The following is a 72,089-nucleotide window of genomic DNA, read 5'->3' on the forward strand; positions in this document are numbered from 1 at the left end:
GGAAGATTAGAAGGGCCAAAGCTCAATCAGAACTCAGCTTGGCCACTGCAGTTAAAGACAACAGGAAGAGATTTTTCCAGTATATCAACAGAAAAAGGAAGACTAGGGAAAATATAGGTCCACTGATGAATGAGACGGGTGCCCTAGTGGTGGAAGACACAGAGAAGGCAGAGTTACTGAATGCCTTCTTTTCTTCGGTCTTCACTGATAAAGCCATCCCTCACGAATCCCATACCCTGGAGGCACGGGGGAAGGTCGGGAGAGAGGAAGACTTTCCCTTAGTTGAGGAGGACCGGGTCAGAGACCACTTGGCCAAGCTGGACATTCATAAATCCATGGGCCCTGACGGGATGCACCCGCGAGTGCTGAGAGAGCTGGCAGATGTTACCACTAGACCGCTCTCCATTGTCTTTGCAAGGTCGTGGGGAACAGGAGAGGTGCCTGAGGACTGGAGGAAGGCTGACATCACTCCAATCTTCAAAAAAGGCAAGAAGGAGGACCCAGGGAACTACAGGCCGGTTAGTCTCACCTCTGTCCCTGGGAAGGTAATGGAGCGACTCATTCTGGATGTCGTCTCCAAACACATAGAGGAACAGGAAGTTATTGGAAGTGGTCAGCATGGATTTACCAAGGGCAAATCATGCCTGACCAATCTGATAGCTTTCTATGATGTTATAACGGGTTGGCTGGATGAGGGGAGAGATGTAGATGTCATCTACCTTGACCTTAGCAAGGCTTTTGACACTGTCTCCCATAACATCCTCATTAGGAAGCTGAGGAAGTATGGGCTAGATGAGGTGACAGTGAGGTGGATCGAGAGCTGGCTGAGTGACAGAACTCAGAGGGTTGTGATCAGTGGCACAGAGTCCAGTTGGAGGCCTGTAACCAGTGGTGTCCCTCAGGGGTCAATACTTGGTCCAATTTTGTTCAATATATTCATTAATGACCTAGATGAGGGGACAGAGTGTGTCCTCAGCAAGTTTGCTGATGATACCAAGCTGGGAGGGGTGGCCGACACTCCAGAGGGCCGTGCTGCCATCCAGCGTGACCTGGACAGGCTGGAGAGCTGGGCAGAGAAGAACCTAATGAGGTTCAACAAAAGCAAGCGTAGGGTCCTGCACCTGGGAAGGAAGAACGCCAAACACCAGTATAGGTTAGGGGCGGACATGCTGGGAAGCAGCTCTGAGGAGAAGGACCTGGGGGTCCTAGTAGACAGCAAATTATCCATGAGCCAGCAGTGTGCCCTTGTCGCCAAGAAGGCCAATGGCATCCTGGGCTGCATAGGGAAGAGTGTGGCCAGTAGGTCGAGGGAGGTCATTCTCCCCCTCTACTCTGCACTGGTGAGGCCACAACTGGAGTACTGTGTCCAGTTTTGTTCTCCCCAGTTCAAGAGGGACAGGGAACTACTAGAGCGAGTCCAGCGAAGGGCAACCAAGATGATTATGGGACTGGAGCACCTCCCTTATGAGGAAAGGCTGAAAGAGCTGGGACTCTTTAGCCTGGAGAAGAGAAGGTTGAGGGGGGACCTGATTAATGTTTACAAGTATCTAAAGGGTGGGTTGAAGGAGGACGGAGCCAGGCTCTTTTCAATGGTTCCCAGTGACAGGACAAGGGGCAATGGGCACAAGCTAGAACATAGGAAGTTCCGTTCAAATACACGGAAAAACTTCTTTACGGTGAGGGTGACAGAGCACTGGAACAGGCTGCCCAGGGAGGTTGTGGAGTCCCCTACTCTGGAGATTTTCAAGACCCGCCTGGATGCAGCCCTGAGGGATGTACTTTAGGTAATCCTGCTCTAGCAGGGGAGTTGGACTAGATGATCTCTAGAGGTCCCTTCCAACTCTGAAGATTCCGTGATTCCGTGATTCCATGATGAAGTTTTTGAATAGAACTTCACTGAACAAATTAAGGTTCTCCTTTGCACAGTAAGTATTGCAAGTTTTAATTATCAAATAACAAATGTAAACTATGCATTTACAACTATCAGTTAAAAAAACCCCAACTTTTCTTCTTCTACACGCTTATGGAAGAAAATCAGGTATATTAGTTGAGTGAAAAAGAACCCCAGTTGAGAATAAGACACTGACCTGAATTAATGCCAATACCAGTTTGTAATTTTTAACTATTAATAGAAATCTTACTATTTCTTTAGTTTTATTACGCACCAGAATAAGCTTTGAAATTGCTGGTTGTAACTACCTTTCACATCAGATACATATAAAATGAATCAACTTCCATTGTTTAACCAGGTATGTGAATTAATAACACATTCTATACAGTAAACAGGCACTGAGAATTACAAAACCTTTGAAAATTTGATTGGAAGGGACTGATGGAGATCACTTAATCCAATCTCCCATTCAAAGGAGGATCACCCATACTAGATCAGGTCAGTTATGATTTTGTCTATCTGAGGCATGGAAATGTCCACGGATGGAAATTCTGCAAATTCTTCACTCACCTGTTCCAGTTCTTACCCTTTTGATACAACTGTATTTTCTAACATTCAATCTGAACTGTCCAAGCAGCAAATTGTCAGTGTTGCTATACCATGTTATTATACCATCCACCTCCTAAAATTGTCTAACACCATTACCTTTGTAATTAACCTTCAAGTAGCTGTAGGTTGCTATTAGATTTTTCCCTTTGCCTTCTCTTTGCTAGACTAAACAAACCAAGTTCTCTCTTCCTCTCCTTGTAAGTCACCATGCTCGTAAATATTGTTATCCTGTGTTGGACTTATTCCAGCATCTTAAATGTTCTGTTTGAACTGGGGAGACAAAACTGGACCGGCATGCCATTGGCAGTCCCACCACAGTCAGGCAGAATGGAATAACTACTTCCTCAATATCCTAGGCTATCCTCATGAACTCCTTGCCGAACATCACCGTGTTGATGTTGACTTAATCCTCAAGTTTATCAAAGTCTGTCTGGATTGAAACTCTGCCATTTGCATGTGTCAATCATGCTCCCATAATTCATTACCATCCACAAATTTGCTAAGAGTGTATTCTATCTCATTATGTATACCACTGATGATGATAACAGTATTTGCCCCAGCACTGACTCCTGACTCAGCTTGTTGCCAGCTGCCAATCACATATTACTGTATTGCTCATTAAACTTTGAACCAGGTGCTACAGCCCATTTTTATCCCATCTGACAGTCTGCTCATCCAGGACATACTTCCAAATAAGAATGCTGTGATGGTGCCAACAACTGTGCTAAAATCAAGGGATATGACATCCATTGCTTTCTGCACAGCTGTTTCATCAGTGGTAGCGATCAAGTTGGTCAAGCATGATTTGCCCTTAACATACTTATGTTGACTGTTCATGATTACATTCTTGTCCTTCACATGTTTGGAAATGGATTACAAGAAGACATCCTCCATAATCCTTCTAAAAACTGAGAAGAGGCTAACTGGTTTATAGGCCCCACATCCTCCTTTTTCACTTTTCCTAAACATGAGTATAGGAATGGCTTTTTCTATTTGTCAGGGACCTCCTGTGATTTCCCTGATTTTCATTCAATGATAGATAATGACTGCACAGACACATCAGTTTACTCCGTCAGCACTCTCACCTGCATCCCACCTGGTCCAAATACATTTAACTTCTATAAAAGATCTGTTGTTCCCTAACTGTTAGCTGTCACTCTCCTTCCCAAACATTGGCAATGTATGTAGAAATCAGGAGCAATATTGTCTGTGAAGTCTTTCACAAAAATGGCATTGGGTACTTCAGTGGTTTTTATGTTGTCCATCATAAGCTGTCTCCATGTTCAAGCTGTCTCCAGATCAGCTTTGTCTGAACCACCTTTCATTATCAGCATATTGTAGAATCCTCTTTACTTCCCGAGTCATTCAGTTGTCATTCCTGATTTTGCGTCTGAGTGCTTTTGGGATCCTCCTAAGCTGGCTGTCCATGTTTCCACTTCTTGCATGCTGTCTTTTTTGCATTTTAGTTAATTAAGTTCTTAACTCAGCCAAGGAGGCTTTCTGCAGCCTTCCTGCACAACACAGTTGCTCCTTCTTGAGCTTTCAGTAAATTCAGTCAATCTGACCTGAGCACTCTTCCTCTTGTGACAGCTTCCTAAAGGAAGGACTTTGCCTAACAATTTCCTAAGGAACCCAAAGTCTGCTCTGCTGAAGTCCTAATTCCTAATTGCCTTTCTCTGAAACTGAAATTCAATCATCTTGTCATGGGAACCCAAGCTGCCTTTTATGGCTACTTTTGCCACCAACTCTTCCCCGTCTGTATGAGGCAGGTCAGGCAAAGGATGACCTATTCTTTGCTCCTCTAGTATTTCCATTAGGAAACTGCCACTAAGGCAGTTTAGGAACTTCCTGGATTGCTTATGCAGTGTGTTGTCATCCTGTCAGATGTCTGGATAGTTAAATCTCCCATGAGAAGAAAGACGATTAGCAGGGTTGGGTTAGTTGTTTCTCTACTTCCTCCTATGTGTTCTGTAACAGATCACAACCACATTTTTGGCATTATGTCTCCCGCTAATGCTGACCCACACACCCTCAGAAGGCATGCCCTCAGTTTCAAACTGGAGTGATGTGAAGACAAAGAGCTCCTTTACATACAGCATGATACTCTCTTCTTCCATCCCTATCCTTCCTAAAGAGCAACCTGTTATTCACTGTGAAAGCTGTGCACGTGTCATCGTGGCACATGGAGAACCTCTGAGGGTGCAGGTTGGTAACGCCAGCATCAGCACCAAGCCAGTGGTTAGGTGCTGTAGGAATCTGAAAATGCCAATCAAGATTGCATATCCCCTACCCAGTCTCCTGATTGAAGTTGTCTGTCACCCTAGGGAGACATCTGGAAGAGACCTCAAGACACACTCCAGATGGAGAGGGGAAATGTCACAGGCACCTGAGAGGGAACAGAAGGGACACTCAGCCCTGCTGCAAGACAATGCACTGCAGGGCTGGAACTGCCTCCCTGGCCTGCCCTGGCCTTCCTTGGCCCGTGCTGTCCCATAGGACAGGGAAGTCATATAATTAGTGGCACTGCACATCTATCTGTGACTGAAGTATACAAGTACACTTAATCTCCAAATTTCTCATTTGGCATTAAGACACAAGACCATCCCCCACCCCCTACACTCCCTCCGATGAATTTAACTGAAAGTTCTCCTTACCAAATTAGCAAGTGTTCACATTGACATCACCCAGTAAGAAGCGCACATGTGAACTGTACGAGTCTGTGCTGAAAACCTTACCTCTGACCACCGCTCTCATTCACAAAGTACTGCTACACAAAGTAGAACATTCACTTTATATAACAAAGAAAACCATCAAGAAACAAGCACACAATGAAGTATTTCAATTAAATGGCAACAGTATGAAAAAATAGTGACAGAAAGGAGTGGTGTCACGAATATTTTGAATCTAGACACAAAGATTGACTACCACAAGACTGGAAGTGTGTGGAAAGCAAATGAAGGAAAGACTGGGTATGCAAGGATACACAACTGCTCTATTTAGTCCAGGGCACTTGCACGGAAGTACAGAGCATTTAGGTATTAAAAGTATAATGGGATGTTTTAAATGAAAGGGATTAACAGATGCTAGCTCACTCATGAACTGTTATATCAGATTTTCTAAGGCAATAGGTCATCAAAAGTCTTATTGAATCTGGAGGCTGGTGATTGAGAAATTTGTTTCCAAAACTGGATTTCTGGAATTCAAGCTTAAAATTCTGGGAAGCTGAACCTGTGCATGTACTAGTAATTAGTTTGGATTTAACTTTATGGCATAATAGCTGTGTACTAGAAGCTAGAAACTGCATGTTTTCAATCTGAAGAAATTCTCTTGAAAATTGTGGCTCATGTTAATTTGTACAAAAGTGTTTTTCTAATTGTACAGAAAAAAATGGTCACAACACAGAAAATTACAACGATTGGACAGACTGCCAGAGAGGCATGGAACTAGTTGAAATGTGTTAAGGGACTTATTAAGGCTTTTGTCTTTTCTAATACATTTATTGAATGCTTCTGAAAAGCAGAAAATACCAAACAAGGAACTCTGGTTACAAAACATTAACAGCTTTAGAAAAAATTAGTCTGCAAGAAAACTACAGACTTTGTATTTAACTTACCTACTGGAAATCGGATATTGCTCTAAATTTAAATGGAGAACAGTCCCACACAGAGGCAGCAAACTTTGGAGGTCAGAGATACAGTTCAAAATTTCCTTCCTTTCCCATATGCATACGAATCATACATACAATGAATGACCTACCATAAATCAATACACTGCAGCCCTCAGCCTTTAGCTGCAGAAGTCCATACTACCTAACCTCCACCACCCTTGCACTGTAAGATCTAGAAAAGCCATCCTCATCCCTGCCCTACTAAGAGTTTTCCCTAAATCCTAGACCTCTAGTCCTACCCTACGTTTCCTTAGTCACTTAGACTCCCTCTAGAAGAGGATGCCCTTCCTGTGCCTTGCTCTAGTTGGTAGTCCTTCCCCTTCCCTGTGAAGATGAAGCGCTCTCCGGTCCATGGTTTCAGTGCAGTTATCACAGCACATCCTGTGATCCTGCTTGGCTTGAGTCAAGAAAACCACCTCTGTGCTACCAGCAATTAAGGGAGCCATTGCCTCGACACAGTTAACAGCTCCTGTAGCCTGTTCCATTGATAAAGTAAACTTGCACTCTGCTCCTCAGCATAAGGGAGAGGTTTTAAGGGCAGGAGCGGGAAGATAGAGGAAGAGAGGAACTGAAGGTTGGAAAAGAAGGTTTGATGGGATTTCCTTAGGGATTTCATTTTGATTGTATACATTTATTAGTGCCGATGGGTGCCCTCTATACATAAAAAACTTCTGTGACAGCAGTTAGGAAAAAGGAGTCAAGCCAGAAGAAATGAAGATTGATAGCTGTATCCTTGAATATCTATTTTTTATTTTATCTTCCATTACAGTCATTGCCTCATGCTTTCATAGAATATAAGCTTCATGATACATTTGGGAGACATTAAATATTCAGGAACATTATGGACAGTCCTTTGCCGGAGAAGCAAGGAGAAATGTCTCACTAAGATAATGCTGGCCACTGAGGTGAGCTACTCAGGAGGACTTCTTTTTTTCATCTGGCCTGAATTTCACTCACATGGGATTTCTTTCTTAAGTTACACTGATCTGGTCCAGTAAAAAAAATAATAATTTCGGGAAAAATGAGTGTTAATGCTATTAAAGCACCCAAAAAGGCAAGTGCTACCTTTATAACTTAAAATAAAACACCAATCTAAATTTCTTTAGAGCTGATTGTGGGCTAGCTTTAACAGCTTTTCCTCTAAGACTTTGCTCCAGTTTTCTCAACAAGCTGAACTGCAGAGGTGGCAGGTCATTGCTGCCTGACAGCAGTTACCAGGCTTGTGAGGAGGAAACATGACTCATACAGACCTTGTCACAACAGGCCTCACAGCACCCAGGCAAGTCTGTACTCTCAAGGCTCTTCTTTCTTACCCTTCTGCACCCCTTTGTCCCTCAGTGGTGACTTGGCTCTGCATGCCCAGGATGGCAGTCAGGCACCTGGGATAAGGACATACAGGAGGTAGCTCTGCTCTTTGGAGGTCCCTTCTTTACCAATGCCACCTGTACTACCACCAGCGCCTTCCTCTTCAGAGCCTCTCAGAGTTTGCAAGCTGGTTTATTTCACCTCTGTGGCTTCTCTGTCAGATACAGGCACAAGGAACCTGCTCCCAGCCCTCTGAGGCAATAAGAGAAGGGAAAAGGCAGAGCTGATAAACCAGGTATGCAATATGCACACCGCATTGAGGACGGAAGAGAGAACAATGCATGGAGGTGGAGAAAGAGGACCAAAGACATAAGCATCATCACCATCTACTCAGCTTTCCTGCAGGCAAAAGAGGCAACAGCAGTGGGGATTTCCTCTCACGCCAACCCAAAAAAGACTTTTCAAGTCTGTATATTGGCAAGTATTGATGGTGCATTGTGTCAGCTTCTAGTAGGTTCCTGCTCACTGCAGGACTAAATTATTTTTTAGGATGCTATTTTTTTCCTTTTTTTTTGTTAGTCAAAGAGTTCATTAAGAAATACAAACTTCTAATTATCCTTCAAAATTATATTTTGAAAATTGTATCATCAATAATATACCTAAACAGTCACAAGTTTCTCAGAGGCAGACATTCATCTGACAAAAGAAGGATGCAAAATGGAAACTCTGACTCAGTGTGAAGTATGGTCTGAAAAACAATTCTGCTATAGGCCCACTTATAGTCAATATACTTTTTCATTGCCTCCATCCACAGAGAAAACTCATGTAAGACATTCTCTCACTTTCCTGCTGTATCTCTTCTGATACAACAATCTCTTACATAATAAGAATTAGGCATTACATTATTCATTTAAATGTGGCGTATAACTGTTAAAAGGTTGCAAGCTTTATTTTCTATCACGGACCAGTATTTTCCCTCAACGTCAAAAGATTACAAAGACATTGCAGTTTTGAAGGTATTTTCAACCTTTCTGTGAGGCACTTTTTTGGAATAAAATTGTACATAAGAGAGCATATTTTGAATGTGCTCTTCTTTTTCCCCTTTTTGTAAGTACTCTGCTAATCTACTTAAGGTGGAAAAGATGGGTGTTACGACTCTAAGAACCTAATTTAGCAATGTCATCTGTCATCAGCCTCACTTTAAATTTTTCTGTAAGGAACCTGTATATAAAAGAGGGTGAGAAAATTCCCCAAAGCCACTCTTGAAACTTTCATATTGGAAAAGCTGTTAACGATAAAAAGGGCCGACATATAAAAGGAAACTCACCATAACAAATTACTTCCCATAACAAATTAGTATAGTATTACAGCACATAATCCCACAATTTAAGACTGATTTTTTGGTAGGTATTAGTTATGGCAACTATAGCTTCTCTTTTCTGCTGTAATATGATCATCTAGTGAAAGAACACCATGTAAAGGTGCAAGACATTCTTGCTGGTTTACCTCCGTAAAACCCCTGATTTACAGTACATCTGAGTCTCGGTGTACTGTCTAGACAGGCCCTATTATGAAATTTTCTGCCCTCTTTAGGGCTCTATTTTCTGGCTGCATCTTACTTGGATATGACACACTTGACACTTTTGCTAAACTTTTGTTTCTCAACAAAAGGTTACTGATTAAAAATTCTTTTTCTGTCTGTATTGTATTTCGCTGTTGACAGGTAACACCTCCATATATTTAAACAATAATAAGTGTTATAAACAGACAAGTGTTCTCCATATTTTCTTTAAATAAAATTCAACTATTACCCCATCTGGTCTGCTCTTCATTTCCCACTTTCACTCCGCATGTCTTTGATGACACAAACTAAGGAAAGATAAAAAACATTTCTTAAAGTCCAGTTGTAAAGCTGCGCTTTTTGACACCCCAATTGATGTGTGTAGGCTGTATTTGAAAACATTTCTAACTCACTTTTATGTTGAAAATGTTAAGTATTAAACCGATGTCTTATCACTCTGAGAACGAACAGTTTCTGCACAATATGCCGTTACTTTCAGAGAATTAGAAGAGGCTTAGCTAAAAGGTAAAATTACTGAACAGAAAATTGGTTCTATTATACCTCAAACCAGGACAACCAACTACTCTTTTAACACCACCATCTGTTCCAGGATTACAGAAAAATTTGATAATGAACCCTACGTTGTGCATCTTCAAAGCACAGTTGTGCCTAATTTTACGAGTTTTAATGTAAATAAGGTACGTGCCTAACACTGACAATCTAAACATTTGAGATTTAATTCACACTTTGTGAACAGTCCGAGCAGTTCTAAGCAGAAAACCATGGTATCATTTCACAGCCTGACAGAGGAAATAAAATGGATTTCTGCAACTGCATTATTTAACTGTTGTATTTTTATTGTTTCTAAAACAAGCCTTCTTTGGCGATGTTTACAACGCAAGAAAAAATTCAGAGATTTTATTTTTGGTTTGCTTTTTCCTTTTTCCAGTTCTTGAAAATCATCTTTTGGGAGTGCATTGAAGCCCTAATCAGTACATTTCTCCACTGAGGCAACATATTGGATTCTTGATGCTTTTGCAAGGAAGAATGTAAGCAAGCAAAACACAAAAGTTTCAGAAACAGGTCAACATGTAACTTTAAAATGTAAATAATCATGCAAGCCAAGACAGTATTCATGCATGTGGAAATTATTAATACATTTCTGGCATCTAAAGAGACAGTCATAAATATAACGGATACATTAGATTTTTAAGAAGTAATTAAAGCCGGAAGCAATACTGTTTATTTGAAGCCCCAACCTCTTTTTCAACAGCAGACATCCTACGTGCTTTCAGCATCAGGAAACAGCCACAGGCCACTCATCCTTTTAGAGAATATTCAGTGCTTCCAGGAAGGGACTGGACTACATGACACATGATACAAATCATGACCCCTTCTGGCTTTCATCTGTAGGCAAACAACCTAGGTTCTGCTGGAAGCTGTTGGATCTAAAGATAGATAAATGCGAGAGTAATGAAAAAAAAAAAAATACTGATCACTGGAATACTAGAAGACACTGATGTAGACGAAAACTTCACAAAGAAACATTTGTTCAGACCAGTAATAAGAACTCATTTTAAAATCCTTAAGCCAATTTACTGTTGCTATAAACTACTGGATTTTTTATAGTTGTATATAAAACAACTTCTTCCTTGAAACAAATTAAAGTAGCTTGTCTACCTTCAGCAATCTGCCATTATACTAAAAGCAGACTGTATCTGGCAACCCAATTTCACAAAAGCACAATAAAAGAGCAACATTTATTGCCAACAGTTATTATTCTCACGCTTACAACAAGAAAGCAAAATACAGAGTGCATAAAATGCTGTGATTTATTAGCAAATATCACCCCAAACATTTTATTCCAAAAAATAATTTAAACTTATGTGATATATTCTTAAGTATATATTCATCATTTACAATAAAGAGCATAAGACAGATATTTTTCTTTGCAGCATTCTTTTGTCCTTTTGCTTACTTCATGTTCTTGAGCACAAGAAATTGATCCTGGCACTACCAGAGCCTTTTGTACAAGGACAAAAGGTACTAAAGAAACAAAAAAATATAATACTACACACAGTGAGATTCCTCAGTCCACTCAAGGCATTTGGTCAAAAACTTACCCAGAAACCCAAACAGTTATTTTAATTACAATAAGCATTTTGTGTGGGAATACCATGACAAGAACACCATAGAATCGTTTTACCTCAATGGTACCAGGCAGAGTAGTCTCTGGCTTTCTAATCACACACATACAGGAAGAGCCGTTCCACGTCTCCTCTGGGGTACGTCTGTGTGCACCACCCGAATACCATTCAAAACCTGTTTTTAGACAGTATTTTCTCAAACTTTGTAAAGATTCCTTACCTTCAGATTCCAGATACCACTCTTACATCCAGGAAATCATACTGTCTTTTCCACAAAGTTTTATCTAAATACAATAGCTTAATTAGTTTGGTCCAGAGCCAATGAAGACATTTAAAATAACAATTATGTGGACCTAAATAGCCCAACTGTTAAAGGCACCTACCTAGAGGCACTCAGCTGCATTCTGAAAAGCAGTCAGGGGCCAATCTCCAGCTGATCATACATAAATGTAAAATGTATCTCTTTTTTTTTTTTTAGAAAAGTTATATGTTTGTGTTTTTACAAAATGGATCAGTAAATCCTTTGCTGAGTATATTCTTCCACAATCCCTTGCCAGAGTTTGCAGTTACTTAGTTTGCATATCACTGGGGGACGAGTCATTAAAAGAAAAGGGACAGATCAACCTCTGGGCTTTTTTTAACTGATTGCTCAAAAAGATTTCTGATCTATGCAAAGGCAAGTATATATATAATTTGGACAATGCTGTCCCCAGACAGCAGAAATAATAGTGATTTGAATGTGGTTTGGAGACCTGTAGAACTGGATAGTGCTATTCAGGGCCCAAGGCTTATATAGGGGCAGAGGACAGCTTGCACCTGGGTAGCCTCCTATTGGAGCAGAGAAGCATGGTCACTTCTGTTTTCTTCATTTCTCCAGTCGTTCCACAAGGACTTCATAAAGGATGACACTGACAGACTGACAGGGCCAAGGGAAAAGGAAATAGATGTGTTTTGTGCTGTGCCCTTTGTCGTTACAAGTATTAGGAAGCACAAAATGACATTTTACTTGAACTAGCAAAATGAAAAAAAGAAAGAATATACAGAGCTCCTAAGTGCCTTTCTCTGAATTACCATTTCATTGCCTGATGAAAAGGCCCCTTCCCAGACATCCTTGACACTCACATAATCTTGCAAAGTAATTTCTCTACGCTTTCATTTCATCTACAAGGCCTATTTTAAAGAACTCAAAAAAATTGGCCAATTTTGTTTTTCTCAAAGGTAAAAGTCAAGTAAGCTACATTAATTTTAATGGACAATTTAGCAGTCTCAAGGTCTTTCACTGGCATTCAAGTTCTTTCACCTTTTGGGTTTACGATATGAAAGTTCTTTAGTTCTTTCATAAGTGAGAAAAGTTCTACAATTTACACACTGAATGGGGGAATATAACTCTAAGATGCTTCTTTCAAAAGCTGCTGTATACCAGGATGATCACAGAATGTCACCATTTGTTTTTAATTCTCTTTCTAGCCTTTGGCTTTAAGCAATAAACCTGACAACAATTACTAACAGGCAGGTACACTTAAAAAAAACTTCAACAAGACTGTCAAATCAATTTCCACATGCAGGTCAAAAGTTATGTGACATTTCATTGAAGAATTGTCTTATAGCTCTCTCAAAGCAAATTTTTGCATACAAACTTGAAGTTTATTTATACCTGACTTGAATACTAAACAAATTTATGCATTTAAATTATTTAAAAAACCCCAAAGATTACAAAGACTTCAATAATTGTTTTTGTTTCAAAATAAAGAACACAAATTGCTGTACTTTTGTTTTCTACTCTGAAAATTCAGACTACCTTGCCTCGCTGAAATAAGAGCACTAGCTTCTCATTTTGGAAAAAAACTTCAAAACACAACTTTCCCTGGCCATACAGCACCAGAACCCTCGGTTTTTAAGGAGGGTAGTTTTGCAAACAGGGACACTGAAAAATGAGAGTATTACGTGATGCCATAGTCCTCACTGACCGAGACAATCCCCCTTTTCTGACATACAGTTTGCCATGCAATATGTTGCCCCTGAGGGAGCAAGTATCCCAGCAGTGTTACATCTTACACAGCCCATGCATCATTGCCATTTCTTTAGGACAGTTTAACATCAATGACTGACCTAAAAAGTATTCCTCGAGTTTTTAATGTAACACTTCCCTAACTGCGCTGGAAGGCAGTTGCTTGGCCTTGTCAGGAAGAAATACACCTCAAGGGAATTCATGGGGAAGAAGCAGCCTGATACTGGGGGTGGGGGGACCTGAATCAGTCAAGCTCTATGAAAGTTATAAACCATGGAAAAAGCTGTCAATAAAGTTTACCCACACGCTCCCTTCAGCAAAACTGTTGTTCAAAGCATCTCAAACAATATTCACATAAAAAGCACCATGACTTTTCAAGGGGAAGACATAGAGATGACAGCTAAATGGCACACATGCTATTTGAGTTTCACCCTTCCCAAACGCTGTCTCATTGTTTGCGTGACAGAAGACCTTCAATTTGTATTCCCAGCTAACTAACAGCTTAACAGTTTATTAACTGTTGAAATTATCTATATGTGATTTTTCATGATCAAATATGACTGATAAACTGAAAAGTTTAGGGCCTCTGGGATATCAAAACAAGTCTGCTCGTACACAGAATCTGGTTGTTACCCATGTTGTTTCAACTGCAGAAATATTGCTCCACAAGTCTTCTTTGCTACTCTGTCATTTCCTTCTACACTGTGACAAATGAAAAAGGGCTCACTGCCCATGTGGATTTCCTCTTTTTCTATATGCACATCTGACCCCTGAAAGCCTTGCTGTAGTTTACTGTTCACAAAAAAAGGAGCCAAAGAAAATAATTTCATAATGGACTCTAACAATTACAGGATTATCCTACCAGAACAGCATTTACTTAAGGAATGCATGTGACACAAGCATGATAAGCAATATGGGCGATTCACTCTGTACAAAGTGTTAATCTAAGTTCACGGTCCTGCCTCCAAGGTTCATGAATGTCCACTAGCTTCCAAACACCGACTGCTCCACCGCCTTTGGTTGTGGTCCACCATGACCCAACCAACTTTCCTGAGCTTTCCTCCATTCCACCTCAAGTGAAGCAAACACTGCAGTCCCAGCCTTCAGGCCCAAATGTCTTCCAAATCCTCCTTTTGCTTATCCTCCCATATCTTCCATTTCACATAGAGGCAAAGCCGAGCAGACCACAGAGCCGGTCCCGCACCACCGGACCCTCCACATCCCGCCATAACGACCGAGAAAACCCACATCCCACACCGGCTTGGCCTACTGAAGCCACCCCCAAGCTCTGAAAGCCAGAGCACCGGCCACCGGGCGGGAGGCAGAGCCGGCGGCCGTAGGGGCTGCCACCCCACCCCACGCAGCCCTGGTCCATGCAAGCCCCCGCGGGGCGCGGCAGCCCAAGCGCTGCCGGCGAGGTCCCGGGCGTCCGTAAGGAATCCGCGCCCACTCCCACCCTCCGCCTCCCCCCGCGCCCCGCCCTGCGCCGGGCGGGCCGGCAGCCGGCAGCGGGGCGGGCCGAGCCGCCGGCGCTTCCATGGCAGCGGCGGGCGACGAGAAATCGCGCTTCCGGTTCCGGCGGCCAGACGGCGGCAGGGGCCGGCCGCGCTTAGGCCGCGGCGGGCGGCAGGGGGAGAGGGTGAGATGTGGACGCCGCCGCCGCTGCTGCCCTGGCTCCTGGCGGGGCTGCTGCTGGCCGCCCGTTGCGGGGAGGCCACGGCGGCGGCCCGTCCCCCCCCGGGTGCCGCCACAGCCTTCCCGCACCCCACGGAGGTGGCCGGCGGGGCTGCCACACGAAGCAGCAGCAGCAGCCGCCTGTCTGAGGTGTCGGCGCCGCCCGAGCAGGGCCAGCCCATGACCCAGCGCGCCCTGTCCGTGCTGGTGCTGGCCAGCGCCGCCCTCATCGTCTACTTCGTGATCCGGACCGTGCGGTGAGGGCGGGGGACGCGCCGGATGGAGGCAGGCGGGCGGGGGGCCGGGGCCGGGGCCGGCCGGTTGAGGTGGCTGTCGGGGTCCCCTCGGTTCCTGGGTGCGATACGTCTCGGCGGGGTATTCCGGCCCTCTCCTGTTTCCTTCAGGTGGACTTGTCACCGCTGACGTCCCTCGCTCCACCTGAACTTAATTTTGTACATTCTGTGGGTTGCTGCTGTTCTGCTTGCAAACTTCTGTCTCGCTGAGCTACCGAATTTGACCATCTCCATCTCTTTGTCAGTAAACATATTTCTTTTCTGCGTTCGACTGACTGCATAACTCTTTGTGCTTTTGTGGTGAATTACAGTGTTTGTCTCTGCGTTTTGTTGTCTGTGCAGTTTTACTTGCTCCCTCTCATACCTAAACTGGGAACTCTTTCTGGGCAAGGCCCAAATGTGTGATTATGCATGAAGCACATTCATTACACAGCAAGGTCTCTATGTACTTTTCATTGTAGTTGGATATATTGGTGGTTAGTGTGAAGTACCTTCAACGTTTATTCCAGAAAGGTGGTTGAAAGACGGTGGTGTGTGTGGGGCAGTTAATGAGACCTGCAGTCCAAGTGAGCTAGGATATCCTGATTGCTCCATAGCTCTTACAGATCACTCTTGAGCAGCATTCAATCTTATTTTCATTGGCATGCATATCTCGATGATACTATATCTTAAAGGAAATGGCATAATCTTTTAAGCAAGTGAAAATGGACAAGAGCATTTCTCAGTGTTCCTGTTCCTCCTAACAGGAGCCTTTTGGATTTGGAGTTCTCAGTAGTACGTGGAAAGGCCAAATAAATAAATAAAAGTCTCTCATTGCAGGAGCTGGAGAAGGAAATTCTCATCTACTACCATTATTTTCTGGATAAGTGGCAATTATTTTATATTCTATGTTTTGGCTTGTTATAGAAATATATAATGAAATAGAACTGTGTCCAGTTCTGGGCTCCCCGGTTCAAGAAGGACAGGGAACTGCTGGAGAGGGTGCAGCAAAGGGCTACCAAGATGATTAGGGGACTGGAACACCTCTCTTATGAAGAAAGGCTGAGCGATTTGGGTCTTTTCAGTCTGGAAAAAAGAAGACTGAGGAGGGATCTTATCAATGCCTATAAATTCTTAAAGGGTGGGTGTCAGGAGGATGGGGCCAGGCTCTTTTCAGTGGTGCCCAGTGACAGGACAAGAGGTAATGGGCACAAACTTGGACATAGGAAGTTCCATCTCAATGTGAGAAGGAACTTCTTTACTTTGAGGGTGGCAGAGCACTGGAAGAGGCTGCCCAGAGAGGTGGTGGAGTCTCCATCCCTGGAGACATTCAAAACGCGCCTGGACGCGTTCCTGTGCAACCTGCTCTAGGTGACCCTGCTCTGGCAGGGGGCTTGGACTAGGTGATCTCCAGAGGTGCCCTTCAACCCCTACCATTCTGTGATTCTCTGTAATTTAAGATTATTGAAAAGATTTTTAATCTTTGAAAAATTGAAAAGATTTTAAAATATTGTGGGCATTTTTGCAGCTTTATGCTGTGTAATGAGATCTCCCAGAACAAGGCTTCTCCCTTCCTCTGGGACCCCATCATTCTGTGATTCTGTGTAATGTTGCTGTTCCGCATTTGAACCTGAAGCGCTGTATTCTAGGCGCTATTGTAAACAGGAAGGTCAAACCTCATGTTATTCTTTTGTAATTCTTCTGCATCTTTCTGCTGCATCTTGCTTCTGAAGTTTGGAATAGATGAAGAACATGCTTTTAAATTTTAACTTGTGGCTGAAATATTTTTGGCAGGGGTTGTATAAAAAAATTTAAGATTTAGGTACAAACCTCCTAGTTTCCTTTTGAAAAATTTTAGAAACTTTCAACAAGGTGACCGACCTAGTGAGGAAAGTAGTGGATGTAGCTTTTCTGGATTTTAGTAAGGCTTTTGATAGTGTCCCTCACAGCATCCTTCTGGACAAGTTGTCCAGCTGTGAGATGAGCAGGTACGTGGTGCTCTGGGTGATGAACGGCTTGAACAGCTCAAAGGGTTGTAGTGAATGGGGCTACATCTGTCTGATGGCCAGTCACCAGTGCTGTTTGTCAGGGCTTAGTTCTAGTGCCAGTTCTGTTCATATTTTTATCAGTGATCCGGAGGCAAGACTTGAATGTACCATTAGTATGTTTGCTGATGGTACAAATCTGAGAGGTGGTGTTGATTCTCTTGAGGGATAAGAGGCCTTGTAGAGGGATCTAGATAGATTGGAGCAATCAGAAGTGATTAATGGGATGAAATTTAATAAGTTCAAATGCTGGATTCTGCACCTAGGACATATTAATGCCAGGCACAAGTAGAATTGGGAGAGGAGTGGCTGGAGAGCAGCCCTGCAGAAAGGGAATCTGGGGGTGCTGGTTGGCAGCAGGCTCAATAGGAGTCGTCAGTGTGCCCTGGCAGCCAGGAGAGCAAACCCCATCCTGGGGTGCATCAAACATGGTATGACCAGCTGGACAAAAGGGGTGATTGTCCTGATGTATTCAGCGTTGGTGCAGCCTCACCTGGCATACTGTGTGCAGTTGGGAGCTCCACAATTTAAAAACAATGCTAAGGTACTCTAATGCATCCTGAGTAGGGCCGCAGAGCTGGTGGAAGGGCTGGAAGGCATGTGCTGTGAGGAGTGGGTTTGTCTAGCTTTGAGAAAAGGAGCTTAAGTGGTCACCTCATTGCTCTCCACAGCTCCCTGAGGAGGGGAAGTGGAGAGGGAGGTGCTGATCTCTTCTGCCCAGCATCCAGTGATAGGATGTGTGGGAATGGCTCAAAGCTGCGCCAGGGGAGGTTTAGACTGGACATTAAGAAGCATTTCTTTACCGAGAGGGTGCTCAGACATGGGAACCGCCTTCCTAAAGAGGTGGTTGATGCCCCAAGTCTGTCAGTGTTTAAGAGGCATTTGGACAATGGCCTTAATGATATGCTGTAACTTTTGTTCAGCCCTGAAGTGGTCAGGCAGTTGGACTGGATGGTTTTTGTAGGTCCCTTCCAACTGAAATATTCTAGTCTAGTCTAGCTTAATATATACACACTCTTCAGCTTTATTTATTCACAGGAAAGATCTGTAATTTTAAAATCAAAAATAACATTTTTCAAGTTCTGGTAAAGAGTACCTGGGAAATGTGGCTATTCTCTGCTGAGATACCTTTAGCCAAAGTTTTGCTTGACTCAGGAAGGTAGCAATGTCTTCCTTTATCAAGTCTATACATTCTGATAAAAGTATGACTTTTCTGTTTTCAGAGTCATGGGACTTTCTTTGAAAATGGTGCCCTGAAAATATGTTTTCTAGGAAATCTTGTGCAAGCTGATAGAACTTTGCTAATGTGGCTAACTCTTAACTTGTCTTCACACAGGAGGTGAATTTTGGTTGGGAATGGTTACATAAACTATAGCAATCTCCCATCAGCCTTCTCAAATGATACTGCTGATGGTGTAATTTCTTTGTCAGGAAAAAAAATAATCTTAATTTCATTTCTACTTTTAGGTGGGGACTTGTTTTAACCCTCTGATTATAAAGGTTGGGCTGCTTGCACCTCTCCTTCTCCTGCTACACTAAGAAGCTTATTTTGGGAGGTATTGTCAAGAGCTGTGACAATTGAAACTGACAGTCACAGTGTGGCAGAGGCTGGCAGGCAGCTCTGGAAATTATCTTGCTCAATTTCCTGCTCTCAGCAGGGTCACCCACAGCAGGTTGCTCACCTCTTATCCAGTTGAGGTTTTAATATCTGTAATGATGCAGATTCTGCAGCCTCTCTGGGCATCGTGTTCCTGTGTTTTACCACTCTCACAGTAGGATAGTATTATTATTGTTTTTTGTTGATGCTGTTACTGTTTTTTGGTTTTCTCCAATCCCATTGGTGAAAAAAGTTTTCATTGTAGTGAAACCTTAGTCTTTTTCTAGAGTCCCTTGGACTGGAGGTCTTGCTTGCACACAAAATCCTTTAATGGAAAGGTACCTTGCTCTGTTACTTTTTGCTTAGTAATGATTCTTCTGTCACTGTTTGGTGCAGATGTGTTCAGAAGAGGTTTGTATTTGATAGATCAGGTGAGCATTCAAAAAACTTACGGATATGTAATTGAGAATACCTCTTTTGTACAAGGAAGTTCTAGGATCTAAGCTAACATTTAACTACCTGAGAAGACTGAGATTTTGAGTTTTCTATCAGTGGTCAGTTTTGAAGTTGTATCTCCTGGAAAAGGAGGTCACATGTTATGTAGTGTCTGTTTTTCCCCTTACTCTCTGGGGTTTTTTAACTCTTCCCACCCTTCCAAGTCCCTTGCAGTTTTATGTTTCTTTAGGCACTGGGTGTTCTTTAAATTTGATCTGTTGTTTTGCTGCAGTTCTCATTTTCTTAACATGCTTCTTGCCTTTTCTTTTTTTCAACCAACATTTCTTTGTTTCTTTTGTGTAGGTCTCCTCTTGTTTTAACAGTCTATTATCTATGACATCTCTGATGTTAGTCAGATAATATCAGTTCATATTTTCTTGTGGATTCCTGTACTGCTGTTAGCTGTATTCAAGGAAGGAGTGGGACTGAGCATGTCGGAGTATAACATTAACTTTTTATGTACTTTTAAATCCATTTTCATAACTTTATCTTATTAGACCCCCAAGGTATCCATAATAACTACAATGATAAAAATTATCCCTGTTAAGTTTGTGAGAGGCATAGAGAGCGCTACTGACTTTAATGAAATTGGGATTTTTTCCTAGGTTTTCTTACTAACAGTCACAGGGTAAAATTCTCTAAGTTTAGTTTTTGGTAACACTTATGACACTGTTCTAGTGTCATAGTTATGACTATATATGCATGTTCCATAAGTGTCTCCAGTATTGTTTTAGCTTTAGTCTTTTGGCTAATCTGTATATAGAGAAGGTTTTTGTGTCACAAGTAATTCTTTTATCCGTTTTTCAGCAACATTCGTTTGAACCTAGAAATTTGTGGCAGCCTTGTGATAAGATTTTTTTGCATTATGTGCAATCTGGACATTTGCTATGACCGTCTTAGGTTATTCTTGACTCACTTTCCTTTTTACACCACTAAATATAATAAGTAGAGTGTATAGTGAGAGTGACAGAAATATTGACTATAAAAATAGCATGAACTGACTGTCCTTCCTTTCCTATTTTATTTGTGTTTAAAATAATTTCTAGTCTGTTAGAATATCTGAGTGCTTATCCTAGTGCCAATTGCTTAGCTTCTACTTTAATAAAAACAAAAGAAAAGACAGTATTTATGAAACTACATATATATAAAAAAATAAAATTATATATATAAAAAAAATATATTTTTCATCACACTATCATCTTAAAGGTTTAGAATTTTCTTCTAGTTGGTGCTTTGAAGTATGCAGCTTCGTTCTATGATGAGGACTAAAGGCCAGATGAAATGAAGGAAGTTTGTCTTGAAACAAGAGGTGAAATAAGTGTCTTTGTTATTAGCTTTAAACAGTAAAGTTAGGTACTTCAAGTTGTGCTAAAGCACCCACGTGCCTGGCATAACAGTTGCTGCTGCTTCAAATCATAGTTGAGGGTGAAGGAAATGATCATCCTGATTATTTCTTTTTTATAATATCAGAAGCTGGAGCACTTTGAAGAAGGGTCTGTGTTTTATTCATCCTAACAAGGTTATATTTGCTTCTCAGTTCCAAAGGGAGGTCTGATTCGCTGCAGTGTAGTCTAAACCAAGACTGGATGCTGCTGTGTGTTCTTTCAAAGTTGCCCTGGTGTGAAAAGGTGAATGATTTTCCAAGAAGCATATTTTAAAAAAATTATTTAAGCACACCAGAGTTCAGGACAATCTGAAGCTGAGAGTCTCAACATTGTATTTGCTCTCTCTTACAAGGTGGTTGAAGTGGTGCCTCAGTCTGGGGCAGAGAGGTGTAATGCACAGTATAATAGTAGTAGTGTATATTATATGTAGTAGCATAATACGTTATACATAGGTTATCTTATTAGATCTGAAATATCCAGTATTCAGAATATCAGAAGTTCCTGAGTGTTGTAAACACCCTTCGTAGGCACCTAGCTTGGGTTGTGTCAGTTCTGGAGTTTCTAAAGGAAGGACCTCTATCACCTTTGAGTTTAGCACTAAATGATTCTTTTTTTTTTTTTTTTTAAGTGCAATAGCTTTCATGTAGCTGCTGTTTGCTAGTATACAGTAGCTGAAAGGGACTGTCAGCATTTTGTAAACAGATGCCTTTGCATCGTGTTTTCTGAGTGGCTAGTGATCTGAGTTCCCCATCCTCAAAGACTTGAGCAAGGCATATTCGATGCGTATAGGAGTAGTTCTGCAGAGCCAAACGGAACAGTTCAGTGTGCGTGGGGCTTACATGGGACCCAGGCCCACGCAGAGGAGCCGTGGGAAGTGATAAAAGCAGATGCGGTCTGTTCATCTGCGATAAGAACTGTGCCTTAATCCTGAAATGTGAATCACTGCCTCTTCCTTCCGCGTTTTGTGAAGCATACAAGACATTGACTCTACAAGTTCTCTCTTACTCCAAAGCGTAATCACAAACAATGTTTTTAACTGGATAGCTACAAAAGACTTCACAAATAATAATAAGTTTTGATGCCACCCATGACTTGTGTTACATCTTTGCTATAGCTTTGTTGAGATTCTCTCTGATTTGATCTGCTGTTCTGTAGAGATGCATAAAACACATAAAGAATATGTAGCAGGACAATTTTTTTTTCTCATTGTGGGATCTGATAGCAATATGCTTTTTTAATGTATTTTCACCTGGCTCTTGCATTTAGCTACCAAGTGCATGTATAGGCTTTTTGTACTCACTACAGTAATTCTGTACAAAACCACAGAGTATATTCTTATTGGCCTTAATCATTTCATGTAAACTGTTGACACTGTCTGACCTCTAAATTTCATACAGCTAAGCGTGTACACTTTACATATGCTAAGCTTTTTTTAAAAATTTTGTGATAAGTATCAATATAGCTGTATTTTAAAGCATAGGTTTTTTACATTGTGGAATAGAAAGTAGAGAAGTATTTACGGAACTTAAATGTTTTAAAATACATTTCAGGCTTAGAAGGCGAAACAGAAAAACCCGAAGATATGGAGTTTTGGATACAAACATAGAAAACATGGAGCTGACTCCATTAGAACAAGATGATGATGATGACGATACAACACTATTTGATGCCAATCATCCTCGAAGGTTTGTATATAGAAGCCAAATGTACTTCTAGCAATAGAAGTGAAGGAGTGTGGATGATAAGCAGTTTCACTGAGAAAGCTCACTACTGTGTTTCATATGCATGTAGTTGGAGAAGGGATGTCAAGATCACTTGAATTTTAAATGGGCAAGAATTTAGTGGGCAAGAAGATAAACACCGTTTGTCTTCAGCATGTGAGTTCCAGAGAAAAGGAGAGGAAGGTACGATATTTTTGTTACAAATACAGTGTCATTATTGAAGCTTATGTTAAAGTCAACAACTAGCTTTTCCTTTCTCTTATCTTTTTTTTTTTTTAATATTTTTTTTATTTTGGAGGCTCCTCATTTTTTCCTGTGTATTCTCTCCTATGATCCTATGAGTTCTGCTTTCAGAAGCTCCATTCTGCTTTCTCATTGCTAAATTGGTCAGCAGTTGATGATCCTGCACCAAGTTTTAGATTTGGTACTGCCACATAGAAAGTTTCATATTCTTAAGTCACTCTCGGAAACTATGTAGATACAGGAAAATTTTGTTATATTTCCTTACTGACCTTGCACTTAAACATTATGATCAATTCAAAGTTAAACTTATGCAATTCAAACTTAAAAAAAATTTCCTTACTGAATAATGCCATCACAGTGCACAAGCAAAGACGTAGTAAAAATTTTTGGTAGAATTGTCATAGTGAGGACTGCTGTCAAGTATCAGAAGAGATAAAATGATGAATTCTGCCAGCCACAGATAGTAATTGATTCAATACTGTTTAATGTGAAACTGAATGTAAGTCTCAAGCAAAGCAATTCAACAAATGCAATACATAATGTCTCAAAAGTATTAGAGTAATGAGTCAGATGTTCTGCTGTTTATCAGGAAACAATGTTGGATGAAGTTCTGGAACTTGACGTGAAAGGTTCAGTCTTTTTAACTTTATCTCCTTAGAGGGAATCTTTCAGATTAAATTTTTTTCATAAGTCAAAGTCGCTGTTTCCTTTTTCTCTCCCCCCATATATTAGAAGAAACCGGTTGGAGTATTTCCACTTACCGCTCCTCTGTATTAGAGGAGTTATCCCATGTTACTAGTCTTGTTCCAGTGTAAATTATGACTATTATGTAATGGGTAATTGCCACATTATATCCAGGAATTCCCTTGATGTCTTTCCTAGGTCTTCTAACTTCTCTTGTAACTCAGCATACTTAGATTTTGTGGTATTTGATGTCCAGTTAACGTGATATTCCTCATAAGTGTTTTTTTAAAGGAGTATCAAGTAACCTTTTTACTAGGAATGAACAAGATAATACGGCTAGTCCTCATTAACAAACAGTATTATAGAATTAACAGCAGTATCGTTGTATTCATGTTATAGAGGTTACTTCATACTCTTGTATCCTTATTTGCAGATTAAGCATGGTTGTATTTGTTGTTAAGCTTCAAGGATCTGATTATATCTCAAAAGCAGTATTTTATCTAAAGTGACTATATTATTAATGTGTTAAATAGTTATATCTACTGTGTCTTCTAGACCAGAGGAGGCTGTGTTAATAAGTGATATCAAAATATGTGTCTTATGCATGTAGATAAGTGTTCTAATTTTTTTGATTGCTTATAATAACTTCCAATTTACCTATTTTGGAAATTTCAGGGGGATTCTATTAAGCTTTTCAGAAACTGAACTTTTTCAATAGCATGCGTCTCTTAACCCTACTCTTACTTTAGTAGGTTGCTGTCTAAATTTAATGAACGTTCTCAGATAAATCTGAAATTCCTAGCTTGAAGCTTGCTGTATATTAAGATAAACAAGGTTGTATTTTTCAAGTCTGAAGTTACAAAACTGCCTCAAAGTGTCAAAGTGATTTTGTCTGTTCTTTAAATTTCTCTGCATACCTTAAAATAGTAGCAATGAAAACCCTAGAGGGAAGGTTCACTAAAATAATATCAGAGGTTTCAGAGGGCGGATTTATGATTTTTTTTTTTGTCCCTGTATGTTTCTAAACATTCCAATTTGAGGGAGAAAAAATTTTTATTCAAGTATTTGATTGTAGAAGTATCTAAAACGCATAGTACTTTTAAAAATCCATTTCACAGTCATAGTCTTGCAGCGTCTTATGGAGTAACCAAAGTATGTAAAGCAGATAGATACTTCTTATCTGGTTTACCTGCTTCAGTTATTTCATTCTTGGATGTTTCATTCTTGTCCCTGACAGGATGTATAAACACAAAATGAAAGTGAAAACAGTAAGAAAAGGAAGGATGGTTGAGACTGAGGTCCTTATTTTTATTTTACTTTTCCCTTTTTGCCACACAAACATGGTAGAATGATGCTGGGATGTGTATATGCTTGTCAGCTGCCTGTCAATCTAAAGAGTCAAACCTGATAACTTCTGAAATCTAGCTACAGCCATACCAAGGATCCTATATATTTCTATCACAGTTATTCAATCAAGTAGAGCATATTCTATTCATTCCCCTTCAAAATTTACCTTGGAAACTCATGCTCAATGAAGTGGTTGTCTTATGGATTGCCCTACCTCTGGTCCCAATATGGATTTTGTGAAAGTATGTCCTAAATTAATGTTTTTGCCACTGCTGCTTTCTGTGGTTGAAATTAATTCGGTTTATGATTAAGAAATTAACTTGCAGTAGAGCAAACTCTTTATAACTATAGACAGCAGGCTTTGAACTGCACTTGCCCTTAACTGTGATAAATACAAAAAAAATCCCATTATTAGTGCTGTAGTTAGAGAAAAACAAACAAACAAAAAAAACCAAAAAACCTCCCAAAAAAGCAACACAAAAAAAAAAACCAAAAACCCACACCAGAAAAACTACCTGTCCTAATTTCCAGATACTCAGCCCCTCTTTAAATTGAAGTACTGCAGCAAGTCATCATTTAGTTTAGCAATACCAGACAATTTGGAAGTATTTGGAAGTAGATTATTGATCCAGACTATTTTAAAAGTAGTCCTTTGGATAACATATGGTACAGTTGGAATAATTAGTGGTGGTTCATTTAGCTGATGGCGTGGCTATCATAAGATAAAGCAAGTATTTATTTTAATAGATACAATTCCTCACACACTGTAGTACTTGATTTTTAAAAGCATCAGCTTCATCTGAAAAAGCTATACCTGATGTTTTGATCAAAGTCCAAAGAGCCCAGAAAAGGTGGAGAAAGAAGTAGCATGTAATGTTTGAACATGTCATAGTCTGGAGTAAATACATAGAGTGATGCTACTTGTGGTGTAGGCATACCTTTATTTCTGCCCTATGGGGCTCCAGAATGTCCTAAAATTTGAAGAGATAATAACGTCAATCTCTCAGTCAAACTGCAAGAAAAGTAATTGTATTGGAGTAACTGAGTAATCTAACCAAACTTAATTTCAACATGTTTCTGTTATCTTGCTGAGGAAACCTGACTAAACAGATCAGAAGTAGTATCTTCAGAAGAGAATAGATATAGATGATGAAGTAGAAGATGTTACTATTGTATCAAGATAGCTCAAAAGTAATCACAGAGTCGCTGAAGACACCTTGATGATAATGATACTCAGATATTCTCAGGAGATGTCATTACACTTTGTCCTGACACTTGCAGTAATTCAGAGGTATGATTGGTTGGAATTTTTTAAGGTAGCGTCAATATACAGTTAGGCTTGGAGCAACTAATTGGAACAAGGAAGAGGGTCCTCTTTAGTGGTTTTTGAGTTTAGCCTTATGTTGAGTTTAGTCTTCCATTAAGTAAATCACAGGTGCAGTTGTGCTTAACTAAAGTCAACAGTCAGCTTATTCAGTTCATAAGTTTCTTATCCTCATAACAGGAGGCACTAAAAAAGTAAACGCAGTTACAGAAAATTCTAATCTATGTGTTCTGGTGTGTTCATATACATTTGTTACGGACAATAAATTATATAAGTATTGTTTTATATGGAAGATAGTTGTATTTTTTCCTTCGTCTTTATGAACTGTTAATAGGCTGCACTAGTGTCCTCTCTGCTTTCATTTTTCTTGACTAAGACAATCAAGCTTTTTTAAAGGTCTACAGCACAGTATGCATGTGTTAGAAATTCCTATAGGCTTGCTTTGGGTTAGCTGGTAAGTCTATTTGACTTTCTCCAAGGCTAAGCAGAGAAACTTGCTTCTTTCCTAAAATCAGCATATCACTGTTAGTATACCGGTGTGCTACTACAGTTATTACTTCGAACGTTGCTGTTTTCTTTCACAGCTATGTGAAAAAAAAGTCCACAGTGCCCTCTGTTGTAACATGGATGCAATTTAAGTGTATTCCCACTGTTGTCATCGCACATGTAGCTAGTCTCTGTGCCTCTTCAGTTTGGGGCAGCCTATCGGAATGGGATGCTTTAGCCATTTTGTTCAATAGCACACTAGTGCATGTCAAAGTTTGAAATTCTAATCTTTGGTTTCCCACCATCCATCTTTACCTACATGTCAACTGACGTACAGTACCCTAATATCACATCTTTCTTTTCCAAAGGTGTATCAGACTAATAGTTTACAATCCTCATTAAATCACATCTACACACAGTAGATGCTGCACTGCAAAGCACAAGGAAAAGTGCTTACTCAGTTTTTGATAGCATTCCAGTTATGGAGTGCTACCAAGAGTTACCAAAGTTTGCATAGGAAGTCAGGAGCCTTGGAAGATTAAAATACATATAATCCATCATGCTAAAAACCCTTTTTTTTTTTTTTGTAAGTGAGCTGTTTCTCTATTTGGGAGGTTTAAATGAATGGAGTTTTATGGCACTTTGCCTCACAGTGATATGGTAACTGAGTTTTTACCGGCAAATTGAATAATAGAATGTTACATCTCTATGGGTTTTTTTTTTTAATAGTGTTTAATCTTCAAAAATGTAGGCTAAGATTCCCCTTGAAACAGGGCATTTCAGATTAATGCATCTGTTTCTTCTGTTGTAGAGAAGTACGTGCCTTTCAGTGAAAGAACTTAATCTTAGAACCAGAGAAGGAGACTGCTTCATGGGAGGAATAAGAAGCAAGAGGGTATGCAAGTTGTGGGGTCTAATTTAATTTGTGTATATTATGGCATCCTTAATTTGTTGCAATAAATACTGTACCAATTTGTTGTACTTTTTTGTATATAGAGGATTCTAAATGTAAAGCCTACGGAGAGAGAGTGCACTAAAATGAAAACCTATTTGGAAAGGAGATTACTTTTAAAACAGGGTATTTTTTGCTTGTTACAAATCTTGTATGCCATAAGTGTGGTATACACTTTTTCTACAGTAATCTGGAATGTTAACAAATTTTTTTTGCTGATATTAAACTGTAAGTAAACATAGCCTCTGTGGACTCCTCAGAATTGTTAGAACTTGATTTTAGTTGAGGAGATGCTTTATGCTTTACAAATAAAAAGCCAAACTACTGCCTTTTGTCTTGAGACTTTTTTTAAACTGAATTAACATGTTTTATGTAAGTGAACAAATAAAAACTCTTTACGGTGTTCCTGGCATTTAGCATGGTGCTTCAACATTGTAGATTTTAAGGATATTAATATAATCTTGTAAAACACAGTACTGCAACATCTTTTTGCTGTTAAGACTATTGATTACAACTATTGAGTGAATTTTTTTTGTGAGGTCCATTTTCAATTTGTGTGAAGAGATATTGTTCACCGACTTTAGGGTGCTGCTGGTGTAGTCCATGCCAAGTCAGCGTTCAGACCTGTGGTGAAGCAGAGATAAGCCTTTAGTTCACCTTGTTTACTTTTGTACTCTTTGAACAATCTAGGTCAAATACTAAATTTGCTGTAACTCTAAAAAGAAAAAGTGACATCAGAAGCAGCTGTTACTATAATATGTGCAGTGATATTCACATGAATGTAGTTGGCATCCAGAAGTTACATTTCTTTTTTAGCTAGTGCCGTAAAAATTAATAGAACAAGCTTTAAGACCTAGAGGGCCTAATTTTTAAAAATATGTGTTGCAGTTCCACAGGAATCTTGATAATGCAGACAAAATGTTCAAATTCTAGTTCATTAAAATTACTGTGTAAATTTATTGATAATTCTGTATATATCTAGTATCAAGTCATAAACTTGCTATAGCAGTAGTGGTGTGGCTGGTTGTTTCCTGAAAGTTCCTGTGTTACGGGCTATGGGGAAAGCAGGATAATTTTTCCTGATACTTTAGACCCCTCTCAGTGTTTGAACAAAATCAAAATACCTTGTTTGTCTTTGAAGTTATTTCTAAAGTGATGGCGTGGGGAGAGGGTCTACTGTAGCCTTTCTTAACCCTGTAGCAGCCGATTTGCTGTACTGAAATGTACTTACTTACCCTGGTAACTACTCAGATGAGGTCTGAAGTAACGGATGCCAAATCAGCCTCCCAAGGTAATTTTCACCTGCAGTTGTCCATGTGCCACACACAGCTGGGAAATATATTGTGTTTCTTGGTTATACATACAAGGTGGAGGCCAAGAGGAAGGAGAGCAGCCCTGTGGAAAGAGATTTGGAGTGATGGCAAGTTGAATATGAGTGAACAGTGTGCCTTGGCAGCCAAAAGGGCCAACCATGTCCTAGGGTGCATCAAGCACAGCATAGCTACCCAAGGGAGTCAAGTCAAGGGAGGTGATCGTCCCACTCTACACTGCACTGGTGTGGCCCCACCTCAAGTACTGTGTACAGTTTTGGGCACCTCGATGTAAGAAGGACATCAAACTATTAGTGTGTCCTGAGGAGGGAGACCAGGATGGTGAAAGGTCTCAAGGGCAAGACTTATGACGAGCAGCTGAGGCCATTTGTCTTGTTCAACTTGGAGAATAAAAGGCTGAGGGGTGACCTCATCACAGCCTACAACTTCTTGAAGGGGGCAGCAGAGGCAGGGTGCTGATCTCCTCTCTCTGGTGACCAGTGATAGGACGCGAGGAAATGGAAGGAAGCTGCGCCAGGAGAAGTTCAGATTGGACATTAAGAAAAGATTCTTCACTGAAAGTGAAGTCAGTCTTCCTGACAGGCTTCCCAGGGAAGTGGTCACAGCACCAAGCATGTCAGACTTCAAGGAGTGTCTGGACTATCCTCTTAGTCATATGATTTAGTTTTAGATAGTCCAAGGACCAGGGAGTTGGACTCAATGATGCTTATTGGTCCGTTCCAACTTGAGCTGTTCTATGATTCTGTATGTGGCAGGGGCGTAATCTGAGGTCAAAACCAAAATTTATGCCAGAGATCTTTTTGAACTGTTATTCCAAGAGGGCACTTTGTTTATGGATCTTCTTCCCTATGCCTCATTCTATTTAATAGAAACAAAGATTCATTCATTATAGCTGAGAAAACCCAGTCCATAAAGACAGAGGATGAAACAATACGTATTCTCACCCAAGCTTTTTGTTGTTCATGTTTTAAAGAAAAATCAGTGTCAGTTCAACAGCTATGGAACTTTGTACAAAGAATTACTCATTTCTAACAAACAAATTTTTTATTCATTACATGGCTTTTTCTTAAAAAAGAAAAAAAAGCAGCAAAAAAGCTTATCAGTATGGCAAATGGTATTTATGAGGAATCTTTATGAAATGCCTAGTTTTAGGGGGTTTTAAACTAAAACACACTTGTGCAAGAGACTACTTCATTCAAAAGCCTGTATGCGATAAATGTTTTGCAACCCGGAGATTCCACAGGGGAAGTACAACATGTTTGCACTGATCTTATTCTCTTGAACTTACTTTGGTCACTGTCCAAGAAAAGATGCATGACTAGGTGGATTTCTATTCAGACCAAATACAGGTGTTCTTATACTGCATTCTGAGAGAGTCAAAAGGCTCTTCATCTTTTTACACATATAAAATACGGTTTTGTGAAGATAAACATTAAACCTACAGTTCAAAGCAGAAACAAATATACTGACATTGTTGTGATGTTTCTGAAAGTTAGTTTTGTGCTTACAAGTGTGGAGATTGTTTAGGTAAGTTGAAAATGTAGTTCAAAGCTTAACTACCCTTTCTAATAGATTGGTTTTTAATTTTGTTTTTCCTGATGTGTAATCTAAATCTCCTTTTTAGTAATTTTAAGCCTATTACACCTAAGCTATAGTGAATGGTTGAAAGAACTTTGTTCTATTGCAGATCTGCCACGTATTTCAAGATTATTATATTCGCCCTCCGTCTTGCCTGAACAAAGCACCCTTGATTCTTTCCTGGTGCTGTTATGGTGTAGGTGTGTAATAAATTTCATTCTGGAAATGAACTGACTGGTTCACACACTCTATGAACTGCAGCGTCCAAAAGAGAAGACCGCGGATGCTGCTTATGAGATGGCAGGCAGGAATGGAAAGTATGTGTGTGACCTCAGGGTACATAGCCCACCTATCCTTATCCCTACCAAAGATCACTGCTTTCTTTTTTAATTTGTTTAATGCAAGAACTAACGGGGAGTCAACTGTCTACACAGCAATCTCTCTGTGCGGTTGTTAGCACAACGTAAAAGGCTTTCAATCTACCCCACTAGTGTTGTAGTGAAAGTTTTTGATTAAAGTGTGTTTAAGCATGCTAGATAATATATAATCTTAAAACTTCTACATGCATGCTGTTTCTGGGTATGTGGCAATGCTGGACCATGCAAAAAAACCAAGCCAGGAATAAGCCAATTTAATACTGAAAGGAGCTTATCTGTATCAGCTCAGTACTCTATCTGGCCTATTTAACATGCCTATTTCTTACCCAGATCAGCTTGTTTGGTTGTATCAGATATTTGTGAAGTGCTGTTTTATGCCATGTAGATTTAGCTCTCCAACAGCAGGAGTTAAAAGTGCTTTTTCCTGATGAAGCAACACTTGGCCTTAGTCATCTATGTATCTTACCTGAGTGCAGTATGCATGTTTGAGTTTTTCTGCTTATATTCACAGCTGTCAAAATAACGTTTCCACTTAGGTACAATTTTCCCCCCTATGAGATGGAAAGGGATGGTGTGAAGTCTTAGCTGGTAGCTCAGTGATTGGAGGCTTATGTGTAAGCCTCTCAGTGATTTGCATTCAGTTCATTTTCTGAATTTTACAAACATAAGAAATAAAAACCTTCCTTCCTCCCCTACCCATATAAAAGATAAGAAGTTATCATATTTTCAATTTTAGTGCCTGAAATAACTTGTATTGATTTAGGACCTTAGATTTTGTAACAGCATTGGAACCATTCAATACGAGAAAGTAAACATGCAGAAAATAGGGTTCTAAATTAAATATTAATAACTACATATCTGCAAGCAGGATGGAGGTTCTAGAGCTTTGCTCAATCCCAGCATTCATTTTCCCAGAGGTGCTATGGGAGCAGGGCTTATTTGCCTGAGCACCTGTGGTGCCTCTGGTTTCAATGTTATATGGTCTCTACTAACAATACAGAAACATCTGAGCTCCAGTGTGCAATATTGATGTATATCTAAAGTGTTTATAGTCTTCTGGGTATAAATAGCAGAGATTGATTAAGATTTTAATTTTTTACTGTGGCAACTCTAGCTGTTCCTGCGAAAAACCCTTAAATTCACTTGTGTTGATGGAAGTTTCAAGAAAAATAAAACTGAAGTAGGATATATAAAAAAACTTGTTAATTGTAAAATGTGTTGTTCTTTATTTTACTATTTGAATATAAATTATGTTGTCCTTGGTGCAGATATGTCTGTTTTCAGTACCTATGAAATTGAAGTATTTTCCTCAATTTATAACAGTGTAGATACTGTTCTGCCCATTTGCATGTCTAAATAACATAACTCAGATCACTAACAACATTGTTGGTAACGCTTCAAATTTTAAATGAAAATAAAAATTCACATATTGGATTCAGTTTTGTCTTTCTAAAATTGTGAATGGGCAAAATTCTGATTAAAAATGCAAGTTGAAAGGGTTTGATGTTCTTTTTCTCCTCTGATTTATAATCTAGGACTTTAATCAAACAGTTCTTCCAGAAAAAAGAAATTTTAGGATTGAAGATTCAGGCCATCTAGCTGGGTAATGTTGCAGTTGTCACTGTCACCTCGGCTGTGCTTTTGAGTGCAAGGGGTGCTAACGGTCACTGTAGTTAAGTAACTGTGCTTGACACTCCTTATGCCGAAGTGTGAGACTTGCCTTGAATATGCAATATTGGAGCAAAATCCTGTTGAAACATTTAGGATTGTCATTTTGTTTCATTTCTCACAGCAAACACCACTTTTGGGTAGCGTGCATGCCATTCTCCAGTGAGAAAAAGCAAGAGAAGGCTACTGTGAATGTGGTTTATTTAGCAAAGTTAAATCTACAGCTTCTTAAAATCTGTTTCTAGTTAAATGGCAAGGTGATAATAATAGTTTGATATTTTCAGGATTCAATTTGACTATTTTGTTTGGACGATTATTTTTCATTTAAAGTATCAGACTGACCGTGGACTACAGTCTTGCCTGTAGAGGAAGCGATATAAACTTGTCCATGCTTCAGAGTTAGGCACCAGAGCAACAGAGGGAAGGCAGTGCTGCTGACAACATTCTGGTTGTTGCCCCATGTTTGAAACAGGTGCCAGATTATCACGAGAGACAGCTGCTGGAGTTCTGATTGAGAGACACTGCTGTCATTTCACTCTTGTTCTGATTATGACTGCAGGCTCTCTGTGTCTCCTCGTCTATGGACTGGCAGTGCTGGAACGGAATTCTGTGGCCCTTACGCTAAAAATTTCAGGTGGTGGCACAGACCTTGATTATAATTATGTTAACCGAACTGCTGTGCTCCACATCCCTTGAAGTGTTGCCTGCTTCTGGATTGCAAGAAAAGCCCAGAAAATGCAGGTTACTGAGTTGAACATAGCATCAGCTCCAACAACTGGCTCAGGAATGTAACCTCCTGCACCCTGAAATTTAGGATCAGAAATTGAGGGGATCAACTTTGTATACCTGTAATTTTTTTATCAATGATGGATGTAGGCCCCAAAACTGCCAAGAACTCAAAACTATTTGGACAGCAACTTGCTCATTTTTTTTTCTTTTTTCTGACCAAGTTGGTGCAGATTCAGTAGCTGCCTCTCTTGTGCTTTACTAGTTGTTTCTTGAAGTTCTGCTTCATAAAAGCTCTGTCTCCTCTACCTCCACCTTGTAGTCATAGGTTGGCTTGTGTTGTGGACATTGAAGGTAAATGGTAGACAGAGCTTAAAAACACTTACATGATAATTGAGAGAGGTGCCGGTGAATTGGTAGTGAGAAGAGGCCCAGAGCAGACTTGCCAAACTTAGAGCAAGTCTTGGAAGTTTCGCCTTAGATCATGCCTTCTTCATGTCTTAGATCTTGATTTAGCTATCCCTCTGTCGTTTATTAGCACAGGTATGAGGGGAGATAGACTGATGTCTTGCCATGTGGGAATGTTATGTGCATATAGGTGAAGCTGCGTAGCCTAAATAAACCCTTGGGAATAATGTGGTAGACTGACCTAGATGGTCACTCAGGTGTGTGCAAACAGGACAGGTGTGTAAGTCGTTGTCTCAGATTTGTGACAGGTATTTTTCTAAGGTGAATGCATCTGGGCAACCAAGCTCATTTTATGTAGACGAAAGCTCAAACAGGCAGCAGATGATAACATTTTCATTTCAAATCTGGATTTGATGTGAAGAGGCAACCTAGGCATGATGGTTTTATATCTCATTACAATGTATTTAATTCCTTCTTAAAGAGCTCTAATTGAGACAGATTATTCTACCTTCTCAGCACAGTGTACTGAGAAACAGTTTACTTACAAGCAACGTTAAACTCCGGAATGACTGCACTGCTCACAGCTCTGCCTTGCAATACTCTTACTATGCCTTAATATTGATACTTATTTAAAACAAACAAGAAAACAAACAAACTTATTAGAGCACTTAATCATATGCTTAATTCCCACAGAGGTCAACTGGGTTTAACCTATGTCTAACGTCTCTGCTCAGCTAAGATCTTAAAGCATTATAAATTATAGTAATGGAATTCCAGTTTGTCTGGAAAAAGCAGGTACCTGTACCAGGCTACTGGGAAGCCATTCCCTGTGTGTGTAGGCAGATACAATACTCGGTTCATGTCAATAAATTATGCATTACTTAGTAGTACTAAGCAAAATTTGACGTACTGTAGAGTTTTGTCTCACTGAAGGAGATGCATTTGAATGATCACTTGCAACAGAAGAACAACTTGCAAACCACTTTCATCGCATGTATTCAACAGCAGATACTCAGCAGTGTACCGAGAAGAGGAACACTCATTCAACTTAAAAATGACAGTTACATATTTAATGGCCATATGCAATATGGAAAATTCAACTACATGCTCTGTTAAACATTATTTTGTATTATAGTAAAAATTCCTTGCTATCTTCAAAAATAAGTTCATTTGCTTGAAGGTTCATGTTTGATATGAGTCTGTGTTTAAGACAGACGTAAATCTTTACATGCATTCACTAACATCTGTTCCAAGTAATGTTTAATGTTACTAACCATAAAGGGTTTTTTGGCCTTCATGATCAGAAGTTTCGTTTTCCCTCTTTTACTGTTTTGCACTTGCTTAGAGTAACAATGGTCTGGGTTTACACGCTTCTTTTTTTTTTAATCTTAAAACCTTTTCATTAACATAGTTGAACTCTTAGTTGAGAACTGATAGTCAATATTTATATAGACAATATTTCAAATAGGCATTCTCTGACTCTTGTTAGCTTCTCTCACGGCTTGTGTGTGTGTGTGCCCATGTTGCATACAAAGAAGTTAAAAATAGCTGCAGTTACAATAAAAGATCAAGTGGTTAAGTACTGGGAAGTATCATACAAGTTTTCTGCGCAACCTTAATTTAATTCTCATGTATAAACTGATAATGATATCACTATTAATGAATATATAATGTTTGGGGTTTTTTTCACAGGACGTGCCATACTTACTGCAGGGCAAAGAAACCCAATTAATAAATAAATTTTCAAGTACTGTTTTTCTCACACATTTGGATGATTTAGGCCTTATTCCTGAATTCAGTTGGTTTTGTACATAGCCAAAGACAACTTTCCTTTTAGCTTTCTTCCAAGACGCCCATGCCATTAGTGGCTTAGACCTTCAAACGAATAAAACCAAGTCAATTTTCACAGAAACACCAGAAGTTCTTATTCCCATTTTACAAATAGGATACTGAGGCCATGAGAGACTAAAATGTTACTAATTTTACTAAGTTTGCTTCAGTTAAAAAAGCTACAAATTATTTTTCAGGTTGTTGAAGCATTTCACGTGTTCTAAGTATGTGTTGTTTTATTCATCATTGTGTTGTAAGAACTTCCACAGATCAGAGTCAGAATCTTAATTTCATCAATCAGAAAATGAGAAATGTATAGTGAATGACAAACTGGACAAATTTTGAGTTAAAAGATTTGTTTAGTATCGCCTGGAAACTCCGTGTCGGAGCCTGGAGTACAATCTGTTTCTGTAGAGCATTCTTCAATTTTGTTTCCCTTTCTTTTTCCTTTTAACCTTGTAGTAAAGTGCATAGATCTTTAATCACCGTGTATCCCTAGTTCATTCCTTGAGTGCGCTCCATCTGGTATGCTGAATGAAGCAGCGTCCTTTGGGAAAAATACTTTCTGATTATGTAATTAAGGACTGTATTGCAGTGCATATGCACAAGGGGGCAACTTTCTTCTGCCATGATTAAAAAAAAGTTATTTGTCTTTGGAGAACTGGGCTAGTAGGAGAAAAAGAAAAAGGAGGATGAACTTGGGAACTGTTAAATTTGTGTTTGTTTTGGGAGGGACTATTTTCTTAAAGATTCTTCTGAAGGAAGGGGGATTTCTTTGAGGGTAGGGGATATGAGATGATGTGTTCAGAAGAAAGACCAGTCTTTGCAGTATTTTTTCCGCAGGTTTCAGTTTACTTCATTCTCTTAAGAGAAACTAATTCTGAATTGATTTGCTTTGAATAACTTGTTACAAAGCTGGATCTGTGAGCTGCATGAATTATCTAGAACTCAATAGTTATAGCTCGAGGATGACTGAGCAGGAATTCAGTGCTTGGCAGACTAAAAGGTTGAAGGAGCCATTTGTCTGGCAGGAGTAAATTTTAAATTCTGTCTGAGGATATGCTTTACTCTCTCTTGCAATAGATGCATGTCAGCTATCTGGCTTGCTGTGGTTCAGCTCTGTGCTCTGTTTTGTAAACATCTGGTTTGTTTCCTTCACAACCACTTGTATTTGGTTTTATTCTCTACCTACAAAATGTTTCTGACAAGTACAATCAAGGATTTACTGTGTATGGTTCAACATAAATGGTTGAACATAAATACAATAACAGACGAAGAGCTTAGAAACTAAGCAAGTGAAGCACAGAAGAAATAATAGACAAGAGGCAGCAGTGTCTTCATTTTATGGCTACATAAATGTAGTATCCACTACTGACTGCCACAAACTTTGCATCAGGTAGGGCAAATTATAAACTCTTTGCTAGTCTAACCACTTCTGATCTTTCACTCAAGAAAAATGAGAGCAGAAGCTTTCCTTTCATTTTTCTTGTGAAGGAGTGATAAAAGGATGCAACAACTTTATTTAAGGGTCAGTTTTTAAATAACGTGTCTTTTCTGAAGCAGGGAAAGGTACATCCCACCTTACCGTGTAATACAAATTAGATGGTTGGTCTTGGTCTTCCTGTAATAAAATTTTATTGAATGTCTAACCAGTGTAATTATATGTAGATAAATAATGAAATATGAGAATGAGAAAGGGTCATTTTTATTCTGAGTGAGGAGTTACTTTACCAGTAATGCCTGAACACCTAACTAACAGGAATTATCTGGGAATTCCAGAGGACGCTGCAGAGCCTACCCGCAATCTGTGCAATCCTTGGGCTGAACTAAAGGATAAGTTAGGGGACCGGCTGCTGGGCAGCGAGAGATTGCTCCAACAAGTCAGTCCTAGACATAACTACCGATGGTTGGGGCAAAGAGGAGGAGAAATTAATTAATGCACCAGATTCCCATTTGCATACTGGTTGGTCATACTTAGTTGAATGTGGACAGAGATGATGCTTCAGGGAGGATGAGCCTGAGCAGCTGAAAGTTAAAAGTGCGTGCAGAAGAGTGAGAAGCGGCGTTTGGCTTCCCACAGTCAGAGGTCCTGAAAAGAGTTTGGATCCCTCAGCTACACAAGGGACAATCAAGCTCAATCAATTTCAGTGCTGCTCGTCTCTTTTAGGCCGCAGCAGCAGCAGGAAGTAGTGGGCAGCCAGGAATTAATGTCACTGTTGACTTAATCCTCCTGAAAGGAAGTTGAATCCCTAAAAAGGGTTGTGTATGCAGAGCTCCACTTTCCAGATCAACCAAAGTTTGTGGGAAAATGACAATGCATGTTTGCTAGTACTTAGTTTGAGTCACTTCAGTGCTTAGCAATTTATGTTTGTTATTTGGTATCCAAGGTTCCCTTGCCTGAGTCCCTTCCTTCCTTTCCTTTAATTAAACACAGTTTAATTCTCTATGGGAGTAAACACTTCCCCCCCACCACACACACACTTAAAAAAAATATAAAAATCGTTATTATTTCCTGTTATTCTGACGTGTAATAGCTTAGAAATTTTAGGGATCATCGTCAGTTGTTTTCTTGGCCACAGGGTGGCAGCACTAAGCGTCAAGCCCGGGGCTCCTTATCTCAAGGGGTTCACCAAGACCCAGAGGGAGGAATGAGAAGCGCCAAACCCTCCGATGAGCCCCAGATGCAACTGTAGGGCTCTCACTATTTCCTTTTTCTTTTTGTCTGGAATCTCAGTTCTTAAGCAGAGTGTAAATTCTAATTTCAATTTTGTTAACAAATGGAGTCTCTGACAGGTTGCTACAACCTGACATCAGTACCCAAAACCAATGATAGTGTTAACTTTTGCTGAAAGTGGGAGGAAGTAAGTATTCAAGTGAAAGAAAGGACTTTTTTCAAGCTGTCAAGGAGGAAATCAAACAGGGTACAGCAACTAGTAGTCTAGGAGAACGAGTTTTCCAAATTTGCTCCAGAATTTGATCCAGAACAGTGAATAAGTGAATACCAGGAACAAGTCTTTCAAATATATTTCAAGTGTGAAGGATGAGGAGAAAAAGTAATTTTCATTACATTTGGTAAGATACATTTTACTTACACAATTATTGTTCTCAGTTGAGAATGGCTGAAGTTACCTTTCTCTGAGAGATAATGCTATTTTTATAGAGTGATGTATTAAAATAATGTATTTTAAGTATAGTGATTTTAGAATTATGATTAAATATGTAACAGAACTGCTCTATGCCTTGCAAAATAGACTATAGAACTTCAAATGTGCAATATATATCCGAATTTTGGAGAACTTCAGCATTCATGAGGTGTTCTTTAGACCAGTAAAGTATGACTTTACTTTTCTTCCTCTGATGAAATACTTTCATATTGTAAAGAAAGTATTTATTGTGAAATATAGCCAGTATTGTTCTATCAAAAGACTCATACATTATCAATTAATGGAAAATATTTAATGGTTCTTTGTTTCCTCAAAGAAGCCAGGGTTTTCTTTTTTTTTTTTTTTAAGGATTACATTTGGACTACTAAAGGATGACAAGCCCCATTTATTGAAAATTTAAATACCGCTGAAAATGGTGTGTTTTTCTTGCATTTATTATGAGTCTTCTGTTCTTTTAAAATCCTCGCAAGAATTACATCCTAGGTTTTATTGGTGTCTAACGATTAGGAAGCCCGGTGAGAACAAGTTAAAGATCCCCTTAAATGCCCTGTAAATATTCACTTGAATCCTATTTTATGTAGTGTGCCTGCTGGCAGGGGTGATTTATAACTGACCTATAAAGGAAAAGACTAATGCATCTAAATAGAAGCAGCCACAACTCTGCCACAATGTGCAGAATGCACAGAACTGCATCCTCTATATTACGTTATTTCAGATGCCCCCATTTAAGCAGACTCAGTCAAATTCTCCCAGCTGTGTATTATGAAAGACATTCTTTTCAGAAATTGAGCAGTTCTCACAGAATATTGATGGCTTTTCATCATTATGATTGTAAATGGCAGTTTTGCAACTTATGGAGCGACCATGCCTTTCACGTGAACTATTTAAACACTCTCATCCTCACTTTTACAGCAAAATAAACTGCATTGGTACTCGTGTTTTCCTGAACTCACTTTCTGAACATAGAAGACGCAATTTTATCCTTTGCCTATCTATGAATGCCATCTTTTGAATTCAGGACATGAATTGTGTGTCTTTGTAAATATTATTTCTCTAAAACAAGCACCCTACTCCACAGCAAGTGTTACACCAAGAAAAAATATTTAAGCGTACTGTGAGAGAAAGTACACTGTGCAAAGGTGTTTCCCTCAAAACACTAAGGAATATCTATATATAATCACATTAATAAATTGTCCACTGAAGAAGATAGATAAAGGTAAAGAAGGTGGAAAGGAAGTGTGTGAACTCCACTGGGACAGGTACAACATGTGCTGCTTGAGTTAGATTCAGTAGACAATTATCTGTGAAGAAACCTAATTTGTCATTTTTTCAGTGGATGGACAATTTATTTCTATTTTTGTGGCATATGAAAAATGAGAATAGGCAGTATACTGCATATCTCTTATGGTGGATTCTGAGATGGAAACAGGTCAAAGTAGAGTGTGGCATACAGAAAACAGCTTAATGGAGTGGGAATTTTCAAATATTTATTCTTGTAGAGAAAAAAATCTATGCACAATTCTGCCCTGAAGTGATTTGTACTAGTATGAAAATACATTTCATTTCCATATTATTATTTTTTCAGTTTTTGTTAATTTTCAGCATGGAATTTCCTGTAGCTCAGCTCACAGTTTTGAAATGGAGAATGGAAGGTAAAGAAAAACTATGAAGACATAGATTTAGATATGTGAATTTGCACTAAATAATATAAAGTGGAGTTTGACCCAGAATCTTTGCACAAATGAGTAGATAATTGTTAATAATAATGGGCTCTGTTCTAAGGGGTTTGTTAGCACTAAAACCTAACATTTTAAGGTGCCCTTTTTCCAACTGATGGGCAGACATGGATGAATCTTGCCATAATAATGTTACAAGTGACTATAAGTACTGCAGGGGTCTGGCTCTAGCTAAATCATTCTTTTTTCAGGCTGTGAAACCTTTCTTCATTTTACAGCAGTGGATCTTTAATCAACCTATTTATTCATCCAGATTGCATCTGAAAAGGGGGACATCCAATAAGGTGATCGTTGTGCTTGTGAAACAAGTAAAAAGAACCATGTAAAATTCGACAGAGTACGTGTGTCAGAAGCCTGGCGTTGAAGTTAAATATTTTTCACTGTCTGCTGCTCTATAAACCACTTTTTATTCACATATGTTGTAGTCCTTTATTGTGTGATAATGCTCTTTATTTATAAATATCATCACTATTTTTAAAGACTGGAATACATTGTACTGATTCCTTTTGTTTACACTATGACAGTAAACTGAATTCGTAGAAATAGTGTTGCAGGGGCTTTGTGATTCACTCATGTTAAAGTAGAGAAAAAATGCATTTATATTCAAAATAGATGTGAAGAATTAAAATGAAATTAATCTTGCCGACATCCTAGATCAGGCTAGGAAAGTTAGAATCAAGTATAAATTGGGTGAGATTAGGCCTTCTGTAGCCTTATTGTTGTAACTACATAAGGAAAGAAATTTATATGCAGTATTTTAGCATCTGATCTCCTGCATCTCTTGAGAAAAAGGTTTTAAAGTCACCATTATGGAGTACATATTTTCAAAGTTCTTTTCTTCTCCATATTGCCCAAATCTGAATAACAATGTTGTCATATTTAGATTCTAACAGGCACTCCTATTTAAAAATATCCACCCGTATCTTTTAAATAATGCTCTATTGTTTTCGGTTTCCTGTTTCCCTTTGATCCAGGTTCATTGTTGAGAACTTACTTCATTTTATGTTTACTCTGGTGACATAGATCTTTGAGAACTATCTTCACCAAAGTCTTTTACAATTGGAAGACCCCAGGTGACCAGTACCTTTCTTCAGTCAGGATGAATACCTTCTGTTTCTTCCGCAGTTGCTGGTGGTTTGTTTGTGTACTTTATTTCCTATTGTTCCTCTTCTTGTGTGAGCTGCTTTTATAAGAGCAGTACCATTGCTTTTGTAAAAGCCTACCAAGCGGAGCGTACTGGTGGCTGTACAACCCAAGACAATGGTAGGAATTCACTGAGCACAATAATAATTAATAAATGAAATCGCAACTTGAATACAGCTAACGTACACTAGCATTCTTACATAATGTGTAAGTTAGTGTATGCTATTCTTGTAATGCAGGAAGTTAGCAATTATTTTAATGTGCTTGGTTGTATTTCACACTAGAATATAATTTCTAAACATACCATTACGATAAGCAAGGTTATAACTACTTCTGTGTTACTCCGTAGTCTGCAAATGACCAAACTTTCATTTGTTTGCATCTTAAAAAGTTGGGAAGAGAAATACAACTAAGCCATCAAGAAGAAGGTGAGAATTAGAATTTGATGAATCACAGAATATCTTAAGTTGGAAGGGACCCATAAGAACCATTGAGTCCAGCCCCCTGATCCTTGCAGGACTACCTAAAACTAAACTAACCTAAGAGCATTGTCCAGGTGCTCCTTGAACTCTGACAGGCTTGGTGCTGTGACCACTGCCCTAGGGAGCCTGTTTCAGTGACTGACCACGCTCTCGGGGAAGAACCTTATCCAATGTCCAGCCTGAACTTCCCCTGATGCAGATTCATTCTATTTCCTCATGTCCTATCACTGGTCACCAGAGAGAGGAGATCAGCACCCTCCTCTGCTCCCCTCCTTGAGGAACGTGTGGAGTGTAATGAGCTCACCCTTCAACCTTCTCTTCTCCAAGCTGGGAAGGGTCAAGACAATAAAAATTAAGAGACAAGGTAACAAAAATTAAATGAACAGAGCAACATCACTGATTGCATATTGCAATTTCAGTCCAGCATTTTGAGTTTCATTACTGTTTTGAGCTTACTGAAGCCTAAATTTTTTTATTGACGCTGACATTTAGTGTTAATCCATTTGTAAACTGGGACTACTTCTTCTCTCTTATCCCCTCGTTTCTCAACATTTAACTGTCCTTCATCTCCTCTTACTCCTTCATCACTGTTATTTTTTGATCTATGGTTTCTTGGCTGCCTTCCATGGTCCTAAGGCGACATCTAAACGAAATGAGTAAATGCTAGGAAACTTAAGTATGTTGCATAGATATGTAAAACCACCATGTAATACTCGGTGTTACACATGAGAAACCATGTATAGGCAGGATGTTAAATCTCTGTTAATTCCTTTGAGTTGGTAGGCTCTGTAGTGTAATAAAAATGCAAACTGAAATGATTATTATTTGAAAAGAGAACCTTCTTTTGTCCTGTGCCCCAAATGGACCACACTTACCACTGTGATCGTATGATTCATGTCTCCTTTTGAACCTCCTTAATTTAGGTGTCTCTTTCCATAGGAAACATGTTTACTCACTCTTGAGTAAGTAGGAGACACAGTTCTAGCTGAATCTAGGTGGAAGCTTTTGAAATTATTTCTGTAAGATTACTACCCTTTTCTATTTGGACTGGTACGTGAAGCATAAGTGCAACTGGCACTTTTAATTTCCTCCCTTGTGGCTACAGAGTAAAAGCAGGATAAAATGATGAGGGCAGTAGACAGGAAATGTCAGCTTGGTTAGAGAAAAGTGAAGTTCTCAGGTCCTTCAGCCCGCCCAAAGGTAGAATCCGGAGAGGAAGGAGGCTGGAGAAATGCAAGGATGGAAGATTTAGTTGAAGAGGGGAATGCTATGGCGATAAGAATGGAAATAGAAAATTAGAAATATCAAAGAGAAGACTAGAGGAAAGATCAGCACCTCTGGTTAAATTTTGTTACAGGAAATGCAATGTGTTCAGTGTCCAAGGGGAAAACAAAGCAAGTAAGGATTCCTGTAGACAATATACACTGTGAATTTTGAGAACAGCTATAGAGCAGTCATTTTCCATCTTATTAGTTCCCATAATTAATGTAAGCATATTTTTCCAGGTGCCTCATTGCTGTCACAGAGCTTTCCTAATAGATTTCAGACAGGACCCAGGTGCTGGAAACGGGAGGATGGTCGTTTTATTCTTTGAGAGAAACAAAAAGAGAGTCTGCTAGGAAGAATGCAAGGATTTTGTTTCCTTAAAACACATTTTGAAAGACTTCATGAAAAAGAAATTGAAAGACCCAGAGGTTATTTGTATTTATTTAAGTGGTATTTAGTATTTCCTAGTCTCTTTCACTATACTGCTGCCTAAATGGTTTTCTATTTTTCAAATCAAACTATGTTCTTTAAAGACCATTTTTTATCTCATGTATTTGTGTCACTTTTCAGGGCTAGGTTCTTAAAAGGACTTAAAAAAGGTCTTAAATGCAAGTGCTATTCTCTTTATCTTAGTGCATCATCTAGTTTAATAAAATTCATTCTCCGTTGCTGCAAAGTCACAAAATTGGACATCCCAGTTTTCAATCTTGAAGTTTTAAATACCTGAAGGCTTAACAGTGCCATGCGTACATCTCGGCACAGGCTCAGGTTCTGCACAAAACAGTATGAGGAGATGGTATGCCACCTCTCCTAGCCAGTAGCTTTTATGGAAGGTCAGGTAAACGGCTCCTGATCCTGGCAACACAATAGGCAGAGGAGTCAGAGAGCTGTGACAGATTTTGATTGAGGTCAGGCAATACCATGTTCTTTGTAAAGAATGCTTTCACTGTCTTATCCCCTTCTTACTTCATCTACTTCATTTTCCCACTTCTTGTTTTGCCATGGCAGTACAGTCTATGAATCTTCTGTGATCAGCAATACATTTTGTCTCTCAACTCGTTCACAGTTTGTTTAGCTCTGGTGCAAATGCAAGCTCTGTTCTCTCGGTACAAGCTTGGACAAGGTTTTAAACTGGAAAAGGGTAGTTTTAGATTAGATATAAGGAAGGAATTCTTTACTCAAACAATGATGAGACAGTGGAACTAGTTCCCCAGAGAAGCTGTGGAATTCCCCATCCCTGGAAGTGTTCAAGGTCAGGTTGGATGGAGCTTTGAGCAACCTAATCTAGTTAAAGATGCTCTTGCTCCATGGCAGGGGGGCTGGAACAGATGGTCTTTAAAGATCCCTTCCAACCCAAACCATCCTGTGATTCTATGATTCTAAGTTATGGTAAAACCCAGTATTAGGTCAGTTGCTTCTCCCAGGAGGAGCGCATCAGTTTTGTGACATATATAGTCCTCTGAAAAAGAAGTTTCTTCCTAAAGAAAAGTCTCTCATATCTTAGGCAGTTGGCAGCTGTCTAAAATGAGGACATTCTATGTTTTAGGAAAAAAATAATGCTGGCCATGAATAGGCCTCATATACTTCTGTGCAATAAATATACACTCAGGGATCAGTGATTAACAAATTGCTGCATAATAGTTGGAGTAGTGTATTGGTTCAATTCACTTTGTGCAGGTGAATAGTTTTTTTTTAAAAAGCAGCTTAATTCTTTGAATTTTCATTAGAGTATTTAGGCTGTAGTTTAGCTGGAATTTTTATTGATGACTGTGTGACGTGTCAGCAAGATCACAAGCTGTTTATGTATTCTCGGTACATATTTGTAAAGATGGGAACTGTCTCAGGTGTGAGCATGTCATACCAACGTCATTGAATTTTCCCATGTTTAATGTATTTGTGCTATAACCAAGTCAAGATGTATGGAATAGGGAATCTATACTTAGAGATAGTTGAAATTCCACACAAAGTGTTATGTACACTTTCCATAGAAATTACAGTGTTTACATAGAAGGAAATGAATGAAGGTATTTGGCTACGAACACGTTTTCAGAATATTTCATTTAGAAAATTTCAGAACAAACTGGATTGTCATCAGTCTTGTTCTGTAGCTTTTAAATCAGCAAGGACTCAAAACAACATTAGATTAAATGTTTTGTAGAAACATTTCTAGGTGCTGGAAGTTAACTTATCATACTACTGCTGGCCCCTGAGACAGTTCTGCTCAGTGTATATTCTCCAGACAATTTTAAGGCATAATTCAGGAGTTAATATGGGTCAGAACAGCATGGTTATGTTTCAAACAAATATTTTACAAAGTTTTGCATGAGAAAAAAAAAATACCCTAATTTGGTAGAAAACAAATATGGGCTCATTGGAGACACTTGTCAAAATATTTCAATATGGGGATGTCTATGGAGGATCCAACTGTCAGATACGAGTACCTATCACTTCATACTAAAAGTATGAGTATGGAAATGTTGCTAGCCAAATATATAATCTGTTGAAGATAAATTTTTATATGGAAAAATGTTTATTTCCACAAAAATATTTTCTATTTTTAAAAATGTTTTATAATTCTTGTTCAAAGCAAAAAAAGTCACACTTATTTCAATTCCTGAACTGAAGCAAAAATTCCAGTCTCAAGTACGCATTTGTCTTTCTATTTTATGTCCAAATTTCATTTGAAATTTCATTTGAAACACTGAGTCTAATATTCAAATATTGGTTTAAAGCAATGAAATATTTCATTTTAGTGAATTCTGAAAAATAATGTCAGAGCATATTTGCATCTGCAAAATGTCTATCTGTTTCAATTTTGTCCTAATTTGAAAGAACCACAATTCTTGTGCTATTGGGAGTATCCAAAAAGCAAAAATACCCTTGTATAACCTGGTCAATCGTTTGTTTATTTACCCCAAACTCCACAAGTCTGTTTCTTTTTCATTAATTACAAGCCTAGAAGAGGTTTTCCTGAAATTCAATTACTGGAGGCAAATCTGAGGTTTTGCTTGCACAAGCTTGATTCTGTAGTTCCAATAAACCTGATGTTTAGACTTCAAGCAAGACATTATTTGGCTCAGCACATCTGGAACTAGATTTTAAGAAAATCCTCATTCCCATTTAGGCACTTCAATAGCTGATGGATTTTCAGAAAAATTTGGCTCTTGTTGCGACACTGGTGGTCAAACTTTTAAGAGAGGAGTGGGATAGAGGTTTAACAAGCATGTCTGTCTGTAAAAAAAAGAACTTTCTTTTAAAACCAATAATACTTACTTTTGTTCTAAAAATGTAGCTTTAGACCTCTTTATGGGTAGCCTTGAAGGCGTTTAGACAGACTCTCAGATGAAAAGTGAACCATTAAACATGAAATACTAAAATAGATATGAATAAGGAACTAAAATATGTGCTGGGTAGCAGAGATGTCTGGAATTTTATTGGGGTTTTTTCACTTCTCTTTCTCTCTGCTGCATCTGTCTATATGTTGGGAGATGAGATGCCCAAATCGTTACAGAAATACATGGTCACAGCAGGGTAATACGCAAGCAAAATCTCAGCTCCCTCCTCCCTCTACGCCAGTGCTGGCCACACACCCACCTCAGTTGTGACCATTGGGTCAGTAATCGAAAGGTGGAGGGGGCTACAGATGCTGGAAACCCCCCAGGAATGGGAAGTACGAGGGCTGGAATTTCTTTTGTGTGTGAGTGTGTTTACATACAGAAAAGGAGTACTCTTATAGTGAACTTTTTGTCCTCTATCTTAGGTCATATTATTAATTCTGTGGACAACATATCACTTTATAACATATCATTTGCGCTTCCATATTTAGTGTCATTTCCTAGCACTTTTTGCAGATCCTGCTTAACTCATCTTTTTTCATCCATTCTCTTTCTCTCCCTCCCTCCTTTCCTCAAAGGTTACAGCCCTTTTCTGTATTAGCACAACTCTTCACCCTTCTCAGACAAAGCCAATTGCATTATTCTTGAAAATATTTGGGTCTGTGACTGTGCTTGTATATTCCTTACTCAAGAACATGCCCAAAGACTCTGCTGCCACGTTATGTCTGGCACACAAAGAATAAACTTGCTCAGCAATTACATGGAAAGCTTCTTGAGGAAACATTGAGAATGGCTGTGCTATGACTGGTTCAAGGAGATAGGCAAAATAGGATACAGCTTAGGGGCTGGGAAAAAATGTGAATTCCTTCCCTTCTGCCCCACAGAAAGCCAACCATATTTATCAGTTGAAGCCTTACAAAAGGCCTTGTATGCTTTGATTTCTCCTATTAACCTTTGTCACCCCCAGATTCTCTTACTGAGGCTTGCCAGTACTCTTCTTGCTCTTTGAATGTCATCTGAGAGTGAATACTGCTACCAAAGAATATTTGCTATGTGAAAAATCAACCTGAGTGACATTCAAAGTCAAACACTGGCTGTGACTGTGACTCAGGTCCAAGAGCTACTAATTAAACACTATAAAAATGGCAGATTGGTTTTGCTAGTTCATTGTGCTAATTCTTCAGACTGGCAGTGTCCTGACAAACTTCTTCCTTCCTTCTCCTGTCATTTCAGGAAATGAAATAGTTCCACAATAGCAGATGAAGAGGGACACTGAGTCCTACTATCTTGTTTTAGTTGTTAGGTAGAAGAAATGAAGGTGTCAGGACAGAAATTATTGATAAATAGACCAGTCATGTCAGACATCAGTGGACTACTTTCTGCCCCTATTGCAAAACCTTGTAGACTGTAGAAATGACTGTAGACTTATATGTGTCATGTCCTGGAATGTGCTCTAATAAATTCTTCTTTCCTCTCTAGAAAACTCAGCATACTCACAATGAAAAAAAAAGAAATTAAAAAAAAAAAAAAAACAAACCTCAAAGCTTTATATCAAAAGCAGCAACTCTGTATGCTGATGTAGTGAAGAATGGAATAGGAAGCTAAGAAATATATATAATTTCATAGTTTAAAAATCATTAGGGTTTTACTGCAAAGGAGTAAACATTCATCAGTTTGAAAGAGTGGCTGATTGCCTAAATTGTAAGTATAAGCTTTCCTCCAGCCTTCGGATGCTTAAAATTTCAATAGAGTACATTGCTGCAAAGTTTTGTTAAATTAGCTATTCTGGAAGCCAGCTTCTCAACCAAGAGGAAAAAACTGTAATTTAAATTCTTTTGGGAATATGTCAGGCACCTGAAGACCTGTTCAAACCTTTAGCAGACTGTATTTATAGGAGGGATGGGCAAATATTCAGTGTGCAGAGATGTGATATTATTTCTGCTCATCTGTTTCTTATTTCCCTCTGGCACAGGGTAGTTAGTCCCTTCATATAAAGCAGTTGTGTTTGTTTTATGATTAAATGGGGGTAGAGGATGATGGATGGATGGATGGATGGATGGATGGATGGATGGATGGATGGATGTTTGAACTACCCCAGACAGGAATGGGAGTGTTGACCTGACTGCCCTCGAGAGAGAAATGTGGAGATGGTGACAACCAGCTAGGGCCATGGTGAACACTGTGGAATGGGAGTGTTTCCAGCCGGCAGAGTTAACCTCAGAAGAAGGTGTTTGGCAAGAGTTTCATATTCTTTTGCATGAGAAAATAAGTACACATCTGTGGAGAAGCCAAATTTCACCAGGTCAGTTCTACCTATAAGTTTGCAGGCAGATTTTTGTGCTTGCATGGAACACCAGGAAAAAAGAAACTGAGTCTGCAGCAAAACTTGTAGGCTCAGATCCAAAATCTGTAAAATATGATCAAGTGCTTTGGGATGGATGTCAGACATGAAATACTCATATTATTCATGATATACTTTCACCTCATAAGAGTTTCAGTTATTGTCAGCACTCTTTGTAAATCTGAAACATCTGATCAAAACAAAGAGGTGAGACAGGAATATTTGCCCTTTGGACATTTTTGTTCAGCTTTTATTTTCTTTCTGATTCATGTGCTCAGACACCTGTACAACCTCACCTTCCAAAGTCTTTTTGTTCTCAGAAATGAACATTGCTGACTGCACAGGTGAAATGCAGATTGTGAACTTTTTATGCAGTACATTGCGTTTACGCTTTGATCACCATGTCTGTCATTTCCACAGGCAGATACTTGTGATGTCAAAAGCAATGACGAGGACTTAATGGCAACGCCTGTAGCAAGCTTAGAATGTAAGACAAATGGACAGATTTTTTGTCAATTGCTGCAACCAGTTTGGCAAAGATAAATCACATATTATTTGCTGAATTACCTTAGTTGCACTAAGTAATACCTCTTCTACTGAATTTTTCATGATGAACAAAAATAATGTGTCTTTAATGTTTTATTATTTTCCAGTTCTTTCTTTTTCCCTGTTGATTTTGTAAAGCAGCTGCTCAGATTATAAACTATCCATCCGTAGAACGGTCTTTTGTGCCCCCAAGGTTTAAGCACTTTTTATATCTGCTCTTCATTGTCCTCTGCTTGGCCTGCCTTAAACTGGACCCCTAGGGAACAAAGTGATGCATAAGCAATCTTTTTTAGTATTCTATGGCTTACAATCATATATCCCCTTTAGGACTTCATTTTGTATTTCTCTCCAGCATGAAACAGTAATAGATTCTGTAAATCTCCTTTTATATGTCTCCTATTTATTACACACATCTAGTGGAACTGCGTGTCATACTTCATTTACTTCAGTGCACATGTTTATTAACCTGCTATATGTTAGTGAACAAACATTGGCCCAAGAGCCTTTGCTCTTCACCAATGTGGTTAGTTACATTAGTAAGGCTGAAGATGCTTCTGTATGTGAGCACATCTTCAAAATTGGACATGTGTGATAAATATTACTGTATTAATAAAAATCCTGAGCGTCCCAGCATTCTTTTCTGTCTGAAGCTGTTTTTAACAATGGAACAAGTCCTTTCTTAGATTGTGTATCTTGGAAAAGGGGAGTTTCCTGAGCAGGTTGAGGTAAGCATGTCTGTAGTGTTTATCAAAAGTCCACACTCACAAAAACTACAATTTAATGAGAAAAGAAATCTCATATAAGATAGTAAGTGAGAGGCCATGTAGAAATTCATAATCTTCCAGATAATTAACGTATCCAGACATAGCCATTCCCCTTCTTCCCTTTCTTAGTTACTTTTCTTACTCACACACACATGCACACACACTATGTCATTAATTCAGTAGCTTTCTGTGTGAATGTGCTACAGGAATTAAGACTACATGAGCAACATGAGCAGCGTACGTGTTTCATTGAGCTATAATTTCCACTACATTTGTAATGATTTCTATTTCTCTTCAAGAAAATAAGTGGGCACTTCTTTTCATATACAATAGATCACAAAGAGCTCTCTCATATACTGCCCAGTGTCCTTCTGGCATTATTTGAGTAGTATTACTCAGGAGACATGTTGCTCCTGTGTTCCAAAATCAGGAAAAGCTTTGTCTACTTGTTTGGTGATTAGTAAAAATCAAAAAATATCTATAATCTGCCAACTCCGCACTCTACTTTCTGTTTCTGTCAGAACGTTTAATATGAGGGAGATTCAGCAGGACAGAATAAGAAACATTCAAGGAAAGAAAAGGACAAGACCCTCCATAAATTTTAACCTTGCTGATAATAGCCGTTCTTGCCTCCCTTGAAGAATATTTAATTTATTGTTGTATTATGTATTTTAAATTTCATCAAACACTTGAAATTGGATTTTCATTTCTGAGTGTGAGCTTCTATTGGGTAACATTCAAAATAGGGGATTTAACAAAAATATGAAGTACTGATCACTCATCATGATGCAGGGTATGTTGCCTTTGGATCTACATTACCAAAAACCATGGTATTCCAAAATATGTTTTGGAAAGAATACAATACATAAAAACGAATAAATACAATACATAAAAATTAATAAATACAGTACTTAAAAAACTAATGAATACGCATACACATTGGAAACATTTTGTGCAACTGGATGGATTTTAAAGACCTTTTTTATGCTTCATAGAATCCTATTCCAAAACGTTTTTAATTGTGAGTAAATGACACCTTTTTCAGTCATCTTTCATTTTAATAACAATTACTGTAAAGCTGAATAATGTCTGTCGTGCAATTTCTTGACGCAAAAAAATTATTCCCAGTAGAATGAAACATTAGAAAGCACCTGCATTTTTATTGGGCTCTCAATTGGATTACACCGTATTGCAAAGAAATTGTTATTGTAGGTAAGTTCCTACTTTTAGCCTGGCCTTCTAAGGAAGCAAGCTTCATGACTACATAATCTCCATGAGTACAAAAGTCTTTCTGGTAGCCTCTCTTAATAATGAAAGATCATGCTCCATTTCATGTAGATATGACAGAGAGAGATATTTTAAAGTCATTACCTCCCTAAAAAATGAAGAAAAAAAAAAGAAAAAAAAAAGGAAAGAAAAAAGAGGTAGTCAAATAGAGAAGAGGAACTCAAGGGGGAAAACTGCAAATTCAGCCTATTAAAGCAAATACAATGTGTGTAGGACTGATACACTGGAAACCAGAATGTATTAGTTCCACTGAATATGGAATTGCTTTTTTCCTTTGGCCAAACTGGCAGTGCACATTCCTATAAAACTGCACAAGCTGTTATTATGTATGAAGATTCTCCTGCAGAAACTGGAAAAACATTGTACACAACAATCGTGTTGACTTTTGTGAGCACATCAGGTATGCAGACATTGGAAGAAAATTTTATTCCTGTGAAATTTTTAGACTACCTGGTCCCAACAATTTAGGTTTTGTGCATGATAAAAGTCATGTTAAAGTTCTAAAGTTCTTTCAAATTATAACTTTGATGAATGTTTTTATTTCAATAATCTTTTTTTTTTGGTCCATACTTCCAAAGTAATTAATATTCAGTAAAGGAAGTTCTTAAGAAGCAGAAACAAATTTTAGACATTTTAATGATTCACTGTTCTCTGCTGTGTTCTGAAAAAACATATCAAACTTTTTGGAAAGGCAGGTACCTAACAAGTACTCTGTGATTGTCCACCTAAAAGGAAAGACTTTTGTTCAAACTAAGTTTGTAAGTGTGATAAAAGACTGTGCTCTTAGTAGGCAATCTAGTATGGCAGAAGGATCATTTATTTCTGAAGTGTTAGCAATAAAATTTGGCCAAGAGCATAGCATATATTGTGGGTAGAGTAGCACATAGTATTAGCAGCATTGCATGAGGCTCTGAAATAGACTAGACTAGAATATTTCAGTTGGAAGGGACCTACAAAAACCATCCAGTCCAACTGCCTGACCACTTCAGGGCTGAACAAAAGTTACAGCATATCATTAAGGCCATTGTCCAAATGCCTCTTAAACACTGACAGACTTGGGGCATCAACCACCTCTTTAGGAAGGCGGTTCCCGTGTTTGAGCACCCTCTCGGTAAAGAAATGCTTCTTAATGTCCAGTCTAAACCTCCCCTGGCGCAGCTTTGAGCCATTCCCACACATCCTGTCACTGGATGCCGGGCAGAAGAGATCAGCACCTCCCTCTCCACTTCCCCTCCTCAGGGAGCTGTGGAGAGCAATGAGGGCACCTCTCAGGCTCCTTTTCTCCAGACTAGACAAACCAAGGGTTCTTAGTCACTCTTCACATGCCTTCCAGCTCTTCCACCAGCCCTGACATTCAGCCAGTTCATCACCCAGTGCACTGCGTACTTGTTCTCATAGTCAGACAACTCGTCCAGAAGGATGCTGTGAGGGACACTGTCAAAAGCCTTACTAAAATCCAGAAAAACTACATGTACCACGTTCCCTTCATCCACAAGGCAGGCAACATTATCCTAGAAGAATATTAGATTAACTAAGCAGGACTTTTCCTTTGTGAACCCATGGTGACTGTGCCTCATGATTGCATTGACCTTTAAATGCCTTTCAGTAGCACCCAGTATGATCTTCCACATAATTTTTCCAGGAACTGTAGTTAGACTAACAGGTCTGTAGCCAATGGTTAATGGTTTGACCATTCAGAACATTCTAACAATATTATTATTAACAGAAGTATTTATTTGTGTTGTAGATATACTACCTTTGGCTATATTAAATCCATTTATTCTGTCTGGCACCACTTAACCAATGATTAATGTTTTGACCATTCAGAACATTCTAACAATATTATCATTAACACAAGTATTGCAGTATCTCTACTGCAGTTGGTGATGACTGTTCTTAAAAAGCTTTAACTATCTCCTATTTCACCCTCTGTGTATATGCTTATATGAAAAAAAATGGTGTTGAAGGAATTGGCAGTAGAAGAACTAGTTAAACATAATAGAATACTGGAAAATGATAACGATTTTAATCCTCATTTTTATGGGGACCAGCTTATCCACCATAAGGCAGAAAGGAAAAGGGAAGAAAAAGTAGTCAGATCTAGCAGATCTATTAAAAGACAGGAGGGGAAAAATAAGCCCTGATAAAGATACAAGTCTTTGCTTACGTTTCGATTTCTCAGATTTATGGCGGTGATTCAGGAGACTAATTTTCCTTTTTAAACATGGCTAATGAACACAACCTGGGCTGCTTTCTGTCACTCTGGCACTACAAAGCCTACATCCTTATACCTAAACATATTTTACCTACTAAACAGGATAGCAGGCTGCCTATTGGAATGGGTTTTGAGTCCTTTCTAACTTGAAAACTGGCTCTGAGAATTTTCTAGGAGATAGTTTTTGGTCCCCTAAAATTGCCTGTGATCATTTTAACATTATAGTCATTTAACATAGAATAGCTTGTTGAGTTTTAGTACTTGAATACTACCTGTCACTGCTTAATTTACAGCACAGACAAAGTTCCATTGAAAGTTCTAACACTGTCTCAATAAGGCAATGGGTAGAGTGTAGAAGCCAACACCAACACTCTTTGGACATTTCCTCCAAACATTGGCTATCAAAAGCTTACTGCCATGAGCCAGCATCCTCACAGAACACCAGTTTGAGAGGAATTGGCCCTGCTTGGAGGAGGCAAATATTTGTCATTACTCCTCTGGTCCAACACTGCTCTGCTGCAGTGGGGGGCTGGGCTAGAGATGTCCTGAGGGCTCTTCCAGCCTCAATTATCTGTCCTGTGATGCTATCGCCTCTGTTCCTAAAGCTCAGTATAGCTTATTTTCCAGATACTGACAGCATAAGGCACCATGGCTGCAGATGTGGAAGTATGATAAATCCTCCACAGCCATTCTTAGGTCTAAAAAAATATCTCTTTTACTTCTGTACTTCACGACTTGCCTTACAGCTATTCAATATTTTTTTTCTGCTCCTGTTAATTTAGACTATACTGACATTAATGTGTTCATTGTATTTGTCTGCCTTATTTTACTAATGTGTCACTAAAAACCCAAAACCAAAACCAAAAACCAGGCTGAATTTCTAGGACATATGCTCTTTCTTCTGCCGTGTAGTGAATATGAATAAACAGAAAGCAACATGAGGGTATTTTTCCTGGAAGATAGTCTTCAGATATTTTTCTTTAATCATTTTCTGGATAAGTACCGCTAGGTTTATAGTTGCATAAATCTAATTAGTCATGGACACTTACCAGTCAATGATTTTCACTTCACTGCCTCTGAATGCATATCTATACTACATAACTTTTATGTTGTCTAATATAGTGTAAGTGATTTTTATTGTTGACAATACCTAAGTTTTACTGCAAAGAAGTATAAATAAACTGTAACTTTAAAAGATATCACTTAACCAGTTTTTCTTGAAAGGAAGATTTTTTGTTTTATAAACAATATTTACTTATGGATTGATGATACAAACGGTTAAATATTAATTTCCTAGATTCATCCTCTGCACTTAGTTCTTTGCCTTAGTTCTGAAACCAGACAGAGACAGAATCACTTCACACCTTCCATCACTCATAACTTTAATGGGAAAATAAAATTTTTTACAAAAATGTCTACATCAATTTAAGTTGTCAAACAAAGCATACATCACAGTTGTCTGGCTTTGTATGACAGAAGCCCACTCCAAAAGTCTGTTTGCATGGATTAAATGGATATCTCCTGAATTCGAGTTTAAATAGGAAATTAAATTACATTACATTAAGTTACAGAACATCCATTGTACAAGTGACTGAAGAAAAGGAAGCTAGGCAGACATTTCTGTAAAAATGTTGTTGAAGTCTGTTCTTCATAACTGCTATGAAGAATGTGTGATATGTTGTATTTATATTTTCTCTAGGAATTTGGGGAAAGAGGTTTGTTTTATTTTGTCTTTGCTAGAAACAATAAAAGGAAGTTGTTAAAATCTATCCATTACTGACAGTTGTTCAAGCTACAAAACACAGCAGAAAAATTGGCAGTCACAAAAACAGAATGGGTGGAGCTGGTCCGAATTTTTTTGCATAAACATGAGTTCTTTAGTAAATGCCAAATTCAAAAGCAAAATCACTTTGATAAATGCAAATCATAACACAGGTTGAATTTCCCATCTATTTGGATAATAATCTGCTTCTAGGTGGAAAAAAGAAATACAAATTTAACCAAAAAGCCAAGACAAAGACAGACAGGGAATTTAAACGGAGGGTAGCATAATTAGATGGGGTTTACAATTATTTTTGCATTAAAAGTTTAATTATTTTTGATATAATTGATGGGGTTTTTTATGAATGATTAACTAGTATTTTCTTAGTTAGGTTTCTGATTATAAAGCAAAAAAAGTCTTTTTTAAATGGATGTAATAAATTAGCAAAGGACATGCTGTTAGTTCAGGCACAGTGTAATCTCTATAAATTATTATTGATATAATCTATATAATTAAGTAATAGGATGCCAGGAAAAGAATATTTCCTAAGAGAATTAGAGGACAATTTGAATTGTTCAATTTTCTCTTGCTAACAGCAAGATTACATTGAGAAATGGAGCTTTCTAAAATAAACTGTTGGGAGTCTGTTGCTATCCTCTCCTAGCCATTTGATACACTCAATGGCAGCCCAAAAACCTGTCTAAACTCTCAGCTATTCCATATCTACAAGACATTACTAAGAAATGTCACATGCTCTTTCCCAGTCACTCTTGATTGATTTTGTGTGTTTTGTTTAGTTTTATGGTTTATGCTACTATATCAAGGAGTTCAAAATATTAAGCTGGCCATGTCATTTTAGTTAAATTATAGATGTCTTAGGAAGCATCATTTACTCACGTAAAAGGAACTTACTGAAAATATGAAAACACGGCACTGTGTCACGCGTCACCTTGCTTTGATAACATTTTGGAATACAAATTTCATGGTGTCTATGAATATCAGTAACATTATGAGTTTCCAGTTGTTTTAAATGCTTTACGGAAGATACTTTCAAGTTGAAACTAATGTAATAAATACCATCATTTCTGCATTTCTGAAAGTGTAGTTTTTTATACTCTTCCATACATGTAACAAATGTTTCAGCATAGAATGAACACTTTCAACTTTTTATGTCACTTAAACCTATGGGGATACTGAGAATATAAAATACTTTAAGATAGCAGTCTTAGAAAACGTTTAAATTGAGGAAATACGGGAAATATATTGAATGTATTCTGGGCTTGATTACAAATAGTAAAACACATAGTCTGTATCTACACAGAAGTGATTCCAATATATTCATTAAATAGCACCAAATAAGGATAGCAGTAGTGATAAGGATAGTCATATAATATTCCAAATATTTATATGTCTATCTGGTTCTGCTGCTGATCATCCAAGCCTTATACAGTTTGCAAACTGGAGACCTCCAGCTGTGTTAGACTAAACACATTTATTCTGCTCCAAAGCCATCTTTTTTGTAAGTGTCTGGGCTGTGAAATAGAGAAATTATTCAGAGAAAAAAAGTTACTAACAGCAAAATAGGAAGGAAGTTCTGCCAAGTTCATCAAGAGGATTATTCTAGGTATCTGTCCCTGAACATTATTTTGAACAGATACATTGCAAAGCACTCAACATTACTTTTATGAAGATGAAAACAAGCTTAGATTAGGTACTTATTAAAATCCTAAACTGCTGACTTCTTGAAGCATTTGACTGTGATGGGTTCCTGAAAAAATTTGATTACAATAAAACATTTGCATTTACTCTGGGTGAATATCCCACATATGAAATACCAGACAGAAACCCTGCTTTCTTTCTGAAGTATTAAAAAAATGATACCTGAAAAAAAAAAAAAAAAAGTTGTATTCTGTTTGATTTACCTTCATTCCTTACAGACAAAAAAATTCTGGTAGCGACTGGACGACGTCAGCTTTTCAAGAAAGGAATTAGTTGAAGAACTGCCTGTCAAAACTGAACACAAGAAGCTCATTGAGATTTCAACAAAGCCCTTCTCAGAAGCTGAAGGCATGAGAGGCAAATACCAAGCGTTGGATTTCTCATCTGGCCCCTAAGAAATACTACATATTTGATAAAACCAAGACGTACCAGAGATGAACACCTTCCTAGTCTCTCATAAATTCCTCTAGAAGACCATAGAACAAGACTACATCTGAAATACTTCTTTCAACTAACGGTGCACTGAAGTATGTACCTATTTCAATAAAGCCTTTGTAAACTGTCAAACACTGGGAATTTTCTAGCTGCAATTCTAGTCTAACTTGCTGCCTGCAGAGCTTTTAATATGTGGGTTTTTTTCTTTTAGACAGGTTACAATTTCCACATTATAAAAAAAAAAAAAAACAGACCTCTCAGAGACGTGTATCTTTTAGAGACCCACAAAGGCTTTCATATGGATAAGAAGCGGGAAGTGCTGAAGCTGTTTATCTGAGAAAATGAGAGATACGGGTCAAGTCTAAGTGACATGTTTTTTTTTTCTTTTTTAGGATATTTTTGCAGTTGTTGGACTCTGTTTATGATAGTTCTGGAACTCAATGGGAACTCAGCTTGGGTTCTATTTTTGGTCACATTTTTTAGATATAAACATCTTCTCTTGATGAGTCTGTAATGTCAGATTTCATAGCTTTGTAGATGCAATGCACCCAATTCTTGTAGAAACACACCTAAAGAGAGTCAGAGATTAGGTTTTCCAAGGTGGTTCAACCTGCCTTCCTCTCACACTCTCTGCTGTATGGTCTCAGTCCAGTTTTTCTCATTGTCTTTCATACAGCCATTTCTTTGCAAGATGGATGCTCTTTAAATTAGCTGCACGATATTGGAGCACATCACGGCTCAAGATTTTTTCTCTGTGTGCCTCCCTAACACGTCATTGGTTTACTCGCCAGCAAGAGAAAGTAGTTCTCAATAGTCTGTTATCCACTTTGTGTGCAGAATATCCAGGTGTATATTGGGTTTCTTTCACAAGAAAGCTACTTAAACAAGTACCTTTCTATAGCTACTTGTGTAAGAACTCAGGTTAATTCGTTTTAGAATTTAATAATTTCCCTGGGATTTGTGAGGGAGCTCAAGCTGTAACTGCATCAGCAGATAGATGGCGTAGGGTGGCAAAATGGAAAATGCACGTTCGTCTGAAGTGGGAACTTCCCAGAGCTTTTTTGGTTGTTTCCAAACAAAATTTGTTTGGAATCTACTTTTTGGAAAATTTAAAAAAATAGACACGATGCAATGTTATTTATCATTATACTCAGAATACAGTAGTCATTCTTGAGAATTTCTTACAGAAACATACCCTTCAGTCAACATCTATAAAGGCATAAATATGATAGAAAGTTACAGAGAACAATTGTTCAACACTTACCATAACACCCCTAAATTAAGACATCAGGCTTCAAAGGAAGACATTTTCTACCTAGTATAAAATTAAAATTGATTGCCAGACATTTTGCCAAAGGGTGTTATGCCTGAAAACCCTACAGATGTAAATTCAGGAAGGAAAAATCCATTGATGTGGGATAACCATGGGAACAGAAGAGCCACAGTAGAATTTCCAACTGAGGAACTTTCTGAATGATGCTTTTCAGAGGTAAAGAAAATAATTCCTGTACTTGCCTCTTTCTACCTTCTTTCTCTACAGATCCAGTAGTTGCCAGTGTCTGAGATGGAGTACCTGAACAGAAGCAGCTGTTTCTTAAGGCTAGGCTGTCCCAGTAAGGACAGATTCACTGTGAATGGGAAGGAGGGTATTTGCTGGAAATAGTAAGAAACCTGGAACTCAGATTTTGTTACTCAAGCACCTACTTCATTGTAAAGCATGAAGAAATCTTAGAATCCATTAAGATCTATTATTACTGCTCAGCTTTACAGACCTGTTTCATGCAGCTATGCCTGTGTTTAAAGCACATACTTAAATGTCATATTAAAGGCCCAGAGCAAATGTAACCAGAAACTCCATTTTTCATGAGCCATAAGCTTTAATTCAGGTTGAAATTAATTTCTTTATGCTCTAGTAAGAAACAAAAGAATGGAATAATTACTGAAACACAAAAAATGAAAATCATTTTGCAGAAAAGAATGAGGTCCTTACTTTTTCCCAGGAATATAAATATGGCCTAAACTTTCAAAGACTTTAACTGACTGGGTGTCAGCCCAGGTTGTGCAATTCTACACCTGCAGCCATATTTACTGCATTAGAATAAGGATATACTTTTAAATACAATAATGTGCTTCAATTGTGTTAGTTAAGCATGAAAACTATTATAAAAGAAATTATCAGGTGAATCATTCTTCACATATACTGGTACTGCATTTGCTAAAATATTATTTCAATTTTGGTTTGTTTTTGTTTTGTTTTTTTTTCTTCAAATAAATACCTTCAGTTTTGGTGTTTGAATCAAAACAGTAAAAACAATGTAACATCTGAAACAGGGTTTTCCATTTTTTCTGTATGATAAGGAAAACAAAGAATAAATAGCTTCATTAAATAAATAAATAACAAATTAAAAACCAAAAGGAAACAAGAAAATTAATATTTAAATAATTATTAGTGTTTTATTTGTAACCTTTCATGAAGGTTGTGAACAAACATTAGTATAGACGATATTACAGCAATTTTTCTTGTGATGATGGGCTTCATTAAAATATAATTGATTTCAATAAATTTTACAATCCTCAGATCAAAATCAATGGTTTGTAACAGGTTAGGATCCAATAACAGTACATGTCCAAAAGAAGAGATTTCATTATTAGCAGAAAAATTCATTAAAATCACAAGTTATTGAACATCCCACCCACCAATGTCCCCCGCCCCCCCCCCCCAAAAAAACCACCAAACAAACACAAACCAAAAAAAACCCTAAACAATCAAAACTAATTGGTTTCTGCATTTTGAATGAAACAAATTTTTCAAAAATTATTCTGCCTTTTTTGTTTTGATAGCTGAGGGCATTTCTAGCATATCTCGAAGATATATCCACAAAATACAATAGGACCCTAAATTAGACATTGCAATACGTGAACAGTAATCAAATGCAAAAGGGTATGTCAGCAACAAACCCACCTTAATCATACAGCACCTTCCACAAATGATTCAGTTCATTGCACAAATGGAGTGTATTAAACTTTCTCATTTTATCTTGCTTGGGGTAATTATAAAGAATGTACAGTCTGAAAACTAATTAAAGAGAAAATCTAAACAACAGCAAAGTCTAATGAATTTTAAGCAGCATTCGCAGATAAGTGGTGAGGGAGTTTTTAAAAAATTTAATTTAATACATGTGGACACTTAATACTTGCTCAAATGCAAACTGTTTTTACCTATCAGAATTATGTTACATATATACAAATTTAGAAGGTTTTAAAATTAAAACTTAAAAAAAACAGTAATATTTCTTGGATGCTTTTATGAAAAGACCAAAATGATTTTCATTTAAGGTGCGAAGACTTTTTTGTTTGTTTTAATTTTAGTGTCTTTTAGCTTGGACTAGGCAAGAGAGTATACATATATATGTCTCTGTCATGTCATGTAAATAAGAAATAACAGAGGGTTTAGACAAGTTTTTGGAGCTGCCTTTGAGAAAATCTAATGATTAGGAGAGGATGACAACAAACTCTTAATGGTTTGTTTCAGAAACTTCCACTTCTCTGTGTAAGCTTGCTTTTAGCACTTTTGAAACAAAACTCCAAACTGTCCCTGTTTAGCATTCTTTAGTTCGTACCACTGAATGGAAGAAAGAAGATGCATTCTAGGAATGCACCTATCCATCTTCAGCCACTGATGGTAATTCAGTCCTTGGAACCAGAGTGGAGCTAGCTAAGGTAAACCCCTGAAACTCATGTAGTAGGGATCCCAGTGTCTATTTTTTTTTCTCGATAAATGCACTGGTTTTCACTAAAGTGAGCATACCCTTAGAGGACTAAATTTTGTGACAGTAACATGCTTTGCAAGCTGTAGGTAAGTATGATATAACCTTAGAGAAATCTTCAAAAGGTTCTATATATTAGGTTTTCATGATGTGTAGAAACATAGCATCAGCCCAATCTCGTGGGTTATGCAGCTCATCTCCTTGAGGGAAAAATATTACAATACTAATAAAATAGCTACACTATCTCAATTGGATGCCGAATTGTTACTCCTTTCTGAAGCAGAAGGAGGGGCGTTTCCTGCCTTATAAGGGCTGGGGACCAAAACTTGGATAGCTCCAGAGAATACAGTGTAACAGTGATATGAAAGCTCTGTTAATCAACTAACTTAACAGAAATGTAAACCATGTAAGAAATCAATTAAGTGGAATTGATGTGCATAATCTTTAGTTGTGCCAACATTTGTTTTTATACAGAGCTCACAAAGTGCATCAAATACTTTTTTCCTCAGCCTGGATACAGAAAAGCAGCTTTTTTTTTTTTCTTTTGTCTGCACTTAAAAATATTAGTTGGTTCTCATGCTTCTCCCAAGACTGTTCACAGCAGTGCTCATTCTTAGAGAGTCCTTGCTTCTCTGAAAGAGAACAGGCTTTGGATATGAAAAACATGATGGACAGTCAGCTGCCTGAATATCAGAACAGAATTAGAGACTGAGTAATACGTTGCAGACATGGTTGCAAATACACATGAAATGATTCAAAACACTGTTCGCCAATAACTTTTCAGAAATGCCACCAACTGGAGGTGACAGTCCCACAGATAAGGCATCACAAGAGCTCTGATGTGAGTGTGCAGTCCCTCCACATGGCTCGGATTCACCCCTCTCATCTGGTCTGTTTGGTCGGCTCAGATGGGGGATGGGAAAATGCAAGTAGGAAGCCCATAATAAACAGCTGAGGGAACAGGAGGGAGAGAGGTTCAGAGACGCTATTTCAGCTGTTTCCAGTGTCAGTGCATAACACCTGGAGGGAAAGTTTCTTGACCCTGAAAGAAGACCTAGAAATGTTTTACTCTTCCTCAGTCTCAAGAGTGACAGTGGTTTGTTTTCTTTCCCATTTGATTCTCAATGGCTAAATCCTTCTAGTATCAGTCAGTGAGACTATGTATCTCTTTCCTCATTCACAAAATGCCTGAAAAAAGATTCAGGAGGTCTCCTCCTCCCTGACCTGCTTAATACTCCATGCAAAATGGGAACTTGACATGACTACAGATTTCAATGCCTGTCGACAAGGTGGCTTTCATACGCAGTAAGAGTCTCTGTCATATTCAGGTGCAGAAATCAAAGGGCGAGTGGGAGTGGGGGCAGAGAAGAAGCTGTGGGTTCAAATTTCCCCATGAAGAAGAAGAAATGGCAAAGGCAAAATGGTCAGCTGTTGAGTATTGGTTAAAAACGAGTGCCTGTTGCTGACAGAAGTATTTTTGGAGAAAGGCCAGGCATAAACATCTGACTCCAGAAAGGAGTTCAAGACTTTAAGTGCTAAATGTCCACTAAGGTAAATCTGCCAATCTGGAGATAAACAGTACTGCAGTCAGATTTTACTCCCCAGGGTTTTGATTAGCCAAATTAACTCTTCATTTCCTGCTGTTGGCTGTTGGACCACCTTCTGAGACATTTATGTTGCTTGAGTAATCTAATGGCCTCCTACAATTAAGTGACTGCATCAGTGGACAGGGGAAGACCTATGGATGTCATCTACCTAAATTTCTGTAAGGCTTTTTATACACTCCCCCACAACATTCTTACCTCTAACTTGGAAAGATATGGGCTTTATGGAGGGACTGTTAGATGGATAAGCAACTGTCTGGATCGCCATGTCCAATGAGTTACATCCAATGATTCAGTGTCCAAGTGGAAACCAGTAACAAGTGGTGTCCCTCAAGGGTCTGTACTGGGAATAGTGTTATTTAATTTCTTCATTCACGGCACAGACATTGGGATTGAGTGCACCCTCAGCAAGTTCGCAGATGACGCCAAACTGAGGGCTGCAGTTGATTCACTTGAAGCAAGGGATACCATCCAGAGGGACCTTGGCAGCCTTGAGAAGTGGGCCCATGTGAACCTCATGAAGTTCAAGAAGGTCAAATGCAAGGTCCTGAATCTGGGTCAGGGCAACCCCCAATATCAATACAGGCTGGGGGCTGAAGGGATTTAGAGCCACCCTGCAGAGAATTTGGGAATATCGGTGGATGAAAAACTGGACATCAGCCAGCGATGTGTGTTTGCAGCCCAGAAAGCCAATTGTATCCTAGGTTGTATCAAAAGAAGTGTGGCAAGCAGGTCAAGGGAGGTGATTCTCCTCCTGTACTCTGCTCCCATGAGACCCCACCTGGAGTATTGCATCCAACTCTGGGGTCCACAGTACAAGAAAGACTTGGACCTGTTGGAGTAGGTCCGGAGAAGGGCAAAAATGGTCATGAAAATGGTCAGAGGACCGGACCACCTCTCCTATGAAGACGTGCTGAGAGAGTTGTGATTATTCAGCCTGGAGGAGAGAAGGCTCTGGGGTCATCTTATTGCAGCCCTTCTATATATAAAGTTTTACCAAGGCCTGTATTGAGAGGACAAGGAGCACTGTTTTTAAAATAAAAAATGTTAGATTTAGATTGGATATAAGAAAGAAATATTTTACTCTAAAACCCAAAAGCTCATGCATTTTCATGTTTTGATATCCCCAAATCTTTCCAGACAAATGAGCTAGTCCAGTAATGCATCCTTTCCAAGGAGTCATATTTCCTATAGTATTATTCACCACTTTATGTGCATCAGCTTGATCTGCAGCTTTGGGAGTCGAATAGGACATAAATGAAAAGCTATAGTGAAATGCAAGACATCGTTCAAGCACTCTTCTGGTCTTTTTTGTTAGCTGAATGTCTGCTGAGAATTTAGGCCATATGACATTTTAATAACTTAGATGTTATTATGATCAGAATGTATTTCTAACTAATGCAGAACAGAGATTACTTAATAGGTACCTGTCCATCATTACGTTCAACATGAAGGTCAAAGTGACCACTTTCTGCTGCAAGTAGTCACATTCGTGATACCAATACTGTGCATTATTAATTTATAGGCTGGTGTAATCATTTTAATCCTTTGTACCAGCTATATATTAAATGTCTGATTCTAATTTTGACAGTGCTTCCTCAATTATTGAGTAACAATAGAAGATTAATTAAATTGTGTGACTATTACCATTTATAACATCATCTGGAAGATATACTGCATTTAAAATGGAATTGTATCTTGTCAGTTTTGCATGATCTTGGATAACTGTTCTGTTAGAGCTTCTCAATTATGCTTAATTATAGTAGCTAAATAAGTAATTTTTAAAAGCTTCATTTAACAAAGTGTCAGGAATCAGCTTTATCCTATTAAATACAAGAATAAAACTAAAAAAGCCCAGCATGTGGAATGTTTTACGTAGTTTGATGGCATGCGTGGTTTCCCAGAAACATGTCACATCCTCTAAAGTAAATAAGTCTAACATTTCAGCACTGCAGAGTGCTAGTCACACGGTAAAACAAGTGAATGGCTCTCTGGTAGAACAGACTCCTTGACAAGAGTTTTAATTTCTTTGGTCTTTACACATCTGGAAACTCTTGCTGAAGATTTTGAGGATGCTTTATTCTTTCTTCTCTCTTCCATCACCACCAGAAAATTATATCTTTCTGTGTACTAAAAGTACAGTGTCCTTCCAGGTGTCCAAGTCATCAATGGCTCTTTTAGGCAGATAACAAGGTGCTGTTAATAGTTCCTCAGCTGCCAGCTAAAAAGATTTACAATAGTTTTGCTTAGTGAACTGTGGAGAAATGTGAAATAGAAACAAACATCTATCAGGCTTCATCATGTGTCTTTCTCTAAAGCTTCATTCCCCAACAGTGTGAAGTCTGGACTAGCTATTACAATTTCTAAAAGATATCTTTTGTCTGTCTGCATCCTACTGTGCGTATCAATATCAACACTATTAATTTCTTTAAGTGAATCTTACTACTGATTATTTTTTTTTTTCAAATTAAGGTTTCAAAATATATTCCCAGTGTCCTGGTTTGAGGTAGAACAGAGCCATTTTTCTGTTCAGTAATTTTACTTCTCAGTTAAGTCTCTTCTAACTAACTGCACTCTCTGAAATTAACAGCATGTTCTTCAGACAGTGTCTGCTTCCAGAGTGATGAGGCCTGATGTTTACAGTGAATACCAAGGAGTGGTATGCAGAGAGGCTCTTGCTTATACTTACTGCTATAACAACCAAGGTCAGCTAACTTTGGTATGCACCAAGTTGGAAGGTTGGAAGTGGAAGTGCATAGAGGGATCGCACCTGCAGGGAGGATGGGACAGGACAGGTGACTTAAAACTGACCAACAGGGTATTCCATCCCATCTGCATCATGCACAGTCTAAAAGCTGAGGGATTGAAGGGATCAGCCCACTTTCTTCAATGGCTGGCATCTGAGGAGGACTCTGTCTGTTCATTTGCCTCTGATCCTAATCCATGTGTTCCTAAATCCAGTTCCAGAAACCACCACTGAGTCCAATCTGGGACTACGCCACTGCTGGCCAGTGATGTGATCGTCATCCTGGGAGCTTGATGTTGGTTTTGTATATATTGTATATATTTCTTTATTTTTGTATTGAAACTATTATCTTTTCTTTTTATTAATATTTCATTAAAGTAGTTTTCGTTTTCTTTTCAACCTATAAGTCTCTCTCCCTTACTCTCTCCCCCTTGGGAAGGGAGAAGGGTCAAAGAGAGCATTTGTCATTCGTTCAGTGGCCAGCCCAGCCTAAACCATGACACCTGGTAGTTTGTGAAATAGTATAGTCAGAGTGTTTGGATAACCACGACGTATAGATGTGATGCTTTTGTGTTGTAAAAGATCCACAAATTTTGTGGAAATGATAGCTATCCAAAATACACCTGTAAGACCTGGTTTAAATAAAGATGTTAAAGAAGTCAAAGGAAAAAAAAAAGGCGATTAAATGTCTTGGTTGGGTTGGAGAGAGAAAAATATTATTGCCGGTATTGGACATTTCTCATGGGTATTGGAAAGAATTGAAAAATCTATCACCATACTGTGCGAATCAGCCTCGCAAGATGTTGTACCTAACACCCAGAACCCTGGAGCAGATTGAGAGACAGGACGGTTGATTAACTGCATACTTACGCATTGTTTTCTCTGCGGTTTTAATACTCACTGTCTGGGATAGCAAGCAGAAATGTGTGTACGCGTATGCAGAATTAGGATTAGACTACAGTACACTCCTATCATAGAGAGCAAAAATAAATAATCTGTTCAGTTGTTTCTGTGTTTAATAAGGTTTCAGTGGGTGATAAGCAGAGGTCTGACTGAATAAAAAGATCAGCTGTCTGCAGAGGATCAGCACAGGACCTATACAACACTTAAATTCATGTCAAGGCTTTAAATGGGATTAGTATAGATTTAGTACTGTCATTGAGAAATTTTGTTTATTTTTACCATTTGCCTTGTATCTTCTTATTTGTGCTGCTGAAAAGCTCTAATACAGTGTCTGTTTTGAGAAGCATGTTATTTTGTGTAATCACAATGGCAACAACATTTAGGATTGTTTTGAATCTTACAGCACATTTTGGACTGCAGTCCGTCATGGTTGTAAAGTCTATCCATATACCTCATTGTTCCTTTTTAATTTCATTTTTAATTTAGGAATCACTTTTTGTTGGGTTTTGTTTGGTTTTGTCCAATATATAATTTAACTAGGGAAATGGCTATTAGACTTCAGAAAAGCAATTTCTAATCATTCATTAAATTTGAAGTAATTGTGTTTAACCATCTTTGCTTAGAAAATAGAAGAAAAATCTATACATATTAATCTATGACAGATTAGTAATGCAGCGAAGGTATGATGTTTTGTGAAGTTCATCATAATGATGAAGCAGACTCCATGGGAGAACAGTGCCATCTAAATAATGAAAGGTTGGGTCTGAACTAGTTTTGAAGGCCACCATAAATTACTACATGAGATGCTTGTCTGATAAGCATTTGCAGAAAGTAATAATACTGGGATTTGCCAAGAAAGTGATTGAAAGCACTTTCAAAGAAAGCTCAGTGAAAACATTCCTGCAAAGGCTTTGCTAGTAAGTATGTAAGCGATCACACTGAAGCGATTACCTGGCATAACAATTTATTTATTTTTAAGTTCCATCCATTTCCTTGGCACTGCTCATGCGTTTAAAAGCAGCCAAAAGAGCTGCAGAAGGATTTGAAGAAGACAAGCTTTGCATATATTTTCACTGAAATGTTTCACTGTAACTCTCCCAAGCTCCCCAAAGCTGAATGGTTGAACTCTCCCCGTGGAAGAAACGATTCAAAGAATGTCTTTCCACTGCTTTGCATAACAGGAATGAATTCAGTACTCAAAAATCCTTCTATGTATTTGGAAATCAGTTACCTTTGAACCACACACACCTTTCTAGTTTGTCTACATGTGGACTAAAGTCAAAAGAACATGTCCAGGTGCAGTTTGCACTTTAAAGGTCCATTTGTGTAAATTGGTCCAGGCCCAGTATTTTACCTAAAATTTCAAGCTCTTAATTTACTCATTCTGTTTCAAAACATGAGAATCTCTTTTTTCTGAAAAGGTTATCTTACCTGGATATAGCTGAAACATGAATTATAAACAGCCAGTACCAGTTTGAAATTGGAATGGAAGGAGTGGGTGCTATCGTTTTGCTCCAGTTTTTACAGAGACAGAGACTAAGACACTCAAGTAGTATTTTGCTTCTCCAGTTCTTTTGCACACTAAATTAGGATAGACATTTTGATTACAACGCATTATGCAGTGTTCTAACTAGATTTCTTTTTTCTTTTCTTTTCACCTGACTGTATTGTGTATTGCTGAATTGTTGTGGCACAGCTTTGCTTCTGTATCATACTTACCTTGCCACTGACTTTCATAATAGTTTGATCATTCACTGGCTGATGGTTGGGATACAAAACAACAGGCAAGAAGGGCATTAAAGAAAAAAGGCAGATGCCTTCATTAAAGGTATCTAAATCTATGGTATAAATTTAATCTGTAAATAGGCGATAACATGAATTATCCTGACTTTAAATTATATTCATAAGGTTTTTATGAATACTCTCCTGCCAACCACTGCATAATCTACAACTTGAAACACATGCAGAAGCCAAGTGCATTTTCTGCCTCACGCACAGAAACACATGCTTTTTGTTTGCAAATTCGGATAAAGGGATTAACGTATATCACAAACAATAGAGATGTAGATTGAGAATATGTGGTTATATGTTCTGTTAAAAAAGAATAATCACAAAGGCACATACTGTGCCTATGGGGTTTTGTCTGAGTTCTTAGCTGGGATTAAAGTTAATCCAGAACAAAAGAATAGTGAGCTGCAGTCACAAAGAGACCGTGGGTATCTAAAAGCCTCTCCAGACCCTGTATGCTGATTTGTGGTCTGTACATCAAAAATCCACCATGCATTTTATGCCTTGTTTCCTGGCATAAGCAGCTCCCTGGTCTTCAAGGAGAGCTAAATGTGACAGTTTATGCTGTCTGAAAGGTACAAGTCTGAGACCCCAGCAGAACTTCACTGTCTGCGCTGACTGACTGCCAGTATGGGGATCTCTCACATAGTGCTGCATTGTATCATATAGACTTGCTCGTTTTCCTGTGTTCATTTTGTAGAATCATAGAACTGTAGAATCATTTAGGTTGGAAAAGACCTTTAAAATCAAGTCCAGCCATTAACCTAGAACTGCAAAGCCACCTCTAAACCATGTCCCTAAGCACCACATCTGCACGTCTTTTAAACACCTCCAGGGATGGCAACTGGTGACTCAACCACTTCCCTGAGCAGTCTGTTCCAATGATTGGCAACACTTTAAGGGAAGGCGTTTTTCCTAATATCCAGTCTAAACCTTCCCTGGTGCAACTTGAGGCCGTTTCCTTTTGTCATATCTCTTCCTACCTAGGAGAAGAGACCAACCCCCACCTCTCTACAACCTCCTTTCAGGTAGTTGTAGAGAGTGATAAGGTCTTCCCTCAGCCTCCTTTTGTCCAGGCTAAACAATCCCAGCTGCCTCCACTGCTGCTCATAACACCTGTGCTCTAGACTGTTCAACAGCTTCCTGACCTTTGGACACGCTGGAGCCCAAAACTGAACACAGTATTCAAGGTGTTGCCTCACCAGTGCTGAGTACAGATCACTTCTCTAGTTCTGCCGGCCACACTATTTCTGATACAAGAAGAGTTCAGGGACCCCTGACCTCTCGCTTGCAGCCATGCATGCTGCCAGGTTGCAGACCACCAACGCAGTAGGAGCCCTGACTCTCATTCTATGCTTTTAGCTTTGGTTGGGGAATGGCAAGTGCTTTGGTCACCTCATTTCTTTCCATCCAAATGTTCAAGACTGAGAACCCCTCACCTGCTGATATGGAGCAGAGCCCAGGATAAATATTGGATCAGTACTTAAGGACATGCTTGAACCTTTTCAAGTTTGTGGCCAGCTATATGTCTTTTCTGAACCATAATCAGGTTTTGCAACCTCGTTGTTTCAGAGCAAATTGACACCACTGAGCTGTAAAAACTGTGCTAGCAAAAACCCTTTTGTGGATATTGCCAGGAAAATTTCAGCTTTCTTCCCTAAACAATCAAATGTGGAAAAACAAAGCCAAGTGCTTACATTACAGAAATTCTGGGTCACTTGTACAAGCAATTACAAAACTTCTGTTATCTGAAGATAATCTCTAATTCCATGCTAGCTAGACATAGAGATTGAAATAGTGTTTTCTGCTGGAAACTTACAGGAGGCTTTTAGTTATTTTTTTTTTATTATTTTTCTATAAAGGAATAGAAAGAATCCAGGGAAGGAGAGAATTTGTAGTATCAAGTAACAACCCTCAGAATTGCACAGGAAGAGGTGTTTCTTCCCATTTACCCCGGAAGCTGATACTATGAAAAGTAGATCTGTAAATGCTCAGTAGTGAAGATACTTCTTTACTGTGTTGTTTTTCTTTTCTCTTCTCTGGAATGCAGACATGAAGCTCAGATACCAATTTTGGATAGCAATTTTTCATATTTATTTTTTAGCAGCAGCATCTGGCATCTTGGCAGACAACACAAGCAGTTTTGTTGGCAGCTCCAGACTTGTCCCCTGGTGCAACTACTGTTAATGTCCTGAGTTATCTCATCCTCTTAACCGACATTGTTCAATGATGAATAATTTTCTTTCGGGGAACTCACCATGTTTCCCATAGTGCATCAACTTCCACAGAATTTTCAGCAACATGAAAAATGACAGGAATTTCTAGAACTTTATGACCATCTGACCTCATATTAAACCATCTAACACCTATCACTTTATTAGCATATGTTTGTGAACCTCTCTTTCTCTCTCATTCTTGTCAAATCTCTCATGAAAACAAATCCTTTTTGCCCTTCAAAGGATTTTAATTCTTTGTCTCCAATTTTGTTTATCAGTTCTATCACACATAGAAGCAGGTTGTGAAGCATTTGGTATGGAACTTGCCCGCAAGAATTACTGTGAAATGTTTCCATGTATTATCAAAACTGCAGGCTAGGTTTTTTTCCCATTTCACCTCGGTAAAGCCTTCCATTTTGCATCAGAGTTGTTATTTAAATCACTTTACACCTGCTTGTTAATACATGAGATACCACTTGCTGTGCCATATTAATCAGGGAGAGTTCTTGGGCTTGATAACTTCTTTTGCTCTGTGTAGCTTGATTCTACCATAATTAATGCACAAATCATCTTGGAAAGTAAATAATCTTTGACCTTACTAACCTTTGGAAGGGAAACCAGTTAGAAATCCCACACAGGCTTGGGATCATGGTGAATATTTAGTGATCACTACACCTTGGAACTAAATGAGTTGAAATAATCTGTTAGCCTCCATTGCCACTACTTTGCTATTGGCAGGGAAAGAAAAGGCAACTACAGGGGAGGAAAATGCAAAATACATTTCTAAAACCTTGGGTTTAGTGGCAAGCATTTATATATTTGTAGAGTGATTAAGAAGAGAGTAGTGAATCAAATGTGGATTGACTCTTTCCTGCCGAATAGACAAAACGTTTTTGAAATAAGAAGTTGCTAGCTTTCTCTTTCAAGCGCCGTGAGTCAACCTGTCACAGGCACTTGGCACAGTTGTCAGCGATAGTTGGTGCTCTGGAGACGCAGGAAGAGAAAAACACATCTGTGCATGCGTGTGTGAAAGATTAAGGAGATGGCAAGCCAGCTATGTCTAATAAATGTCATAAATATCAAATCTGACAACTATTTGCATGGTTGCGTTCTCAGAATCCACAAAAATACATTTTCCACAAGAAAAAAAATAATCAGCATTTTCAGTGGAACCAGGAGTTCAGCAATTTTTTAAAAGAATGTATCCAGCTAGGATGACTAAAATTGATCACGTAGTCACCAGTAAGCACTGAGCTACCATGCAAAAAGTGGGGTTTCCCCCTTGCGTCTGTACTGGCTTTATAAAAGAGAAGTGAGCCATCCATGTGCGTTTTAAGACATGACTTAGCTGCCTCACTCTGGAGGGAATTTTTTAATGTGAATCCCCCAACTAAATAGTCATCTCTCACAGTGTTCTAACTTAGGAAGGGAGAAGTGGGAATATCTCATGCCAGTTTTCAAATGTTGCAGAAAACATCATAAATAAATACCAGATGGCTCATCCTGTAATTTTGTAACCCACAATTAGAATGAATGTAT

At 38.5% G+C, this 72,089-nt stretch overlaps 1 protein-coding gene across 5 annotated transcripts; it reads left to right on the plus strand.

The window, feature by feature from the left end:
* Positions 1 to 14,731: 14,731 nt before the first annotated feature.
* On the plus strand, positions 14,732 to 57,655 carry FAM174A (family with sequence similarity 174 member A). 5 transcript variants are annotated; one of them, XR_012584963.1, is made up of 4 exons: positions 14,732 to 15,119; positions 22,207 to 22,341; positions 22,448 to 22,560; positions 57,310 to 57,655. XR_012584963.1 is itself a non-coding variant. In XM_074570614.1 (3 exons), exons 1-3 carry the CDS (start codon positions 14,833 to 14,835, stop codon positions 57,362 to 57,364), a joined length of 477 nt encoding a protein of 158 aa, XP_074426715.1. In that variant the 5' UTR covers positions 14,748 to 14,832; the 3' UTR covers positions 57,365 to 57,655. The 5 variants fall into 5 exon arrangements, 3 of the variants coding, with proteins under 3 accessions (XP_074426715.1, XP_074426718.1, XP_074426717.1); XR_012584962.1 differs by lacking the exon at positions 57,310 to 57,655 and adding an exon at positions 27,273 to 27,738 and having other exon boundaries at positions 14,748 to 15,119; XM_074570614.1 differs by lacking the exon at positions 22,448 to 22,560 and having other exon boundaries at positions 14,748 to 15,119.
* Positions 57,656 to 72,089: the final 14,434 nt, after the last annotated feature.

The sequence above is a fragment of the Larus michahellis genome, chromosome Z (assembly GCF_964199755.1).
Source record: "Larus michahellis chromosome Z, bLarMic1.1, whole genome shotgun sequence".
Lineage (NCBI taxonomy): Eukaryota > Metazoa > Chordata > Aves > Charadriiformes > Laridae > Larus > Larus michahellis.

Bases quoted from the DNA above. Each gene is read 5' to 3' on its own strand.
- FAM174A (XM_074570614.1), top strand. From the start codon at position 14,833: ATGTGGACGCCGCCGCCGCTGCTGCCCTGGCTCCTGGCGGGGCTGCTG. The intron at 15,120-22,206 runs GTGAGGGCGGGG...AATACATTTCAG, and splicing joins TTCGTGATCCGGACCGTGCG to GCTTAGAAGGCGAAACAGAA. The intron at 22,342-57,309 runs GTTTGTATATAG...CATTCCTTACAG, and splicing joins GATGCCAATCATCCTCGAAG to ACAAAAAAATTCTGGTAGCG.